At 38.7% G+C, this 72,089-nt stretch overlaps 1 pseudogene; it reads left to right on the top strand.

Moving 5' to 3' along the window:
- The first annotated feature begins 27,174 nt into the window (after positions 1–27,174).
- Positions 27,175–56,117, top strand: LOC129526557 (protein FRG1-like; annotated as a pseudogene).
- Positions 56,118–72,089: the final 15,972 nt, after the last annotated feature.

Raw genomic sequence — 72,089 nt, 5'->3', positions numbered from 1 at the left:
AGAAGACTGAAATAAATATTTAATTCATCAATGTGTAGACAGAGATGTACATCTACAAAAAATAAGAATAGCCTAGGAAAAACTGCCTTACCAAATGGAGAAAACAAAGTGTGAGCAACTGAACCTAAAGACATGGAAATGAATGATGTGGCAGACAAAAAAATTCAAATAGCTGTTTTTTTAAAAAAAATCTGTGCACTTCAACAAAGTACAGAGAAACAATATGGAAATTTATGAGAAATTCAACAAAGAATTTAAAATAATGGGAAAAAATCAAATGGAAATCCTGGAGGTGGAAAGTTCAGCAAACAAACTGAAAAATACACTACAGGGCATCAAGAGCAGAACTGATCAAGTAGAAGAAAAAAAGCAGTGAGCTCAAAGACAGGGTCTTTGAAAACACACTGTCAGAGTATAAAAGAGAAAAAAAAGAGAAGAAACAAAGAAAACTTATGAGATCCATGGGACACCATCAAAAAAACTAATCTACAGTGTTAAAGTGGAACTAAGAATGAAAAAGAGTTAGAAGCTTATTCAGAGAAATAACAGACAACTTTTTAAACTTGGAGAAGGATAAAGATGTTTAGGATGGCCAAAGCTCACTAATCTGATTTAATCTGAATAAGACAACCACAAGACACATTATAATTAAACTTTCAAACGTCAAAAACAAAGAGTAGGTCCTGAAAGCATTAAGAAAAAGGAAGCATATAACACATAAGAGAATTCCAATGTGCCTGGCAGCAGACTTCTCAGCAGAAACAATATGGGCCAGGAGAGAGTAGGATAATAGAATCAAGCGCTGAAGAAAAAAACTGTCAACCATGAATACAGTATCCAGCACAGCTCTCATTTAGAAATGAAGGAGAGGTTAAAACATTCTAAGACAAACAAAAGATGAAGGAATTCATTGTAACCATACCTGCCTTAAAAGAAATGTTAAAGAACAGTCTTCAAACTGAAAGAAAAGGTCACTAATATGTAATACAAAAAATTGGAAGGTATAAATCTGCAGGCAAAAATAAATATTCAGACAAATTCAGGATGCTCTAATATAGTAATAATTGAATGTAAACCACTTACATGTTTTTATAAGAAGGTTAAAATACAAAACAAAAACAATAACAACTACAATAATTTGTTAAGGGATAAGTGATATAAAAGATGTAAATTAAGACATCAAAAATGCAAAATGTGGGGGAGTGATTGAGTTAAAGAGCGGAGTGTTTGCTTTTCCCCATTTCTTATTATCAAAATTAAGTTGTTATCCATTCAAAATTACCTATTGAAACTATAAAATATTCTTCACATGCCTCATAGTAACCAAAAGGCAAACATTTTTATTAGATACACTAAAAATAAAATAACAAGAAACAGAAACACACAGAGAAAATCACTTAACTACAAAGGAAAACAACAAAGGGACAAAAAGGTACAAAAATTCTAAAAGACAACAAGAAAACAGTATATGGCAGTACAAGTCCTTATCTATCAATAATTACCTTGAATGGAAATAGATTAAACTATCCAGTAAGAAGACAGAGAATGGGTAAATTGATTAAAAACAAGACCTAACTATATTCTTTCTACAAGAGACTCCCATCACCTGTAAATACACACATAAATTGAAAGTGATCAGATGAAAAACTATATTTTATGATAATGGAAACCAAAGAATGCAGAAGTAGTTATATTTATATCAAATAAAATAGATTTCAAGTAAAACGACTGTAAACACAGACAAACAAGGCCATTATGTAATAATAAATGGGTCAGTACAACAAGAGAATACAATAATTGTAAATATATAATGCACTCAACATTGGAGAACCTAAATATATAAAGCAAACATTAATAGATCTAAAAAGAGAGACAAAAAACTGTACAATAATAGTAAGAAACCTCGACATCCGGTTTTCTGCAATGAACAGATCATTGAGAGAGAATCTCAACAAAGAAACATTTTAACTGCACTCTAGATCAAAAGAATTTAACAGTTATTTACATAACATTTCATCCAACAATTGCATAATTCACTGTTTTTTCACCTGCACATGGAATATTGTCCATGATAGATATGTTAGACCACAAAACAAGTCTTAGCTAATCAAAAAATCAAATCATATCACGTGTTTTTTTAACCATATGGAATAAAGCTAGAAATAAACAACAGGAGGAACTTCAGAAATTGTGCAAATACATACAAATTAAACAACATATCCTTAAACAACCAATGGGTCAATGAAAAAAATTTAATTTTAAAAATGTCTGAAGACAAATAAAAATGAAATCAGAACATATGAAAACTTATGAAATACACCAAAACAGTCCTTAGAGGGAAGTTTATAGCAATACATTTCTACATCAATAAAGAAGAAAGATAATGAATAAACCATCTGACAATGTATTTCAAGGAACTATAAAATCAAGAACAAACTAAGACCCAAATTAGCAAAAGAATATAAAGATCAGAACACAAATATACAAAATGAAGACAAAAAATACAAACGAGTAATTAAATGAAGGAATCTTTTTTGAAAACGTAAAATTGACAAATGTTTTGTCAGACTAAGAAAAAAGGAGAAAATTCACAGAAAATCAGAGATGAAAAAGGGTATACTATGATAGACTCTAGAGAAATATAAGGAATCATGATTAAGTACTACAAACAATTATATGCCAATAAATTGAAAAACTTAGAAGGAATACGTATGCTCTGGACACATATAACCTATCAAAATTGAAGAAAGAAGAAATAGAAAATGTGAACACACCAATGACAAATAATGAGATTGAAGGAGCAATTTAGGCTCTCAGTCAAGGAAAATCCAAAAGACTTCACACAGTAGCTCACACCTGTTATCTCACAGTGTAGGAGCCCAAGGCAGGAGAATCACTAGAGGCCAGGAGTTCAAGATTAGCCTGGGCAACACAACGAGACTTCATCTCTAAAAACAAAAATAAAAATTATCCAGGTATAGTGGTGTGTATTTGTACTCAGGAGGCTGAGGCAGGAGGATCACTTAAGACCAGGAGTTTGAGGCTGCAGTCAGCTATGACTGCACCACTGTATGCCAGCCTCAGTGATAGAGTGAGACCCTGTCTCTAAAAAAATAGAGGAAGAAAGAAAAGTTCACGACTTGGTGGTTTTCGCTGACAAATTCTACAAAACATTTTAAAAAATTATACAAATTATTTACAAACTATTTCAAAAAATAAAAAGGAGGGAACTCTTCCAAACTCATTCTATGAAGACAGCATTTCCTGATTCCAAAATGAGACAAGAACAGCAAATGAAAGAAAACTCCAGGCCAATATCATTGATAAACATACATGCAAACATTCAAAACCAGCAGTTCTAGCAATGATATTTCAAAAGCACTTTAAAAAGATTATCCACCATAATCAAATGGTATTTACCCGGGGAGGTAAGGATAGTCTAATACATGTAAATCAATAAAATCTGATACATCACATTAAACAATGAAGGATTAAAAACATACAATCGTTTCAATAGATGCAGAAAAAGCATTTGATAAAATTAGATATCCTTTTATGATCAAACCTTTTAACAAATTAGTTATAAAAGAACATAATAAAATAAAGAACATATGTGATAACCCACAGGCAACATTATACTGAATGGTGAAAACTTGAAAGCTTTGCCTCTAGGATCTGGAACAAGACAAGGATGTTCACTTTAATCACTTTTTTCAACATAGTACTGGAAGTCCTAGTCAGAACAATTAGGTAAGAGAAAGAAATAAAAGGCATCCAAATTGGAAAAAAACAAAAGTCAAATTGTCCCTCTTTGCAGATGACATGATCATATATGTAAAAAACCCTAAATACGCCACTGAGAATCAGAAATAGTAAATGAATACAATAAGGTTTCAGGATACAAAAGCAACATAAAAAATCAGTAACATTTCTATACACCAATAGCAGACTATCTGAAAAACGAATCAAGAAAGTAATCCCATTTAAAATAGCTATTAAAAAAACAAAATACCTACAAGTAAATTAAGCCATGAAAGATGAAAATTATTAAACATTGATAAAAACAATTAAAAAATTAAAATAAATAGAAAGATATCCCATGTTCATGGACTAAAGAATTAATATTGTTGAAATGACCATACTATGCAAATCAATCTATAAATCCAATATAATCTCTATCAAATTTCCAATTTCATTCTTCACTGATGTTAAAAAAAGTCTTAAAATTCATGTGAAGCTACAAAACACCCCAAATAGCCAAATAAATCTTAAGCAAAAAGAGCAATGCTAGAAGTATTACACTATCTAATTTCAAAATATATTACAAAGCTATCTTAACTAAAACAGCAGGTATTGGCATAAAAACAGGCACATACACCAGTGGAACAAAAATAGAGAGCCCAGGCATAAAACCAGATATTTACATGCAACTTATTTTTGACAAAGGTGCAAACATTTAATTGGGAAAAGGCAGTCTTTTCAACAAATGGTGCTGGGAAAGTGCATATCCACATACAAAAGAATGAAAGTAGACCCCTATCTCTCATCATATACAAAAATCAACTCAAAATAAATTAAATATTTAAATGTAAGACCCCAAACTATGAAACTAGTAAAAGAAAACTTAGGTGAAATGTTATATGTCATTGGTCTGGGCAAGGACTTTTTAGAAAAGACATCAAAAGACATGCACAACAAAAGCAAAAATAAACAAATGGGATTACACTAAATAAAAACTTCTGCACTGCATAGGAAACAATCACAAGAGTGAAAACACAACCTACAAAGTGGGAGAAAATATCTGCAAACTCTTCACTTCATAAGGGGTTAATATCCCAAATTTATAGAAAACTCAAACAACTCACTAGCAAAAATACAAATAATTGGATTAGAAAATAGTCAAGACAGCTGAATAGACATTTCTCCAAATAAGACAAAAAAACACCAACAGGTATATGAAAAAATGCTCACCATCACTAATAATCAGAGAAATGCAAGTCAAATCCACAGTGAGATATCATCTCACCCTGCTTAGAATGCTTTTTATGAAAAAGTCAAAAAATAACAAATGCTGGCAAGGATGTGAAGAAAGGGGAATTTTCATATTGTTGGTGGAAATGTAAATTAGAGCAATTGTTATGGAAAACAATATAAGTTCCAAAAACGTTAAAAATAGACTCATCACAAAATCCAACAATCCCATTACTGGGTATATATTCAAAGAATATTAAATCAGTATGTCAAAGAGATTTCTGGACTCTCATGTTAATTACAGCACTATTCACAATAGCCTAGAATCAACCTAAGTGCCCATCAATGAATGAATGGAGAAAGAAAATGTGGCATATATGCTGTATTTGGTCATTCTTGCATTGCTATAAAGAAATACCTGAGATTGGATAATTTATAAGAAAAGAGACATAATTGGCTCCTGGTTCCATTGGCTGTACAGGGAGCATAATGCCAACGTCTGCTTGATTAGTCAGGAAACTTGGGAACTCGTTCACTATCATGTGGATATCACCAAGCCATGAGGGATCCACCTCCATGACCCAAACACCCCCTATCAGACCCAATCTCTAACAGTGGGGATTACAATATAACATGAGATATGGGTCAGGACAAATATCCAAACTATATCATATGCACATTTGGCCATAATAAAGGGTAAAATCGTGTCACTTGTGACAATATGAATGAGCATAGACGACATTGTGGTAAGTGAAATAGGCTAACCACGGTGAGACAAATATCACATTATCTCATTCATATGTGAAATCTAAAAACACTGATCTACTAGAGAGCAGAAGAGTGGTTACCAGACTGGGAAAGATAGGGAGGAGAGGTTTTAACAATGTGTCATGTATCAAAATACCACATTGTGCACCATCGACATGTGAAATTATCATGTATCCACTTAATAAAAGAAAAGAAAAAAGAAAATGGAAGAGTCAAGATACTGGGGCACTGGAAGAGATAGAAGAGAAGGTTAGTTGGCAGTAAGGAAGAGAGAGTCTGAAAGAGCATGTCACAGAGTGGAACATTAAAGTTTATAACATCAGAAATCAATTTTTAAGTTATTGAAAAGTTAAGTTTATAGCCATGAAAGTGAGTAGCTCAATTGAAGTGAAAGTAAAAGTCAATGAAAGATTAAATTAGAAAATATATTGCTTGGCATTTAGTAATTACTTCAGAAATATTAATAAATCTTAAGAAAATTAAGAACACCAAAGCATTCATAGTGGGCCATTATCATAATACGAATTTATGTGGTAATATCTTATTCTTTCCAGTGAAGGGAGTAATTCAACAGTCTTGATTACAGGTTAGAAAATGATTTCTCCAGGTGTGACCCACTGACCACATTCATTGTATTTGAATTGCTTGAGCAATTTGTTTCAGGAGAAAACGGAAAGATTTTAAGATGGACCAATGAAATTACCACTGAGTGTCTTTAATGGAAATCTCATCCTTGTCTAGAATAACCTGGGTTATCTGTTTCTACGGGGTCTCTGTGCCTTTTGTTTTCTTTGTTATTTGCAATTCTATTAGTTGTAGATTACTGATAGTAATGCAAATATTCTGGTCTATAGACAGGCAAATGATTGATTTTGGTGGAAGTATAATTAATTTTCCTTTTTCCACCTTCCATCAAGAAGTCAGTTTTGAACCTATCAACCAAATTTATTTCAGTGTTCCTTAGTGCCTAGATGTGTGTGGCTCTTAATTTTCCATAAAACTTAGCATAACATCTTACTGGCTCCCTCATTAAATAAATGAGTTAAAAATCTTAGACAAGTGTTCATTTTATATTTGTAAGTTATAATTTACCCTATTTTAAGCAATTTTCCTTTATCATTCCTAAAAATCCAGATTCCTATGTCCCATGCTAGACATATTGAATCAAAATCTCAGGCCTAAGGCACAAGAATTTACATTGTTAGTAAGCTTTTCAAGTGATTTTTAGGCATACTAAATTGTATTAACCTTTATCATTCTAATTCTTTAAACTGGAATTATTGTATTTATAATTCCATCTTCATCAAATTAAACTTTTGGTTAGCAAAACGGTAGAAACCCCCTTATTCAATCAGATTGGGATCAGTAATAAACAGATTAATCACAAATTTAAGTTAGATGGAGGAATCATAAGAAGTATTAGATGTAAGTCCTTAAAACTTAACTTTAATTTAAAAGACATGTGTAAATAAATTTCCCAGAATTTTGATGACAAGGTCAAAGTCTTGCACGGATTCAGAGTGGAGTTTCTTGTGGAAACTATGCCAATGATATGTTGTCATGGATTTCTTGTTCACTTTCTATGAAGACAACTGGAGTAAAGCAATCTGAAATCCTAGATTATACAATTTTTCCCATTTGTTTCTAGTTGTCTTGCCAACAGTTAAGCTGACAGCAACTGTTTGGGTTTCTCGTTTTTCCAACACATTTAGTTTATTTCTCAAAGAAACAACAATACTACTCTTGTTATACTCATTTTCTCAGTTTAAATAATATTTATTTATTTATTTATTTATTTAGAGACAGAGTCTCACTCTGTCACCCAGGCTGGAGGGCAGTGGTGCGATCTCTGCACACTACAAGCTCTGCCTCCCGGGTTCATGCCATTCTTCCACCTCAGCCTCCCCAGTAGCTGGGTGTACAGGCACCCGCCAACACGCACAGCTAATTTTTTTGTATTTTCAGTAGAGACGGGGTTTCACCGAGTTAGCCAGGATGGTCTCGATCTCCTGACCTAGTGATCCGCCCGTCTCAGCGTCTCAACATAATATTTAATTAAATCGCATAGCTACAAGAACAAGAAAAAATGGTGTAAACACATTTAGGAATCAACACAGCTTCCTCTTAGAAACTATACAATTTCTGTGATGGAAGGAGAAATGTACGGGCATTAAAAGTAGCTCAAAGGCTTTCAGTTTACAGTGGACATCAGTCAATAAGTTGTACAGGGGTACCAGAAAGTGCTGATTGCAAATCAGTTAAGTGGAGGTCAGTTAAGGCAGCATCCACTGTATCTTAATTTGTAAAGTGAATGTTCTAAAACTGGGTTCACTTTTGCTATAAAGGACCAGATGATAAATATTTTAGGCTTTGCGAACAATACGGTCTCTATAGCAACCATTCAACTCTACCATTGTAGCAGGAAAGCACCATAGATCCATAGATGTGCTCCAATAAAACTTTATTAAAACAGGCAGCTGGTCTGAGGGACATGTATATATCTTGCTGTTTTCATACAATTTTCTAAGTTAGTAGTTCCCTGCCTTTTTAACAATCAAGGATTACTTTTAATCCTCTCCTCTGATTTTATGTTTCAAAAGCCTTAAGAAAACCCCACAAAATATATTTATTTTGTAATTTGGGGGGGTTCTTATTTTACTAATAAGTAATCAATGATATATAAAGGCTACCCACTAGGTCAGTATGAAATAATCAACATTATTAACTCTAATGACTTAGTTCTGGATAGAAATAAAAAGTATTCAACTATATATATATAACTTAAAACCTGCATAGCTTTTTCTGGTGTAAATATATAACTTTTCGAGATTTTTCAAGTATTAAATAAAACTTTTGGATATCCTCACACCTGGCTCCCTATGATGACATTCAAGAATTCTTAAGATTCTGGGAATCTTAGAATGAAAGTCACTGCTCTGTAGGAATGAATGAACGAATAAGAAAGGGAAGGAAGAAGAAAGAGCATGTTTACTAAATGTAAATTAATCATCAAGGAACGTTTATTTTATTAATAAATTTGTCAACTTTAGGTTGCCAAATCTAACAAGATACCAACATGGCATTCATGGTGATCACACCTCTAGTCAAATTTTATTTTAGTGCATTGACTATAGTATTAATATCCTGAAATACTCAAAAATTCTGTCCTAATTCTGTGAATAATTCACTTATTAATCACCCTATACACTACTTAATGAATGGAATGGTGCTTGGAATAAAGATAATTACAGGGCTAAAAGGGTTTTCTCTAGAGGCAGGTTATAAGATTTTGTTGTCTGACTGGATTAAAACAAAATTAATCAATATTTTCTGCAACCAGTGGCTTTTGACTTAGTCGTCTATTAATATCTATCAACCACTATAACCTCAGTCCTATTTCCTCCATTCTTCTTTTTGCTATCATAAAAACTTGTCAATTTTTTTTCCTGTTAGATCTATATGTTTCTCCTCTTTTCTTTTCATCCAAACAACTGGACATCAACTTAGTACAGATAATGCAATCGATCCGAACCCTACGGAACTCACTGTTTCCATTTACATAACTTACATAACTGTCAAGCTGAAATCACTCTCAAATTTTTTTAATTCAAAATTTTAATTTCATTTAGTCATATTTATTTATTCATTAATTTATTTATTTTGAAAATAATTTTAACTTGTATTTTACATTCAGTGGTACATGTGCCAGTTTGTTACATGGGTATATCTCATAATGCTGAGTTTTGGGCTATGAATGATCCCATCATCCAGATGCTGATTTGGTATGGTTTGACTCTGTGTCCCCACCCAAATCTCATGTTGAATTATAATTCCCAATGTAGGGGGAATGACCTGGTGGGAGGTGATTAGCTCATGAAAGCAGACTTCCCCCTTGCTGTTCTTAGATGGTAAGTGAGTTCTCATGAGATCTGATGGTTTAAACATATGGCACATCCCCCCTGGCTCACTTGCTCTCCTGCCACCATGGTAGAACGTGCCTTGCTTCCCCCTTCACCTTCTGCCATGATTATAAGTTTCCTGAAGGCTCCCAGCCATGCTTCCTGTACAGCCTGTGGAACTGTGAGTCAGTTAAACCTCTTTTCTTTATAAATTACCCAGTCTCGAGTAGTTCTATATAGCAGTGTGAGAACAGATTAATACATGAGCATAGTACCCAATGGTTAGTTTGTCAAACCTTACCTTCCTCCTTCTACCCTCTAGTAGTCCCAGTGTTTATTCTTTCCATCTTTATGTCCATAAGTACCCAGTGTTTAGCTCTCACTTATAAGTGAGATCATGTGGTATGTCGTTTTGTATTCCTGCATTAATTTACTTAGGATAATGGCCTTCAGCTGCATCCATGTTTCTTCAAAGGACATGATTTTGTTATTTTTATGGCTGCATAGTATTCCATGGTGTGTGAAATGGTTTGGAAGGTGGCCCCTATAAATCTCATGGTGAAATGTAATCCTCAGGGTTGGAGGTGGGGCCTGGTAGGAGGTGTTTGGGTCATGGGGGTGGATCTCTCATGATCTGATACCGTCCTTGTGATAGCGAATTCTTTCAAGATCTGGTTGTGTAAGGGTGTGTGGTACTTACCCCCACTCCCATTCTCTCTTGCTCCTGCTCTGGCCATGTGATGAGCCTACTCCCTCTTCACCTTTCATCTGAGGAAAAGCTCCCTGGAGACTCCACAGGTGCAATCAGATGCCGTCACCATGCTTCCTTTACAGCCTGCATAGCTATGAGCCAATTAAATCTCTTTTCCTTATAAGTTACCTAGTCTCAGGTATTTCTTCATAGCAATGCAAGAATGGCCTAAAAATACTGTGTGGATGTACTACATTTTATTGAACAAATCCACTGTTGGTGGGCACCTAGGCTGACTCCATGTCTTTGCTATTGTGAATAGTGCTGCGATGAACATGCAAGTGCATATGTCTTTTTGGTAGAATAACTGACTTTCTTTGGGTCAAATACCAGTAATGGAATTGTTGGCTTGAAAGGTAATTCTATTTTAAATTCTTTGAGAAATTTCCAAACTGCTTTCAACAGTGGCTGAACTAATTTACATTCGCACCAATTATGTGTAAATGTTCCCTTTTCTCCAGAGCCTCCCAAGATCTGTTGTTTTTCTGTTTTTTAATAGTAGCTATTCTGACTGGTATAGGATAGTATCTCGTTTTGGTTTTGATTTGCACTTCTCTCATGATTAGTGATGTTAAGCCTAATCTCTGCCACCTGAAAACTGGGAAAATACAGTGTCACTTGTCAAAATAAATTGTTTTACTTTGCTTTAAAGACAATCAATTGAGTAGTATATTTCTTCCAGCAAAATTAAGAAGTAAACATTTATAAATGTACAGTACCTTGCTGTTAAGTCTTCGCACAAGTATACCAATCCAACATAAAGGCCATCTTAAACTTTCATTTGAAATGAAAGACAATTTTTAGGAGGTTAAGGGCTAGTAATTTGTTAAAGTCCTGAAGTTAAATCAGCTCAAGTAAATACAAAGACTTTCTTTTAATTAAAGCCTTTTAAATGAACACTTTAAAGCATAGTTGGTTTATCCCTCAAATCTTGTCCAAAGCCACTGTTTACAACTCAGTATATCAAAGAAGATTTCAGACATGATTGTGAAGCTCCCTCAACTTCCAATGTGCTATTTGCAACCTTAGATGGCTATCATTCTGGCTTTTCTACCTTTTAGCAACAATAAGCACACCATTCCCATTTCTCCCCCACCCTGACTTACCCCTCTTTGCATTTAATATATAATTTTTCTCAGAGTGTTCTTATACATCTTTAACTGTAAATATGACAAAAGCACACAGTATAGTACATGTGCCACATGTATAAATGTTGTATCTAGTCATACAATTTTCGTTTTAAAAAAGAAATATTTTAATTTCAAAAAGCAAAGACTCTAGGAATCTTTTCTAGCTGCCAGTCATAAAAACATAAATTCCTGGTTAGATTCCCAAATTTGCCTGACCATAAGAACCACTTGTGATACCTGTCAAACACATGTATTCTGAGTCCCATCCGTGATCTCCTGAATCAGAATCAGCAGATGAGAGGCCTGGGAATACACATTTTAAACAAACGTCCACAGTGGTTACGATTAGTCAAGCTTGAAAAAAATTTCACTAGGATCTTTATGACTGAATAACCTCACAAACATAGGAAAGTTACTGGAGAAAAATATGGGCAGAATTTCAGAATTCTGCCTTTGCTGAAAGTGTTTGTTCCCTCCTCCTCTACTCATCAAGACCTGACTGCTTATGTAACTCCCCCAAACCATCAACACCTGGAAGGAGTTGAAAATGATTTTAATGAAGAAGAAAAGCTGATGTTTAATTTCAAAACTGACGGTGACAATAGAAGGGAGAGGCATGAATTTATCTTGATTCTAACACAAAGCATTGTATTTGAGTCTACAAACGAAATTGGTTTCATTTTTATTTTTTGTAAGTTTTCGCAAAACTCTATGCATATATAGAGGCTGGGCAAGAAAGAAAGAAATACAGAAAGATGGCATATGCCATCCCTTAATTATTTCCCCATGCGACCAGCCAACAGCTTTTTCACCTAGTCCCTGCTTCAAGCTGACTTTGTGTATACTTCTCTATCAGAAATGGAGCTTCCCTAAAGACTGCCTCAATGTCAGTTACCCAGAGGCCTTTTTTCCATCTTGTGCTCCTAAACTTCTATGATATTAAATGATATTACCCTTTCTGGAAATTCTCCTTAGCTTTGATTTTATAATTTTACTCTAACTCTGTTTCATTCCTTCTTTTATAGCCTTTCTTTTCTCTATCCCTTTACTGCAGACATGTTGTATGGCTTTGTTCTTGACCTTCTGATCTCTCCACATTCATTCCCTCAGAGCATGTATCCATTTTTTTGGTGTCGGCATTCCTGACTATCTGATTATTACCATCATATAACGATGTTGGTGATGAGCATAGCTAACATATCCCAGGCATTTTCCATGTAGGTTATAATAAGCACCCTATATAATTCGTACCATTTAATTCTTCAACCCTAAATGGTACTATTACTAACCACATTGTATGAGATGAAGACACTGAGATTTTCATCAAAACCATGAAAAGCCAACGTGAGTAGCCCCTGTGTGTCTCCTTTGTTAATGCCTCTGGGCATCATGGCATGTGGATTGCCGTGGAATGGGGATTAGGAAGGGCAGCACTGTGAAAACACCAGAAAATATGTTATGATAGCGGGTAAGGATGCTCATCTCTGCACATTGAGATGGTTTTGTTTCTGAGTCAGGTTTGAGATGAGCCAATCCTGACTCCGTGGTGCCACCAGGGATCACGAATTTAATAAGATCTTCGTGGATGCTTGGAACCCAACTGGTCTCTGTTTTCTACTTTAAGGAAAGAGCCACAGCTTGAGTGGGGTGGTTTTGGTGTCACATACGCTATCGATAATACCCACCGTTTTGGTGTCACATACGCGATTAATAATATCCACCGCTGCAGAGGAATCACCGTGGACTACTCCTCCTTTCATCCCATACTCTTGCGATGGATCTCTCTCACCTGTTTACTAATTTCATTCAAATTCTTCAGCGACCACAGGACCCCGACTTGCCTTCTCTATCCTGGTTCCCATCACTCTGCTTTACAGGCCTGGCCTGCTCGCGGCTCCTCACACCAGCGCTGCACGGCTCCCTCCACGCCTCTGCCCTGTTTCCTCCATCAGACAGGGCTAGTTTCCTCCATCAGACAGGGCTAGCTTCCTCCATCTCTATCGGGAAAAAGCCTGCCCAGCGTTCAAGACCCTCCTCAGATGCCGCCTCCACGATTAGGCTTCTTCCTGACCCCTGAGCCTGTAACACGCGCCTGTAACTCTCCACCTCAGCCCACATTCCCACAGCACTCGCGACGTCCGTGGCCCTCAACATGGCGCTTCGTTCTATTTTAGGGTATTTCCTGCTTGTTTCCTGCACACACAGTCGCGCGAGGCACAGCCCCGAGTGACCCACGCACGAGTGGCCAGCGCTTCCAGACGCGCCGCCGCAGGCTGGCGAGGGAAGCATGAGCCGCTTCCTGCCCCCACGGGGACCGTCGCCAGCCCGCAGCTCTAGCGGGAGGCGGTTCCACAGCGAGCCAGGTAGTCCCGCCACCATCAGCACCGGCGCCTCGGGCGGGCTGTCCCCACCTCTGGGAGGCACGAATCCTCAGGGGCTCCTCGAGAGGGCGCCAGGGAGCAGCTGCGTACAGACACCTTTCGGCCCTCTGCGGCCGCTGTAGCTCCCCGTCAGAAACCCGGAAGTGGAAATCTCAGGCATTCAGCGTTTGGGTGAAGACGAAGGCGGGTTCTGGACAGACATACGCTGTCAGGGAGTGTTTACTTCGCCTCCACTTCTGTTCCTCCCCACCCTGGTGCTGCTCCGGGTCACATATTCATCCTGAGCCAGCTTCAGTCTCTCCGCGCAGAAGTCTCCCGCAGCCATGGCCGAGTACTCTTAGGTGAAGTCTACCAAGCTTGTGCTTAAGGGAACCAAGGCGAAGAGGTGGGTCCTGCAGCTCCGGCGGGAGCCTCCTCAGTTCTTTTCGGATGCACTCCACCCCCTCGAATCCGGTGGAAGCCGTGGCGCGGAGAACCGGCTTTGTGACCTCCCAGGCTTCGCCCTGGCCCCTGTCCGGGCTGGACGGAGGCCGCACCGCGGTTCCTGGCGCCTGTGCAGAGAGGGGCAGCCTCCCGCGCGGACGACCCTGGAAACAGGATAAAAGGCCGGGTGACCCATGGCCCCATACCCACGAGTTTCGGTCCCCTGAGGCATCTCTCCAGGCCTCTGCCTGGTGGGTCTGCGTTAGTCTGATCTCGTAGTTCATGATAGTAACTTCCTTTATTAGGGATTATTCTTTTCTCCATTGTCTCTTCCTGGAAAAATTATTGATTAATTTTTTCTAAGCTAATACGTAGAGTGAAACCAGGATGAATCACACAGTGGTTGAGGTGTATATGGGCTTTGATAGGGATATGGGCTGGAACCTGCACTCTGTCATTTACTAATTTTGTAATTTGTGGCAAATTGGTTAATATGTCTGAACTTCCATTTACTCATTAAGAGATCAAATATCTTTGAACCTCCGTTTACACATTTATACTTTCAGACCATTTTTTATACCTTTAGAACACTGTGAGGATTAAATGAGAGAACATATATGCAGTAAATAAATTGAGCCAAATGTGAGGAGGGGGTCGTAGTGTTAATTTATTAGCTCTTTAGGAGAAAAATACCTGTGCATTCATATCCCCGCTTCTTTTTTAACTGGCAGATTTGCCTGAGGTTGACTGTACATACAAATATTGAGCATTTCCTCCTGGTCTTCGTGATAAACAAGGGTTTTGATATTGTTAGGCGAGATGGAAAGAAAATATCAAGGAGTGAGCTGAAGCCACTGCCCTTGAGAACCCTCTCGAGGAGTCTGGCCTCATGAAGATGCCAGAATAAACGGCAGGTATATCCTGAATGAATGTGAGATTTTTATCCTGTGAATTTCCTGTGAGGAGTGGTGAGTTATCTTCTGAAAACTTTATGATGAAAATGCAGACAAGAGTGTCTTAAGATTATCGTAATAATCATAATTAATGCTTATATAGCACTTTCAATGCACCAAGAAATTGTTGTAGGCACTTTGCACATTAACTTTTCTCAAATCGCTCTTGGGTTTTTTGTTTTTTTTTGCGATGTAATTCATAATTATAAAATTCACCCTTTTGTACAGTCAATGGTTTTTAGTATATATTCAAGAGGTTCACTACTGTCTAGTTGCTCAGCATTTTCATCATCTCAGAAAAATCTCTTCCTACCCACTAAAGCAGTCACATCCCATCCTCCCCCTCTCCTAGTCCTTGGCAACCACTAGTCTGCTATCTATGTGAAATTGCCTATTCTGAATATTTCCTAAGAAATCATTCAACATGTGGCCTTTTGTATCTGGCTTCTTTCACTTATAACATTCTTGAGGTCCATCATTGTTGTAGCACTTGTTCCTTTTTATGACTGCGTAGTATTCCATTGTTTGGATGTAGCATTTTGTTCATCCATTCATCAGTTGATGAACATTTAGGTTGTTTCCCCTTTTTGACTATTGTGACTAATGCTAGTGTGAATATTCTTATGTAAGTATTTTTGTGGGTGTATGTTTTCATTTCCCTTGGGTATACATACTTAGGAGTAAAATTGCTGGGTCATATGGTAACTCTTTAACTTTTTGAGGAACCCCAAACTGTTTTCTGTAGATGCTGCACCATTTTACATTTCCACCAGCAATGCGTGAAGATACATATTACCTCTTAATCCTCACAATAGCCTTAAGAGTTAAGTTATTATCCTAATTTTTTAAGTGGGGAAACTGACTCACAGAGAGATTCAGTACCTTTTCCAAAAATCACAGAGCTAAGAAATGACAGAACCAGGATTTAATATCTGGCAGTGTGGCTCTACAATCTGCTTTGAACTTTAACATGATATGTACAAAGCCTGAAGCAACTTCTCAGTACTGTATTTAAGACGGCATAGCAATGTAAGTCTTCCTAAATCAATAATTTATAAATGCAACAGCTTAAAAGACTTCCAAGTTTCAATCTTACGATATTTATTTATCACACAAATCGATATACCTAAACTCATCTATATAAATTATGTCCTGTAGTAAGAAGAAAAAGAAGAAAGATAAGAAGAGAAAAAGAGAAGAAGATAAAGAAACCCAGTTTGATATGTTGGTGAGTCAGTTTTCAGTGCTTTATTCTGAAAAAACATTTCTTGAGACCTCATTGAAAATATTTTCCTAGTTAGAAATTTATGATGTATTCATATTTGTCTTAAAGTGCTTAAATATTACCTACAGTTGTAAATTCCATTTATTCTTTAGCACAGTAGATGCTACTGATGCCTTTACTTCATTATCAGAACAGAGCACAGGAGAGAAGAATTACAACTCTCTGACTTAGTAGGCACCATTAGACTGCTTAATAGCCGGAGATTCTGATACATAATTTTAAAGGCTTAATGTAAATGTTATTAAACCAAATATATTTTACAAATTATTTTCTTTGAACATGTATACATTTTAGTTGTAGAAGTCAGTTGTCTCTTAAACGAAGTATCTTCACAGGAAAAATCATTATTTTGTGAACTCTGAAATGAAAGAAAATTTTAAATACAATATCAGGGTAGCCTGTAAATGATACTAGAAATAAACTGACCCAAACACACTTAACCAGCCTGTTTTCCGTTTAGCTGTTTCCATACTTTTTTTTTCTGTTTTAAAACTTGGCAAGTTGCGTTTTGAATCTTGTTAAATTATGGTAGCTTAAAAATATATAAAATATGGAATGGTGTAAAGCTAATGTTCTGGAAGAATCATTGCTTTTGAAATGGCCAATCAACAATTCTAAAATTAGGGTATATATCTAGGGTAGATATGTAGATGTGGAATTGCTGTGTCAAAGGATAGGTGAATGTTTAACTATATAAGAAACTGCCAAAAATTTTCTAAAGTGGTTGTGCCATTTTACCCTCCCACCAAGAATGAATTAGTTCTCCAGTTACATCCTTGCTGAAAGTTGATGGTGTTGTCAGTCTTTTCTCCCAGTCTGAGTTTTTCCTTTTCAGTTTCTTAATGGTAGTTTTTGGATGAACAGCTTTTTTTTTTTTTTTTTTTTTTTTTTTTTTTTGAGATGGAGTCTCACTCTGTCGCCCAGGCTGGAGGGCAGTGGCGCAATCTCAGTTCACTGCAAGCTCCGCCTCCCAGGTTCATGCCATTCTCCTTCCTCAGCCTTCCAAGTAGCTGGGACTACAGGCACCCGCCACCACGCCCAGCTAATTTTTTGTGTTTTTAGTAGTGACAGGATTTCACCATGTTAGCCAGGATGGTCAGAAGCTTTTAATTTTTATAAAGCTTAGTTTATTTTTTTCTTTTATGGTTACTACCTTATCTCTTTGATCTAAGAGATCTTTGCTTACCCCAAAGTCAGGAAAATATTCTACGTTGTCTTTTAGAGGCATCATAGTTTTAGTTTTTACATTACATCTGTCATTAATCTCAAATTAATTTATGGCATGGTGTGAGTTTGGTTTCAAAATATACTTTTTTTTTTTTAACATCTTGATAGTCATTTGTGCCAGCACCACTGGTGTTTCCTTTTTCCATTAATCCAGTTTCGTATCTTCATAAAAAATCAATTATCTTTCTATGTATTGGTCTATTTCTGGACCCTGTTCTATCGATTGTCTGTTTTTCTTTTGGTATATTTCTCTTGATTGCTATAATTTCATGAAGTCTTGAGATCAGGTAGTGTGTGTCCTCCAACTTTGTACTTACTATTAGTTTATTAATTTCTACAGTGAAGCCTGTTGGATTTTCTCGGAGAATTGTATTGAGTCCAGATCATTTGGGGGAGAATCAACATCTTAATATTGGGCCTCAATATTTCATAATTTTCAATGTAGCAGTCTTGCATGCCTGTTTAAAAATTTATTCTTAAGTAGTTTATAATTTTACACTACTGTCAGTAGAACTTTTGAATTTGATTTTCCAGTTGTCTGCTGTCAGTATGTAGATATACAATTGATTTTTGTATAGTGACTTTGTAGTCTCATAAGTCTGTTTCACTTATTACTTCTAGTGGTTTGTTTATATAGAATACTAAGAAATTTGCAATTATGTTTCCTGTTCATTTTACTTCTTTCTTTCTAATCCTTATGTCTTGTCTTGCTTTTTATTGGTTTATTATACTGCCCAGGACTTCCATAGTGTTGAACATAAGTCACGAGAATGGGCATAATTGCATTGTTTCCAAGCTTAGGCAGAAAGCTTTCAGTAGTCCACCATATGGTATGGTGTCTGTAGGATCTACAGAGAAAACCTTTATCAAAATGAGGACATTCCTTTTAAACTTTGTTTCTTGGGAGTTTTTTATCATAACAATGTTTAATGCTGTCAAATGCCTCTTTCTGTGTCTGTTGAGATGATTATACAACTTTCTTCATTCTGCCAATGAATTATATTGGTTTCATTTTCAACTTTTAAACTAACTTTACATCCCTGAGATAAACCCCACTTGGTTGTGGTGCGTTGCCTTTTGGGATATTGCTAGATTTGATTTCTAGGGTTTTTTTGTTTTGTTTTGTTTTGTTTCTTAAGATTTGTATATTGGTTTGATGGGAGATATTGAACTTTTGTATCCTTTTCTTGTAATGGCTTTATTTGATTTTGGTGTCAAGGCGATACTGGGTGTCATAAAATTAGATGGGAAGTGCTGTCTCCTTCCCTGTTTTTGGAAATAGCTGTGTAAGATCGGTATGATTTCTTCTTTACATGTTTGATAGGATTTACCAGTGAAGTCATCTGAACCTAGAGGGTTTTGTTTGGTTTGGTTTTAATTTTCTGTGGGAGAATTAAGATTTTTTAAGAGATATTTTCAGATTTTTCTGTTGTCAGTTTTGGTAACTTGTGTCTTTTAGGAAAATTTCATTTCATCCAAGTTGTTGGATTTATTGGCATAAAATTTTTCAGAATATTCCTTTAATATACTTTTAATGTCTGTAGAATCTAATCTGTATTGCAGTCTCTTCATATTGGTAATTTGTGTTTTTTCTGTTTTTTCCTGGATCAGTCAGTCTAGCTGGAGGTTTATAAATTCTTTATAAGATCATTTATTTTAGATCGTTAATGATCTTTTAGTACAGGGGTATTCAATCTTTTAGCTTCCCTGGACCACAATCGAAGGAGAAGAATTGTCTTGGGCCACACATAGAATACACTAACGATAAGCTGATGAGCCAAAAAAATAAAAATAAAAAAAGCAAAAATCTCATAATGTTTCAAGAAAGTTTATGAATTTGTGTTGGGCTGCATTCAAAGCTGGCCTGGGCCACATGCAGTCCTCAGGATTTGACAAGCCTTTTTCAGTATTACTTATTTTCTCTTTTTTTCATTTTTTATTTCATTTATTTTCAGTCTTTTTTTTTTCCTCCCATTAACTTATTTTCAGTTTACTTTGCTCTTGTTTTATTGCTTCTTAAGAAGAGAGTTAGATCTCTTCATTCCACTTTAGTTTTAGTTATAGTCAACACATTTTGTTTCCATTTTCATTCCATTCAAAATATTATCTAGTTTTCCTTGTGATTTTTCTTTTCATGGACACTTGAGTTATTTAAAAGTGTATCGTTTTTAATTTCTACTACATAGAGATATTATAGGTATGTTATTGTTGCTGATTTCTAATTCATTTTTAGTATAGTTGGAGAACATACTTTCTTAGTGAATTTCCACGTACACTTGAAAAGAATGTGTATTCTGCAGATGTTCGTTCAGGGTTATTTTATTTTATTTTTTTGGAGATGAAGTCTCCCTCTGTTGCCCAGCAGGCTGGAGTGCAGTGACACAATCTCGGCTCACTGCAGCCTCCGCCTCCCAGGTTCAAGTGATTCTCCTGCCTCAGCCTCCGGAGGAGCTGGAATTACAGGCACCTGCCACCACGCCTGGCTAATTTTTTTAATATTTTTAATAGAGGCGGGGTTTCACCACGTTGGCCAAGCTGGTCTCAAACTCCTGACCTCAGGCGACCCACCCACCTCGGCCTTCCAAAGTGCTGGGATTACGGGCGTGAGCCATGGCGCCTGGCAGTTCAGTGTTTTGTAGATGTCAGTTAGATCAACTGGTGGAGCTTGTGACTATGCACATCTGTGTCCTTACTGATTTTTTATTCATCCTACAATGTAATGAGAGTTATGTTAGAATCTCCAGCTGTAATTCTAGATCTGTCTACTTGAGCAGTTTTTGCTTAAAGTATTTTGAAGCTGTCATGTGTACGCATTTAGGATTGTTAAGTCTTCGTTATAAATTCAGTCTTTCATTTTCATAACATTTTAACCTTTATTTCTGTTAAATGTCTTGATGCCTAGTTAAATTATTTGACCACCCTTTTTCTCCTGTCAAGCCTGGGCCTTTGTTAGTTCGTGGTTATTTATTAGGTTTTTGCCTGTAGACTTAGACAGTGACTCTTACTCTAGGAAAGATTCATCCTCATGGGCCTCAGACACATGTTCTAAGTATACTTGGTGAATTCTCTCCACTCTGCTGTGTCCCAAATTTGTGTGATCTCTGGCATCTCCAGTCAGCCCTCAGAAGTGCCAGCCACTCTGCAGAGGCCTTGTGGAGCCTGCCTACTGTATGCACTCCCCCAGCCCTTGGCCCCAGACCTGCAGAGAACTTTTGCATACTCTTCCGAGGCCTCACCTGTATGTAGTTCCCTCTTCTCCAGTACCTTATTCTATAAACTCCAAACATGTTAGCACTGCAAGACTCTCAGCTTAGTGACAGTGACATTGCCTCATTTTTGGAGGTCTCTACCTCTCTCTGCGTGGTCAAGAAACTGCCATTGGGCAGAAAACAGAAGTGTGTGAGAGATTTGCCTCCAGTGTTTTCCTGTTCTCAAATATCACAGTCCTGTTCTGCCTGTGTTCCAATCCCCGAAAACAGTTTTCTCAAATATTCTATCCAGTTTCAGTTTTCTCTTTGGTCATGTTGGGAGGGCAAGTCCATCTTGGCTGGAAGAGGAAGTCCTTCTGCATCTTTTTCTCTTTGTCCTTCCACCTTCTTTTGCATTGTGGATTTTCTAAACTTGTCGTAAAAGTAAGCATGTGCCTATTTGTGAAGGGAAAGAAAAAAACCTTTTAATTTTTTAAAGCTGTTCTGTTGGTTCCTCACAAGGATCTGAAGGGATTGGTAAATAGGATGAAAGAAACTCTGTCTTTCACATGGAGAGTACCATGTGTGACATTAATAAAAATGAGCCTGTCTGTAAGCAAGGATTTTCACTGAGCTCTGCTAGATTCAGAAGCAATTGAACTTACAACATCATAATTTGCAAAACACAGATGTGATTTACCCAGGAACTAAAGCTAAGTCAGCTATGGGTTAATAGAAGGTCTGTGAAGGGTACTTAGACTACATTAAGATTGGGGAAGAAAATTCCATTTCCAAATCTAAGATATATCATTCCTTTGTGCCAAGCACATAATGAAGGCAGAGATTTAAGGGGGTCCTTAGCACAGAAGCACTGGGTTAGTCAGAATGTGAGGTGAGCTGTCACACAGCCTTGATGCTAGAATGAGGGTGCCCTGGCAGTATCTTATCAGCCATGACACTGGTGCATCGGGCCAGTTTTTTTTTTTTTTTTTTTTTTTTTTTTTTTTGAGACAGGCTCTTGCTTTGTTGCTCAGGCTGGAGTGCAGTGACATGATCATGGCTCAGTGCACCCTCGACCTCGTAGGCTCAAGCAGTCCTCTCAACTTGGACTCCCGAGTAGCTGGGACCACAGCCTTGTACCACCATACCCAGCTAATTTCTTAATTTTTTTTGTAGAGATGGGGGTCTCCTTTTGTTGCCTAGGCTGATTTTGAACTCTTGGGCTTAAATGATTCTCCTGCTTCCACCTCTCAAAGTGCTGGATTACAGGCATTCCAGACATATGGAAACATTCTCAACTATGAAAATATGTGAAAAGCTTTGTTATGCATTGTGAGACAACACAGCGGGAATATTTCACCAACTGCCTAGGGTTTAAAAGGAAATAACTTTAAGCATGTGTCTAAATAGCAAGTAATGTTTTTGAGTGGATTCTCTTAAATTCAGCTTGGGCGTCTGCAGCATATACACAGCTTAAGCTGTCACCTGACATAGAGACAGGCAACTTCAGTGCCACCGTTCTTAGGACCCACTGCTTTTTCACAGCTAAAACCCCCGACTGGCACCGTTAAGTATTATGTTATGTTACTTTAGTCGCTAAACATATAAGCATACCTCCAAAGGTTGAATGTAGGCCACTTGCAGAAAGTAGGCAGAATGCTCACATTTAATTCTTGATGATAATGTATTTAGCTTTCTTATTCTTTGAAATCCCATTGAGAAAAAATACTGGCATCTGCTCAAAGTAATTTCTTTTTCAGTTTACAATATTATAAGTAATGTTATTGTATCATTTCCCTACTTTGACAGAGTGTGAAAATTTTGAGGAGCTTGTCTGCCAGAAATTTCTTCTTCATTTGCAAATCATTAATGAGATATTATATTTAAATGATTTTATTTAATATTAAGTGTACTTCTTGAACGTGGCATAGAACATACAAAATAAAACTAATTTAAAATTATTAACTGTTACATTTATAAGAAAGGCTTGCTAATCATAACACTGTTCAAAATGATTCAGAATAAAGCATTATTTCTTTTACTAAAAACAATTGTAGCTATAACTCAATCATCTAAATTGTCATTAGTTTTATTGCTTTCTAATCGTCTTTAGCTGAAATTTTAATTTTGATTAATTTTCCTTTTCTCCATTGTTTTTGTGTGTGTGTGGAGGTAAAATATACAGAATGTAGAATTTGCCAGTTTTTCTTTTTTTTCTTTATTATTATTATACTTTAAGTTTTAGGGTACAAGTGCACAATGTGCAGGTTACTTACATATGTATACATGTGCCATGCTGGTGTGCTGCACCCACTAACTCATCATCTAGCATTAGGTATATCTCCCAATGCTATCCCTCCCCCTTCCCCCCACCCCACAACCGTCCCCAGAGTGTGATGTTCCCCTTCCTGTGTCCATGTGTTCTCATTGTTCAATTCCCACCTATGAGTGAGAATATGCGGTGTTTGGTTTTTTGTTCTTGCGATAGTTTACTAAGAATGATGATTTCCAATTTCATCCATGTCCGTATAAAGGACATGAACTCTTCATTTTTTGTGGCTGCATAGTATTCCATGGTGTATATGTGCCACATTTTCTTAATCCAGTCTATCATTGTCGGACATTTGGGCTGGTTCCAAGTCTTTGCTATTGTGAATAATGCCACAATAAACATACGTGTGCATGTGTCTTTATAGCAGCATGATTTATGGTCCTTTGGGTATATACCCAGTAATGGGATGGCTGGGTCAAATGGTATTTCCAGTTCTAGATCCCTGAGGAATCACCACACCGACTTCCATAATGGTTGAACTAGTTTACAGTCCCATCAACAGTGTAAAAGTTTTCCTATTTCTCCACATCCTCTCCAGCACCTGTTGTTCCCTGACTTTTTAATGATCACCATTCTAACTGGTGTGACATGGTATCTCATTGTTGTTTTGATTTGCATTTATCTGATGGTCAGTGATGGTGAGCATTTTTCCATGTGTTTTTTGGCTGCATAAATGTCTTCTTTTGAGAAGTGTCTGTTCATGTCCTTCGCCCACTTTTTGATGGGGTTGTTTGTTTTTTTCTGGTAAATTTGTTTGAGTTCACTGTAGATTCTGGATATTACCCCTTTGTCAGATGAGTAGGTTGCGAACATTTTCTCCCATGTTGTAGGTTGCCTGTTCACTCTGATGGTAGTTTCTTTTGCTTTGCAGAAGCTCTTTAGTTTCATTAGATCCCATTTGTCAATTTTGGCTTTTTGTTGCCATTGCTTTTGGTGTTTTAGACATGAAGTCCTTGCCCATGCCTATGTCCTGAATGGTAACGCCTAGGTTTTCTTCTAGGGTTTTTATGGTTTTAGGTCTAATGTTTAAGTCTTTAATCCATCTTGAATTGATTTTTGTATAAGGCATAAGGAAGGGATCCATTTTCAGCCTTCTACATATGGCTAGCCAGTTTTCCCAGCACCATTTATTAAATAGGGAATCCTTTCCCTATTGCTTGTTTTTCTCAGGTTTTTCAAAGATCAGATAGTTGTAGATATGCGGCATTATTTCTGAGGGCTCTGTTCTGTTCCGTTGATCTATATCTCTGTTTTGGTACCAGTACCATGCTGTTTTCATTACTGTAGCCTTGTAGTATAGTTTGAAGTCAGGTAGTGTGATGCCTCCAGCTTTGTTCTTTTGGCTCAGGATTGACTTGGCAATGCGGGATCTTTTTTGGTTCCATATGAACTTTAAAGTAGTTTTTTCCAATTCTGTGAAGAAAGTCATTGGCAGCTTGATGGTGATGGCATTGAATCTGTAAATTACCTTGGACAGTATGTCCATTTTCACGATATTGATTCTTCCTACCCATGAGCATGGAATGTTCTTCCATTTGTTTGTATCCTCTTTTATTTCCTTGTGCAGTGGTTTGTAGTTCTCCTTGAAGAAGGACCTCTTCAAGGAGAATTTGCCAGTTTTTCTATTTTTATGTGTACACTTCAGTGGCATTTAAATACATGCACCATTTTACCTTCCCACCAGCATTGCACAGGGTTTCAGTTTCTCCACATCCTGCCCAACATTTGTTTTTCTGGTTTTCTTGGTTTCTGTTTTTTGTTTGTTTTGATAATAGCATTCTAATGGGTGTGAAGTGGTATTGCATTATGGTTTTGATTTATATTTCCCTAGTGACTAGTGATGTTGAGCGTCTTTTCGAGTGCTTATTGGCCATTTGTATATCATCTTTGGAGCAATGTCCATGTATATCCTTTGCCCAGTTTTGAATTGTGGTATTTGTCTTTTTGGAGTTCTCTATATAGCCTGGATATTAATTCCTTATATTGTATGTAGTTTACAAATATTTTCTCCATTCTCTGGGTTGCCTTTTACTCTGTTGACAGTGGTTCTTGATGCACAAAAGTTTTTAATTCTGATGAAGTCCAATTTGTCTGTGTTTTCTTTTGTTGCCTGTGCCTTTGATGTTCTGTATAAGAAATCATTGCCAAATTCATTGGCGTGAAGCTTTTCCCATTTTCTTCTAAAAGTTTTGTAACTTTAGCTCTTACATTTAGGTTTTTGGTCTATTTTAGGTTACTTTTTGTGTTTGGTGTTAGATAAGGGTCCAACTTCATTTTAGCTGAAATTTTATGTATTTTAAAATTGATTATGAAAAGCATGAAATGTTTAGTTGAATAGAAAATTTTGTGCAGTGGAATTAACTGAATCTTTAAAACCTTTTTATTATGGAAATATCCAAACTAATCCATACATAGAAGAATATAATGAGTCCCCCATGTGCCCTGGCCCCAGCATTAATTATCAATATTTTGCCAATCTCGTTTCATTTACATACACACCCCCACACACGTTTTTTCCAAGAAAATTTTAAGTAAAATTCACAGATATTACATCATTTTACCCATAAGTACATAAATGTACATTTCTCAACGTGGTATGTCTTTCTCTCATCACCTGTTTTGTTCTTTACTTTTATATATTATACTATGTCATTATCAGACCCCGTAAAATTAACAAGAATTCCTTAATATGTCATATCCAGTTAATGATTGACTCATTTCTACTCTAGTTAAAGTACAATTTAGGAGAAGGTTTGAGGATTTTTTTAACATTAAGATGTAAACTTTTATAACAACTGCTAAAATAATTGTTGCTAGAGCCTAACATTTCTATTGGCAAATTGGAAATTAGTATACATAGACATAGATTCTGCTCATTTTGCTTTCAATCTAAAATCGTAGTTAAGATTATTGGCCGGGTGCGGTGGCTCACATCTGTAATCCCAGCACTTTGGGAGGCAGAGGCGGGTGGATCACGAGGTCAGGAGTTCAAGACCAGCCTGGCCAATGTGGTGAAACCCCGTCTCTACTAAAAATACAAAAAAAAAATATTCGGTCATGGTGGCAGGCTCTTGTAACTGCAGGTACTCGGGAAGATGAGGCAGAGAATTGTTTGAACCCAGGAGGCGGAGGTCACAGTAAGCCAACACCGCGTCACTGCACTCCAGCCTGGGTGACAGAGCAAGACTCCATCTCAAAAAAAAAAAAAAAAGATGACTATGCTAGAAAGTCTTCCTGTAGAGGCATTTTTAAGAAGCATTATGATAGGCATTGCCTCTGGCAAGCAGGCATGAATAGATGGCTGGGGTCTATCATGAGAGAGACCGTTCTCCATATATCACTTTGTACCCTCACATGTTGCCTTTTGTTTTGTTTTGGTCTTTTTTTGAGACAGGACCTTGTTCTGTCACTCAGGCTAGAGTGCAGTGGCGTGATCATAGTTCACTATAACCTTGAACTCCTGGGCTCAAGTGATCCCCTTTCACAGCTCCCTGAGTAGCTGGGATTACAGGCATGCACCCCCATGCCTGGCTGTATGTTGCTATTGTGTATTTTAAAAACCTAATCCTGACTGCTGGTAGTCGCAGGAATCTGTGCACATACATGCAAACAAGTACATGTAAAACTGGTGAAATCTGAATAAGCTTCATGGATTATATCAATGTCAGTTTCCTGATTCTAACAATGTGTGATACTTATGCAAGATGTCATCATTGAGACAAAGCAAGTGAAGGATATGTGAGATCTTCATAGTATTTCTTACGACTGCAAAATAAAAAGTTTTTAAAACTAAGTTATAATAACAAAGAACTCTGTGTCAAAACTAAAATATAAAGTTGAAATATCAATTTTATTTTTTAGAAATCTGGTGGACAGTAACAAACTTTGGTGGAATTTTAGGAACCATAGCCATTGAAATGGATGAGGGAACCTATATACATGCACTCGACAATGGTCTTTTTACCGTGGGAGCTCCACACAAAGAAGGTTTGTGTCTGGAAGGGAAGATCCTGCCACAAGGGTAGATTTTAGGACATTCATTCACTTAGGCCAAACTCTAACTAGTCTTAAACATTTTCCAAAGAAATGGAACCATTGCATTTGACTCTTCCATTTTTTAATTCCTTAATATTTACCAGCCATTGGGAAGTCCCTCTTTCTAATATAAGAATTTGAAAACATTCCATATAGTTCCATAAGAGTATCTTTGGAAATTGAAACAATATGAATGATTAAAATAGTAAGTGGAAAGAAAAAAGAAAACCTATTTGAGTCAAACGTATTTGAATTTCTTTTTTATTCAGACCTATTACCAAAACTAACCTGGGTGCATTTAACAATTTGAAGTTTCCTCATTTTCTTTAGTCCATTAGAGGAAGCACTAATGAGATATGAAGTAATTAGAAGATAAAAAGCAGTATCATTTGGTCAGCAAGGCCATCCATTGAATAAATGAAAGCATTTAGCTTTTTTAAATAAGTGATTATTTATGACTGTATTTTAAAACATAAAGAGAAGCTATCTCGAAAGTTATTAAATAAGCATTATATCACCCTGACTTACTCAGTGTATAAAATTAGCACTGTAGTTAAAAGAAGGTAAAATAGATCTTGATTCCAAAGATACAGTATTACAGTGACATCAGTATATCTGAATATTCTTACATTTAATTGCAGAAGAAAATAGCCACATTTTTTAAAGCAAAATAATGTCTTTATAGCAAATGTCAAATTTATTTTCAAATGTTTTTTCTCCAATAGTTGATGAGGGCCCTAGTCCTCCAGAGCAGTTTACGGCTGTCAAATTATCTGATTCCAGGTGAGCTTATGTTGTAATATAATTAGTAACCAGTTATTTTAAAAATTGAATTGTATTCATTAAAAATTTTAGTATCTGTCTTAAGCCCACGGTAATTTTGATATAAAAAATGAAATGGCTTTTTTGAAAAGTAGATTTTGTGATCTACTTTTCGTGGATTTCCTATCAATATATAATGCTAGGCTGGAAAAAAAGATATGTAAGTTAAAAATGAAGATTAATAATTTCACACACCAAGTAAGATAGATTAAAAAATAAATCAAATAGTACAAAACCTGGTTCACTGTTGCTATGATATTTAAACTCACTGTTTGGAAGTCTAAAGACAAACAGGAAGACTAAAAAAAGGAATATTGTTGAAACCAGCAGAGAATGTTACAGCGTCATAACGACCAAAAGAATATTTTTACTCACTATTTTTACAGTCATTTTATAAAGTAGCCTTTTTTATTCTCACCTTGTGCAGAAGTATAGAATGATTCTTTGGGTAAAAGATACTGAAAGTGAATTTACATATTTTAGTAATTGGTTACATCGACATGATAATGATTTCTGTTATATAATCATTAACGTATAAAGGAGTAAAAGTCAATTCTGGCATCCAAGGAGATTCTTGGTAAGGTAAAAGAAATCATAATTTTAAAAAATCACATTAAGATGATTATTTCTATACTTTCTTTGGAAGTCTGATAAGTAGGGTGAAAGACAAAGAATAAAAGCAGAGGAAGAAAAAATTCAATAGTTTTAAACTGCTTTACAATTATAAACAAAAAAGGATTATGAAGAAAATTAACTGACAAATGAGGAAAATATTTGCAACAATCTTAATAGGCAGTGAGTTCTTACTCTTCATATGTATCTCGTATAGAATTCATAGCACTGAAGACCCCAGTAGAAAAATTGCGAACAATCAGATCTGAATAGAAAAGTGGACAAGGCACATTACCAGATAATCTAAAAACTAAAAAGGAAAGGAAAAGAAAAACAATTGTTATTCTAGTTAACTACTAAAATGCAAATGAATAGGATACGGTTTTTTTCCATATCAGGTTTTCAAGTATTTTTTTAGAGTCATAATGTTTAAAAAAAAATCCATGATACAAAACATACTCTGTTAATTTGAGGTAAGAATATAAATGGAAGCAGCATTTTCTGGAAAACAGTTTGATGACATAAAGTTTTAGTAATTTATTATTGAAGTTTATAACTAAAGAGGTATAATTGAAGAATGATGAATTTTGAAAATATTTGTTATGTAATATATAAGGTACAATGCTTATATTAAAAAAGCAAAATATAAAACTAAATTTAAAACTCCACTGTCCAATATGGCAACAACTAGTCACGTGTAGATTTTTTTTTTTTTTTTTTTTTGAAGGCACAGAGTCTCACTCTGTCATCCAGGCTGGAGGACAGTGGTGTGAACATAGTTCACTATAACCCCAAATTTCTGGGCTCAAGCACTTCTCCTGCATCAGCCTCCCAAGTAGCTGGTATTACGTGTGCACACCACCATGCCCAGCTAACTTTTTAAACTTTTTGTAGAGATGGGGTCTCACTATGTTGTCCAGGCTGATCTTGAACTTCTTGCCTCAAGCAATTCTCCCATTGCCTTCCCAAAGCACAGAGATTACAGGAGTGAGTCACCACTCAGCCACATGCATCTTTTGAACACTTGGAATATGTCCAGTCTGAAATTTTAGATATGTACACACCCACACACATACACATGTCCTGTTTTGATGTCCTATAATTAATTTTCTCTCAGTTTTTAACTTTTATCTACCTTATTAATGTACAGAATCGCCCTAAAATCTGGCTATGGAAAATATCTTGGTGTAAATTCAGATGAACTTCTTGTTGGGCGTTCAGATGCAGTTGAACCAAGAGAACAATAGGAACCAGTCTTTCAAAATGTAAGTGTTGTTATTGTTTATAAAAACTTCCTGTCAGTTTAACAGAAAGTCTGTAACAGTCAATCATAATATATTTAAAAAGAAAAAGTAGGATGCAATAGTATAATACATTAAATTGGAATAAATCAGTAAGAACATAGAGCCTTAAAGAGATCTCAAAATATAGTGCAACAAAAATAGCTTTAGTACTTTTGCCCACAATTATTTCTGTGTATCATTAGTGCCTAGATATGGATCTCATTTCCACTGAAGAACCAGTCAATTTTAGGTCACAGAGTAGGAAAACAGAATCGTTCCTAAGTATCTTCCTTGTAGCAGAAATCATGGATGCTTTCAGAAACATTACAGACTGTAAGAGAACAGTGGAGCTAGCTAAGAACAAGTTGTGACAATTTGCGTATAAAATATAAATAATAATAGTTCATTGAAGTAAATTATCTCTAAAAGACTTTCAGTTCATAAGCTTAAAATAGTGTATGAAAAGATAGTTTTAATATAAGAAGAAAAAAGAATAAACTAATTCTTAATTTTAGTAAGTAGACAGTTGTATATGAATGTTTTGTTAAATCTTTGTTGATACAGAATACATGATTTCCTTTTTCTGTGTGAGAAGTAAAGATTGAACAAAAAATATGTGAGTGCTAAACTGTCTTTAAAAAGTAGATAACTATATCAAAAACAGTAAGGACCAGTGGGTACCACGCAGAACAAGCAAATAGAAGATAAGCTCAGCCTTTGAGTAGCAGCTTTGGTAGTATACAATAATGAACTGAAAATAGGAACTCAGCAGTGTTTTCTAAGATGACAGATTAAACAAACATCCCACCAGAAAGAGGTAATCACTTAGACTAATTTCCTCATCCCCTAGGATAAAATCTTAAGTCAGTGACTTGAAAACTATTTTCACCCAATCCATTGAGAAATGCATTTTTACATTGCAGCCCAGCACACACATATGCATAACTGAAGCAAGAGTTGTACTTAACAATACTTACTTATCCATGTGTTATGCACCTTGATATTTCTTATTCTCTTTTACCCCTTCCTCTGTGTATCTGTGTGTATTCCTTTTCCCCCCAGCCCACCCAATACCGTTCAGGAAACACTACATTGATTTCATTACCTATTAATATGTTGCAACCCCTTTGAGATGATCCTACTAGTTGTGATGAGATGTTTCTAATATTTCGCCAGTAGAAAATGTCAATATTTCATAAGGCCAGGATGATGACTTAGATAGTACTAATAATACAACACTTTAGGAAAGTTCATTTCATTTTATTTTTAGGAAGGACACTAAGTTTCAAAAATTTAAATTTAAATGAAAGAGGGTCTTAAAACTCTATTTCAAAAAGGACTCAGCTGAATAATCTGTGGCACAGGTTTAAATTGCCTTGGACCACACCGCCATGTTCCAGGGCTCACCAGGAGCCATCCAGATGAGAGACCACCCAGCCCTTGGGACTTGACTAAGAAATTAAATCCATGTTATCAGCACGTTTTTAACTGGATGTGATATAAGGTTAACATATTTTGTAATCATTGTATTTATAAAAATTTTGTCTAAATGTTATGGTATTCCAAGTTTTCCAAAAGAATCAACCAAATACAAGTTAGAAATAAATGTTATATTTGTTACAGGAGTTAAGCTAACCAAATTTGTAACCCAGATTTAGATACACAAGAAAATCAGTTTTTAAAGTTTTGTTTAATAGAAAGCAGTGTAATACATCAAATATTAAACAACTAAAAATGTATATGAATATTTATTTTCACACACAAAAGTCCTTCAGACATTGATTCTTAAATTCAAAACACCAAAGGCATTGTATATACCTTTTCATGTTTTCTAATTGTGAAGAAAATAAATTTTATTTAAAATGTTAATATTTGAATAAAATATGCATTCATAATTATGTTCTTGTGTTTAAAGTTAATTTTCCAAACAGAACTAAATCAGTTTCATCTTCAGTAGATCTTTTAGAAAGGAAGCAATCCTACCTCATCTAATTAGAATTTAGTCCTACTAGGAAGATACATTACAAATGTTTATTTTGGTAATCTTTGAATAGTAAAATGAAAGGTGATCTTGGTTTCCTTTTCTATATGTTCTTGTATTATATTTTTCAGGTTTTTCTCTAAGTTCTTTTCTGTGATTTTTAAATCAGGGAGGAAAAATTAATTCAGTCTAAACACTTAATGTTTCTTCCACAAGAAGTATCCTCATGGCTATTTTGTTATTTTGTTTCACTTGGGGGAAAATGGCTTTGTTGGCCTCAAATAACTGCTTTATTAGATGTAATGAAGCAGGGGACATAGAAGCAAAAAGTAAAACAGCAGCAGAAGAAGAAATGATCAAGGTAATGATGACATTTTATACAGATGACTGCATTCACACATGCGATGTGACTGTATCTCTTTAAAATGTTAAGTCATCATTTACTGTCACCTTAAAGATTTAGTTAATAGCTTTTTATAATGTGGTGTTTCAAATAGACTCATTTTAAATTATAAATCCCATAGTTGATGGCTTGTTTATACAATGTGTTAGAGAAATCAGTGCATCTAGGAGCTACCTTGCCATTATCTCCATGGATTAGTATCTTTTTCTGGTAGTTCCACATGCTCTTTTTAAGCTTTCATTTTCTTGTTTTCTTGCTTGTATTTTAAAATCTGATTTCTTAAATAGATGACATGTACATGTGGTCCAACATTTTAAAATAAAAGCATATAAAGATGAAGATACATGCCTGCCATGCATCTTACTCACCTGTGTCCCAGCTCCTGTTCCTCGTTCCCTTTGTTTTGTTTTTTTTATGGCCTCCTAAAGTTTCTTTATAAACATATGAATATATTTATAATTTTCAACTGTTTTACACTAAAGACAACCTCCTCTATAGTCTTCTCGACTTTGATTTTTTTTCCTTAAAATTATATCTTGGAGAGTTTTCTACTATTAGTTTGAATGTAGAAAGTTTTCTCTTTGTCTTGCTTTTCCTCTCTTTCTCTCTCTCTCTCTTTTAACAGCCACATAAAATTCCATTTTAGGGATGTACCTTAATTTATTTAGTCTTCTGTAGATGGAAATTTAGGCTGTTTCCAGTGTTTTGCTCTTATAGACAGTGCTGCAGTACATAACACTGAATATGCATCAATTTGTAGATGTGCGGGTGGACCTGAAGATAAATTTCCAGAAGCAGAATTACCAGGTCGGGGTATACGCGTTTGTATTTACGTAATGCTTGAGCTTCTATGATGACAATCACTCTATGAAACATAAAAAATCATAGCAGAACTTCTGGGGCCTTAGCCCTTACATTTTAAAAATATTTTTATTAATAGTACCTGTCTTCTTTGCATTAGGAGAAACATGAATCACATAAAACATGGTTTTTATTTTATTTTTAAAATTCGTGTGCATCACTAATCTGGAAATAAAAGTTCCTTATTCCAGGCTAAATTCCCTCATCCATAGTCAGATGTGTTATCCATTGCACCAGTGGCCTGTGCCCTCCCTAATCCTACTCTTTGTTTTACATCATTGTAAAAGTTACACAGACATCTTCATATCAAGGTGAAATTCCAAGTAATATTGTTAATATAACCTAGATAAATCAGGTAGTTAACTGGAACTTGATGAAAACATTTAAGGATTAATTTTTTAGACTCACAAAAGCCACTGATCTTTAACGATATACATATACCAGGATGTGTCTAAAGAATAACTCCCCCCTTCTTGACACATGGCTTTTCTGTGTCTTGGCATTCCATTGCAGTACTGAGCAAAGGCACTGATCTTTAATGATAAACATATACCAGGATGTGTCTAAAGAATAACTCCCGCCTTCTTGACACATGGCTTTTCTGTGTCTTGGCACTCCATCCCAGTATTTAGCATCCAGAACCTTACTTTGTTTGTCTCTGTTGGGAATCACAGGTTGCATCCAGTCTGACCCAGATTTACTCTGTAAGGCATTGTGGGGACCAGAGTGGAAGGCTCTAAGAGAGGGGGCAAATGCCTTTTCTAAAATGCCCTTCATTCTTATAATTAGAGCATAAAAATTTATGTTACATTTTTCTCTACTACCAATGTAATTTAAAAGCATCTATCAATTCTCTGTATGTGCTACATGTTAGATTTCCGGTCATATGTTTGATTTTCTTTTTAGAATAGTCTTGATTTCACATAATTTCAAATCTAAAGCTCAAACAATTTCAATCTAAAATGTAGGTATTTTCTTAGAGTTAGAGAAGTGAAATGTTATATTTTTTCGTTGCATGCATCCGGCACCTGCGTTGTAGTCTTGAATTTCCATAATGCTCCTGTGAGGTGGATGTGAACTCAGCCTTACAGACAGGAAGACAGCCTCTGACCCTCCTTACATCCTCGTGGTTTTTGTTAGTCAGTTCATGGAAATCACAGTGATTTCAAGGTGTGGTAAGACAGGATGTGTACCCAGGCCCAGCTGACTCCAGAGGCCACTCTCAGTATTTCATAGCACATTGCTTCTCAGGAAACAGGTCATTGGGGAAATGCAGATGGGTTTGTGGCTTATATTTAATTTTATTTATTTATATTTTATTGTATCATGTTTAAATTATTTTTCATCTGGATATCATCACAAAAGTGTTACTGAAGGCAACAATTGCAAATATATGTGCAGTGCTTTGCACTTATACAAAGATACAAAGATACTTACACAAAGATTGCGTTTTTCATGATTTAAAGCAATTTTCAGATGAAATACAAAGTTTTCTGGGTCTTTTTGGTTAGTCAAGTACTTGGAAGCTCTGAACAGTGATTATTTAGGACTCTTTTTGTACCATTTAATTGCAGCCTGTCCTAATCTCTGTCAGCCCTTCACCTTTATGACCTTGCCTTGTCTACCAGAACACAGACCCCTGTTACTAAAGGTAGCATTGTGCTACAGGCCCTAGCAGGGAATGTTTTCAGGTCTGGGACCCCTGTAATCAAAACTGTCACAAAGATGTCATTGGCACAAACACGTTATTTGTCATCACTTTCTAAGCAGCCCTGGAACTGGACTCTGGCCACAGAGATCCCTTAGGAGACATGAGTCCTTACCATTGCCAATTGCCTGTTCTGTGGGCGATCCTAATTGTTGAATGCAGATTAATTAACTTATGACTTGTGATAGTAAACATCTATCCAAACTTAGAAGAATATAAGAAGCTAGTAAAAGAGGTGGGTTCCAATTAATTAAAAACAAGTTGTGTAATGTTAAAAGTTTTAATACTTTGGTAATAGTCTGTGCAATGTAAAATAGCTATTAAGCTTTTAATCTGATCAAATGAACACTTGTCTACTAGGGATAATTTGATCCCAGTGTATTCACTTGGAGGACAAAATTAAATTAATGATTTCTTTATTGCCTAGCAGGATCTGATACGTAAAATATTTCTGAAATAATTTTGTCTGTAGTGTTTCTGACACAAGGGCTGTGGAGAAAGCATGTGATAGCACTTACTCATATAGATTATATATGTGAAGTAAAAACACATAGCCAGAACCTGTCTTTTTCTGAATATAGTTGCTCAGTTAATTTTTTCTTCTGCATAAGAAATCATCTTGAATGTTCTTATGTGATGCGTAAAGTGAGGAAGGTGGAAGATAAACATATAACCCATTGGATTACCTTTTCCAATGTCTAGATTAGATCCTGTGCTGAAAGAGAAACCAAGATAAAAGATGACATTCCAGAAGAAGACAAAGGAAATGTAAAACAATGTGAAATCAATTATGTGTATGTATGCTTTTCCTTTTAGACCTACAGATTTGACAGTGAAGTGCTTCTCAAAGTGCTTTCAAAATAAATTACCTAATTAGCTGGGGATGGTGATGCATGCCTGTAGGCCCAGCTACACGGAAGGCTGAGACAGGAGGATTGAGCCCAGGAGTTCAAGGCTGCAGTGAGCTCTGATCACCACTGCATTCCAGCCTGGGTGACAGAGCAAGACCCTGTCTGAAAAAATGAAAACTGATGGACAAGAAGAGGCAACACAATGTAGCCTCTAGGACAGAGCACTGAGCTAAATGCTTTTCTCTTCTTGAGGGTTCAGTTTTCCTAATCATCCTACCAGCTCCCAAAGGTAGTCACTTGGGTTAGTCAATCTCTCTATTCATTCATAGAATGGGCCTGATGCCAGTCAAAGGCTGTGCTATGGCCAGGACACAGGGGACTCCAGCCAGCATGCCTTAATAGAAGTGGGGCCTTCTGCTACCCAGTCAATGAGTGGTCCTCCTCTTGAGAGGTTATGAAGGTCATCTTTGTTGTTCAAAATCTCCAGCTTATTAAAAAAATACAATTAGACTTTTTTTTTTTTCTCCCCCAAGACAGAGTCTCACTCTGTCCCACAGACTGGAGTGCAGTGCCGTGATCTTGGCTCATCGCATCCTCCGCCTCCCAGGTTCATGTGATTCTCCTGCCTCAGCCTCCCGAGTAGCTGGGACTACAGGCGCGCACCACTGCACTCGACTAATTTTTGTATTTTTAGTAGAGATGGGGTTTCACCTTGTTGGCCAGGCTGTTCTTGAACTCCTGACCTCGAGTGATCCGCCTGCCTTGGCCTCCCAAAGTGCTGGGATTGCTGGCATGAGCCACTGTGCCTGGCCTACAATTAAACCTTTTTAATAAGTGAAAAAGAAATTAACAGTATTTACAAATTTAATAGTAAATATGTATACTCAGAGTTTGAGGTATTTTTCAATGAAGACATTTTCTTTGCAGAAAGAAATTTCAGAGCTTCCAAGACCACAAACTTAAAATAAGTAAAGAAGAGAGTAAAATTCTTTAAAAAGGCCCAGAAAGATGGATTTTTGCATGAGATGCTTCTGGACAGGTAGCTATTTATTTACTTATTTTCACTATTTTCAGTAGCCAATAGAAATGGCATGTAGAAAAACTATATTCTCTTAAATTACTGTAGTTTTCACATTTTTGTCTTTATTTCTAATTTATGAGTGTGGCAATATTACCTAGAGAGGACATCATGAGTTTGGGAAAAGACTGTCAAGAAAGAATATCTAAAAATTATAACCGATTCTAAGTATATATTTTAAGAAATTCAGGTTTGACTGTATCTACTTCATAAATTTATCATTATCTTTTTTTAACTATTAGAACCAGAGTTAGAAAGAAGCAGTGTGACTAATATAAAAATTATGTGGATTCTGTTAGAGTAGTTCAAGTTCCTTAAAATAAGCATAGATCAACTAAAAAACTAAGTATAAAATCTAAACAAGTGAAATTGAAGCAGTTTTATTGTAGGATTTGGAAGAGTGCAGGATGTTTATCATAGCACATTATTAATATTTATTACTCTTCCTATGTAGATAAGTGATGTCCTAGATTTACAACATAGAAAAACAGGTAAAGACGTTTAGCTCTGAGTGTACAAGTATAAATCAATTAAGTGCCAGATTTTGATAATCACCAGCCGCTCATTCAAGTCCTATGTTGCAAAGTTACTCTTACACTTTTTTTACATTACTTGATAAAGGCAATGTTTAATTACATATTTTCTATTAACTAGCTGGTAGAGTTCATACCTAAAGTCAGTAAATAATGTTAAGAATTTTTTCCAGCTGAGCAAATGAGTATGTATCTAGTTGTAAGAAATCAAGAAGAGGATATAAAATATAATCAGGATGTGGACTCTAAAACGGAATAACCTCTATGTCCTATAACTTTTATCACTCGTAATAATACAGCATTCTCACCCTATTAAATGGAAATTTAAAGCACCTTTAAATTCCAGAAAAATTAAAATTGCTATTTGGATTGAAATATCCCTTAGGCGACATTTATTGAATATTAGGAAATAACTTTTATAAGATTAGAATCCATTTTTTATAGAAACCAAATTTGAAAGTATACATATTTTAATATAAGTATTGTGGTAATACAGTAACCAAAATTGAACACACAGTTTTAAAGCTTTTTATATTTAGTAGCAGTTGAATATATATGGCATGTTTTACATAGATTAATTTTACTATTTTTCTTTGTTTAAAAAAGAGAACCAAATTGAAAGCCGACAGATACTGCAAATGACTGGGATTTTTGTTTCCGCCTTATCTTTTTGTGTTTTTTTCTGAATAAAATATTCAGAGGAAATGCTTTTACAGAGTTCTTGAGTTTTTGTGAAATTATTATTTAGATAGTACCTAGTTTAACCAGGATTCTTCATGGATGTACTTTTTAGCTAACTACAGTTTTTCACGTGGAAATGAAACTTACAGTACACACTTAACATACCACAGAATATTTTTCTGGATTTCCTGTCCTGAAGCATGAAGTGTAGTAGAAACCAATTCTTCCTGTGCTACTTGTGGAATCTTTCTTACTGGATCATAATCTTACTTACTTTATACAATAGATGCTTAATCAGTGCCTTTAATAGGAAATTAGAAACTCCCAATCCAATCAACAAGGCTTTGATTCTACCTCCTAAGTAGTATCCAGATCGCAGACAATCCAAATATCAGAACTAGGGGGCCAGGCAGAGAGGACAAATCATCTATTAGGGAGTGGGACAGAAAGTAGAAACATTACAAAGGAGCAAGTAGTCTCAGAACAGAGGGGAGAGTAGTACTGGGAAAACTCCCTACTGAGGACAGGTTTGCCACAGTGGATATGTATGTGATGCTTTTGTCCTTGTGGGCTGGAATGGAAGCTGATAAAGAAGTTCAGACGCTACGTGTTGCTTAGGTCTGCTTTGTTGAAGCCTGTGTCTTTCAGAGTTCCTAAACACAATATTCCCTTGGCATCTAATCCCAGTGAGTGCTCCAAATCCAGGCTGTGTATCAGATGCCACGGGAAATTCTGCCTCAGGACTGAGGTTGGTTCAAGCATCTGGATGATGTCAAAAGTCCACGTTGTGTGCTGGCGTAACTTGAAAGACCCTATCTAGTTCTAGCCTTTAAATTCCTTCTGTCACCAAATCTGGAGTTACATGGCATCTGTACAAGCTAAGTAGCCGAGGCATGGGATCAGCCCTATAAAGGAGCTTTTGGAGCTTTTTTTGTAGGTCTAGCTTCAACTTGGCACTCCAGTTGCAATAGCTGGACTTTCTCTCATCGTGTGTGCTGATCCTTGGATTGGGAACAAAGTAACCACTCTGATCCCTCAAAGCAGTGGTTCCAGTTTCCAACTGGTGACTATTTTGCCTCCCAGGGAACATTTTTGGTTTTCCCAACTGGAATACAGTGTTAGAGAGTAGAGGCTAGGGATGCTGCGAAGCACGTTGCAGAATCCTCTTCCGCCCAGAATGCTAACAGTGCCAAGGTTATGGAGCCTTCCTACACAAGGGCTTGGCCTATTTCTTGCTTTTGCCAGCTCCCTAACCCTTAAACACAACAGTTCAAATCTATATGCATAAGCATCTCCTAGGGAACTGCACGTTTCCAATATTGACTACTGAGACCCATCCGTGGAGATGCAGGCTTAGGAGGTCTAGGATTGGGCTCAAAATTTGCATTTTAACAAGTACTCTAGGTCATTCCGAAGCAAATGATACAAACCACAGAATGAGGAACACGCCTTCAGGAGACTGAATCTTGCTTCCCAACACTAGCTTGGTATCTGAGACCATCTGCCTGCTGACTGGCTTTCCTGGCACAAACATTCTGCATGTAGGCACAGTGTGTTCCTGGACTCCATGTCAACCCGTTCACCCTCATGTTCCCTTGGTTCCTCTCCCCAGTCCAGCGAGCAGAACTGATTACAGATCTTGACAACAGAAGATACAGATTTAAAATAACTTGCCTGTTCCCGTGGACTTTATCCACTAGTGGAGGAGGACAAGTGGACAAGGGGAGAGGGTAGGTGGGGGCTCCTTCCCTATTCCTCCCATTCCACTTTATACAAACCCCAGCTAGACCACTGGGAGAGCATCGGAGGTTAAGAATGACTGCATCTAAATATTGTCATCTGGTCCACTCTTCTTCCATCTTGTACACAAGAATATCATGAGTTTTGCTTAAAGCACTACTGAAACCAAGATAAACTCTGGCTTAGCATGCCCCTGACGGATCAGTCTAGTAATCTTATCAAAACCAAGACTACCTAAAAGCACTAACCAAAGGAAAGCTCCCTCACCTCAACCTATGACTGCTCACATTTTTCAGATTGAATCATTTCAATTGTATTTTAAGGTTCATTGACTCTTTACCACCTCCAAGCTGCTCCTGAACACAACTGATTGTTATTTTTTTAATTTTGAAAACTTTCTCACTTCTAGAATTTCCACTTGAGCCTTTGTTATTATTGTAGTTTCTTCTCTGCTGTGATTTCCTATCCATTTATTTTATGGGTTTTTGGGGTTTTGATTTTAGTAAAAATTACAATAACTACTTTAAAAATCCACACTAATTCCAACATCTGGGTCATCTCGAGGTCAGTCTCTATTGATTGCCTTTTTCTTTGAATATGTTTCTTTATATGTTTGATATAATGGGATTGAATTCTGAATATTGTAAAACTAGATTTTGTTTTGTTCCTCTGAAAATGTTGATAATTTTATGTTGTATTTGTTGTATTTTGTTTGATTGTTTTTTTCTATTTTATACTTTACAATATATTTTCCTCCAATGGTTTTAACATTTCTATTCCTCAAAATATTCATGTTTATGTTAAAAATTATACAAAGTAACTTGGTGCAGTGGCTCCCATCTGTAATCCCAGAACTTTTAGAGGCCAAGGCAGGAGGGTCTCTCGAGCCCAGGAGTTGGAAACCAGCCTAGACAATAGGACAAGACCCTGTCTCCACAAAAAATTATTAGGGTGGTGCAAAAAGTAATTGCAGGTTTTGCCATTACTTTCAATGGCAAAACCCACAATTACTCTTGCACCAACCTGATAAAAAAATAAGCTGGGTATGGTGGTGGCGTGTGCCTGTGGTCTCAGCTATTTGGGAAGTGAAGGCAGAGGTGGGAGGATTGCTTGAGCCCAGGAGTTCCAGGCCAGCCTGAGACCCTGTCTCTATGAGGAAAAAAAAAAAAAAACAGCTGGGCCCACGTACCTGTGGTACTAGCAAGTTGGGAGGCAAAGGCAGAGGCGCCAGAATCACTTGAGCCCAGAAGCTCAAGGCTGCAGGGCACTGTGATTGTGCCACTGCACTCCAGCCTGAGTGATGGAGCATGACCCTGACTCCAAATAATAATAATAATTACAAAAAGGAAAGACCTAGAACACCAGGTTAGGGTTAAGTATTCTAAAATTCAGCTGACTTACTCTGTTCGCTATAAAGCAGGTTGCCACAGAAAATATAGCATGTCCAGTTAATTTGAAATTTCAGATAAACAAATGCTTTTTTCAGTGTAAGTATATCCCATGCAGTATTTGGGACCTGCGTATACTAAAATATTATTCCTTGTTTATCTGAAATTGAAATTTAACTGGGTATTACATAATTATAGCAGCCTGACCATAAAAGATATGAGCTGAGCAAAATTCTACTTTAAACTTCAAGGTTTATAATAAATGCATTATTAATCAAGAACTATTATTTACTGAGACCTGTGTAGATCCCCGTATTTATCTTTTTAATGTGGAACTAGGAAAGCTACATAAAGAACATTTATAGAAATAAATGACTGTTCTATAGCTGAAAGGAAAACTCTAGCTTTTATTTTTCTCCCCAAACTTAAGGTTTATTCTACATTTGTATAAACAATAAAATTACAGCTCAAATTTGGAAGCACAGATCATAATATAAAAATAAAGCAAAGATCCCAGAAACATTTAACAGGCAACAAATCTTTCACATCATCTTACTATATCAACTAAACATATAATAACTTAGAATGATCCGTTAATTATAAATAAAGAATAAATTCTTTTACAAAGCATAACTATTAATATTATTGACCGTCATAAGAGCAAATATTTTAAGTAAAACACCATGAATACTTTACAGAAAGGAGCGAGTTGCAGACACAGTCATTCTTGGATTTCTTTCAACACCAGGCTTTCTTCCCTTTTGACCGGAACTGGGAGTTGAATATTTCCTCTCTTTGCCCTCTGACCCTCTAGTCTCTGAAGCATCTTTTGTACTAGAGGTATGTGCAGAGACTTCCTGGAAATTTGGATTTGTAAATTGTGCTGTTGTATCTTCTAGGCACTGCAGTGATCCAGATATAGAGCTGTTGCTCTTGCTTGTATAAGTGTAACATTTTGATTCAAAAAAGGAAGTAAAAGGAAGAGAGTTGATTACATTTGGCTACTGACATTAATAATAATAAATAATAATTGTACTTGTAATATAAACATCTGAAAGTTTTAGTTCTAAGAATGGGTGTCCACATAAGAAAATTATGTAAAAATAATTAATGTCTATTATAATTACTTTTCTTTAACCAAAGAAAAAGTATAATTTAAAGATGGCTGTTTAAGGATCAAATTGCAGCCATTGGTAAAAGTAGATATTAGTCATATTTATTAACTGACACACAGTGATACTGAAGGCACTTATTTCTCAAGAAACATCATTTTTTCCCAACAAGAACATACTACATCCTAGACATGAAATGAAAATAAGCTTTAATTTTCACCACAGGAGGGCGACAATCAGAGAACTGAGGTGGTACAGATCCATTAGAGGACCATCTCCATGAGTCCCTCAGTCTCTACTGTAAGACAGAGCAAGAATTTTTTAAGAATCTCGGTGAAGGCTCGTTTTCAAAAAAATACAAAGATTAAAGCCTTTGAAACGTAAATTATTTTTTCCAGTTATTACATTGAGGACAAAGTTATAGTTGCAAAGTTAAGATTTTTATAACTATCCCTAAAACTGATTCTCAGTGACTCCCTTGATCTACATATGTTAAGGAAAAAGGCAAGATAAAGATGTGTTAAATATTTTCCAGTTTTTAATAATCAGCTTTAATATAAGGTATACCCAAATAATGGTTAATTAAATGACAATGAAAGAATGTTATAGCAGATGCTCACTTATCAACATGCCTTGAAATTAAAGGTTTATAAGGTGCATAAGGGCAAAGTTTTTGATGTTGCCATTACATTCACAAAAGTATCTGAGGCGTGTACAGCATGAAGTTCACTAAGTGCTTGCAACATAACCAGCACTAAATTTTGTTGAATAAATAAATGATTACTTTTGTATAGCATCTGTTCAAAATCTCTGATGTAAAAATGAAAATAATCTGAAAATATGCAAAACTGAAATTTCCCACATACGGCTGCCAATTCGGACAAACAATAAGATGAATTTCAAAATGAGAACATGACAATAAAATCAAGTTTCAAAATGGCTTGCCTTTTTTAGCAATACCCATGTTCAAAAAAAGGAATAAGACATCAATTGTTTTGAGAACCAAAATTTCACTGCTGCTTTTCTCACACCCTGTTGTTAACCTAAGCCCCCATGCTCTTACTGTCAATAACAGATTTTTATCATAAAATACAAGAAACCGGCCGGGTGACTGTCAATAACAGATTTTCATCATCAAATACAAGAAACAGGCTGGGCACGGTGGCTCACACCTGTAATCCCAGCACTTTGGGAGGCTGAGGCGGGTAGATCACTTGAGGCCAGGAGTTTGAGACAAGCCTGGCCAACATGGTGAAACCTCATCTCTACTAAAAATACAAAAATTAGCTGGGTGTGGTGGCAGGCACCTGTAATCCCAGCCAATCAGGAGGCTGAGGCAGGAGAATCGCTTGAACCTGGGAAGTGGAGGTTGCAGTGAGCTGAGATTGAGCCACTGTACTCCAGCCTGGGCAACAGAGCAAGACTCTGCCTTAAACAAATAAATACACAACATAACAGAATCACTGGGACACATTCAAAGCAGTGTGTGAGGGAAATTTATAGCACTGAATGCCCACAAGAGAAAGCAAGAAAGATCCAAAACTGACACCTTAACATCACAATTAAAAGAACTAGAAAAGCAAGAGCAAACACATTCAAAAGCTAGCATAAGGCAAGAAATAACTAAAATCAGGGAAGAACTGAAGGAAATAGAGACATAAAAAACCCTTCAAAAAATTAAGTAATCCAGGAGCTGGTTTTTTGAAAAGATCAACAAAATTGATAGACCACTAGCAAGACTAATAAAGAAGAAAAGAGAGAAGAATCAAATAGGCGCAATAAAAAATGATAAAGGGGATATCATCACCGATCCCACAGAAATACAAACTACCATCAGAGAATACTAAAAACACCTCAATGCAAATAAACTAGAAAATCTAGAAGAAATGGATAAATTCCTTGACACATACATCCTCCCAAGACTAAACCAAAAAGAAGTTGAATCTCTGAACAGGCCAATAACAGGCTCTGAAATTGTGACAATAATCAATAGCTTACCATCCAAAAAAAGTCCAGGACCAGATGGATTCACAGCTGAATTCTACCAGAGGTACAAGGAGGAGCTAGTACCATTCCTTCTGAAACTATTCCAATCAATAGAAAAAGAGGGAATCCTCCCTAACTCATTTTATGAGGCCAGCATCATCCTGATACCAAAGCCTGGCAGAGATACAACCAAAACAGAGAATTTTAGACCAATATCCTTGATGAATATTGATGCAAAAATCCTCAATAAAATACTGGCAAACCGAATCCAGCAGAACATCAAAAAGCTTATCCACCATGATCAAGTGGGCTTCATTCCTGAGACGCAAGGCTGGTTCAACATATGCAAATCAATAAATGTAATCCAGCATATAAACAGAACCAAAGACAAAAACCACATGATTATCTCAATAGATGCAGAAAAGGCCTTTGGCAAAATTCAACAAAACTTCATGCTAAAAACTCTCAATAAATTAGGTATTGATGAGACATATCTCATAATAATAAGAGCTATCTATGACAAACCCACAGCCAATATCATACTGAATGGACAAAAACTGGAAGCATTCCCGTTGAAAACTGACACAAGACTGGGATGCCCTCTCTCACAACTCCTATTCAACATAGTGTTGGAAGTTCTGGCCAGGACAATCAGGCAGGAGAAGGAAATAAATGGTATTCAATTAGGAAAAGAGGAAGTCAAATTGTCCCTGTTTGCTTACGACATGATTGTATATGTAGGAAACCCCACAGTCTCAGCCCAAAATCTCCTTAAGTTGATAAGCAACTTCAGCAAAGTCTCAGGATACAAAATCAATGTACAAAAATCACAAGCATTCTTATACACCAATAACAGACAAACAGAGAGCCAAATCATGAGGGAACTCCCATTCAAAATTGCTTCAAAGAATAAAATACCTAGGAATCCAACTTATAAGGGAAGCGAAGGACCTCTTCAAGGAGAACTACAAACCATTGCTTAATGAAATAAAAGAGGATACAAACAAACGGAAGAACATTCCATGTTCATGGGTAGGCAGAATCAATACCGTGAAAATGGCATACTGCCCAAGGTAATTTATAGATTCAATGCCATCCCCATCAAGATACCAATGACTTTCTTCACAGAAATGGAAAAAACTACTTTAAAGTTCATATGGAACCAAAAAAGAGGCCGCATTGCCAAGTCAATTATAAGCCAAAAGAACAAAGCTGGAGGCATCACGCTACCTGACTTCAAACTATGCTACAAGGCTACAGTAACCGAAGCAGCATGGTACTGGTACCCAAACAGAGATATAGATCAATGGAACAGAACAGAGCCCTCAGAAAAAATGCTACATATCTACAACCATCTGATCTTTGACAAACCTGACAAAAACAGGAAATGGGGAAAGGATTCCCTATTTAATAAATGGTGCTGGGAAAACTGGCTAGCCGTATGTAGAAAGCTGAAACTGGATCCCTTCCTTACACCTTATACAAAAATTAATTCAAGATGGATTAAAGACTTACATGTTAGACCTAAAACCATAAAAACCCTAGAAGAAAACCTAGGCAATACCATTCAGGACATACGCATGGACAAGTACTTCATGTCCAAAACACCAAAAGCAATGGCAACAAGAGACAAAATTGACAAATGGGATCTAATTACACTAAAGAGCTTCTGCACAGCAAAAGAAACTACCATCAGAGTGAACAGGCTACCTGCAGAATGGGAGAAAATTTTCGCAACCTACTCATCTGACAAAGGGCTAATATCCAGAATCTAAAATGAACTCAAACAAATTGACAAGAAAAAAACAACCCCATCAAAAAGTGGGCAAAGGATATGAACAGACACTTCGAAAGAAGACATTTATGCAGCCAAAAAACACATGAAAAAATGCTCACCATCACTGGCCATCAGAGAAATGCAAATCAAAACCACAATGAGATATCGTCTCACACCCGGTTAAAATGGCAATCATTAAAAAGTCAGGAAACAACAGGTGCTGGACAGGATGTGGAGAAATAGGAAAACTTTTACACTGTTGGTGGGACTGTAAACGTGTTCAACCATTGTGGAAGTCAGTGTGGCGATTCGTCAGGGATTTAGAACTAGAAATACCATTTGACCCAGCCATCCCATTACTGGGTATATACCCAAAGGACTATAAATCATGCTGCTATAAAGACACATGCACACGTATGTTTATTGCGGCACTATTCACAGTAGCAAAGACTTGGAAGCAATGCAAATGTCCAACAATGATAGACTGGATTAAGAAAATGTGGCACATATACACCATGGAATTCTATGCAGGAGAAAAAAATGAAGAGTTCATGTCCTTTGTAGGGACGTGGATGAAACTGGAAACCATCATTCTCAGCAAACTATCACAAGGACAAAAAACCAAACACCGCATGTTCTCACTCATAGGTGGGATTTGAACAATGAGAACACATGGACACAGAAAGGGGAACATCACACACTGGGGACTGTTTTATGGTGGGGGGAGTGGGGAGGTATTGCATTAGGCGATATACCTAATGCTAAATGACGAGTTAATGGGTGCAGGACACCAGCATGGCACAAGTATACATATGTAACAAACCTGCACATTGTGCACATGTACCCTAAACCTTAAAGTATAATAATAAAAAAAAAGTCAAGAAACAACAGATGCTGGAAAGGCTGTGGAGAAATAAACACTTTTACACTGTTGGTAGGAATGTTAATTAGTTCAATCATTGTGGAAGACAGTTTGGCAATTCTGCAAGGATCTAGAACCAGAAATACCATTTGACCCAGAAATACCATTACTGGGTACATATCCAAAGGACTATAAATCATTCTATTATAAAGATGCATGCACGCGTATGTTTGTAGCAGCACTATTCCCATTAACAAAAACATGGAATCAATCCAAATGCCCATCAGTGATAGACTGGATAAAGAAAATGTGGTACATACACGCCATGGAGTACTATGCAGCCATAAAAAGAAATGAGATCATGTCTTTTGCAGGGACATGAATGAATCTGGAAACCATCATCTTCAGCAAACTAATACAGGAACAGAAAACCAAACCCCACATGTTCTCACTCATAAGTGGGAGCTGAATAATGAGAACACCTGGACACAGGGAGGGGAACAACACACACTGGGGCCTGTCATTGGGGACGGGGAGGAAGAGCATCAGGAAGAGCTAACACATGTGGGGCTTAATACCTAGGCACCTAGGCTATGGGTTGATAGGTACAGCAAATCATCATAGTGCACGTTTACCTACGTAACAAACCTGCATGTCCTGCACATTTATCCTGGAACTTAAAATAAAATTTTAAAAAATAAAATAAAAAGAAAACAAGAGTACTGAAAATTGGCTCACAGTTCCACAGCCTGTACAGCAAGCATGATGCTGACATCTGCTCAGCTTCTGGGGAGGCCTCAGGACACTTAACAATCATGGTGGAAGGGAAAGCAAGAGCAGGAGGAAGAGAGAGAGGGGGAAGGTCCTACACACTTTAAACAACAAGATCTCATGAGAACTCTATCACAAGAGCAGCGCTAGGGGGATTATGCTTAACCATTAGAAACTGCTCCCATGGACCAGCCACCTCGCAGCAGGCCCCAACTCTGACAGTGGGAACCACTGGAGGCTGCTCCTGTGGACCAGCCACCTTCCAGCAGGCCCCGTCTCCAACACTGGGAACCACTGGAAACTGCTCCCATGGACCAGCAACCTCCCAGCAGGCCCCATCTCTGACACTGGGGATTACATTTCTATAGAAGTTTCCAATAATTTTGGAACACATATTAATAACATTTATAAAAATATAGTCCAAAGTAGCCCAAACATCATTCACTCTTCTATTTGAAAGTTTTCCCTCTATTCTAATGTCACAATCTCCAGCGTTATTAATCAGAATCCTGCATTTAAGGGCATCTGTTAAATTTTATAGCTGATTATAAAACCATCATTTAAAGAGGACCAAAATGAGACAATTGTCTGTGGATGACAAAAACATTAAGGGCAGCCACAGTTAAAGACATGAACAACAGCCTTTAAAGTAGAATTTGCTGTAGAGCCTATTATGAGGGAGATATTTCTAGTTATTACCTCTTTTATTCTAAACCATGGAAAAAGGACCTATCAAATAAAGTCCTTCTAGAAGAGTGAAGGGTTCCTGGCAATATTCTCTTTAATCCATGATGTGGGATAAGGGGAGTTTTTACTGATTATGAGGCAATGTATATACCACTAAAGTTTCAACACCCCAAAAGGAAAAAAAAAGGGGGAGGGAAGTCCTGGAAGAACCAGATGGAGCCGTAGCAGAAGATGATTTCAATCCACTGACCCCTGAATTGTGGGCTGGTTGTGCTGCATCGCTCTGTGACTTATAATTCTGCCACAAAAAAGATCTAATTCCCAGGGTTATAGGAAAAGACACCTGTGGTACCCCTGAGGCAGAGAGAAGGGAGAAATCCAAACCTGACTTAAGTCTAGGGTTCTTAAACCACACAATCTGCTCACAAGGAGGGCCTTAACTCTGAAGATACTGATTTGGGTCTGTTTCAAAGAAAGAAATTATAAATATGAGTGGGGAAGAGAACAACCTTCGCCATATCCAGTGGCAAAAAAATGAGACAGAGGGAAGAAAGGAAGGAGGGAAGGAAGGAGAGAGGGAAGAAAGGAGGGAAGGAAGGAGAGAGGGAAGAAAAGAGGGAAGGAAGGAGAGAGGGAAGGAAGGAAGTAGGGAGGGAGGGAGGGATGGGAGGGATGGAAGGAAGGAAGGAGAGAGGGAAGGAAGGAATGAAGGAAGGAGAGAAGGAGGGCAGGAAGGAAGGAGAGAGGGAAGGAAGGAGGGAGGGAAGGAAGGAAGGAGAGAGGGAAGGAAGGAGGGAAGGAAGAAAAGGAAAGAGGGAAGGAAGGAGGGAAGGAAGGAAGGAAAGAGGGAAGGAAGGAAGGAAAGATGGAAGGAAGAAGGGAAGGAAGGAAGGGAAGGAACTTGGATATGCACAAAAACAAAATTTAAATTAAAACGGAATTCTATCATCTGACCTAATTGGAAATCTACTATTTTCTAAAATAACTTATACAGTCCAAAGGTAAAAGGGTGCTGATTGGTATTTGTAACTCTCCAGCATATATTCGAATCAATTTTAACATCTGCTGAAATCTACCAATTGGCATACCTTCACAAACTTAATCAATACTGGAGCTCAAACTTTGTTATACCTGAGATTTCACTAAATTTAAACATTGCATCCCCTAATCCTAGCAGAGTAACTGCATATAGAATAGAGGACACATAGTTATGCCTCACATTTGTTACCTTGACTAAATTTCCCGTAGTCATAGAAGCCTTTGTCCATAGGGTACCTGGATGCTCTGACCCAATGAGTAACAAATTGATATTAAATCATTTGAACTTACACATTGACTTCACCAAATGTAACCTTACAGAACTCTCTCTCCTGTTTTTTTTTAAATTTGATTTATTTTTAATTTTTCATTTTTTTTAGAGATGGGGTCTTGCTCCATTACCCAGGCTGAATGAAGTGCGGTGGCACAATCATAGCTCACTGCTGCCTTGAACTCCTGGGCTCAAGCAATCCTCCCATTTTAGCCTTCCAAGTAGCTGGGATTACAGGCATGTACCTTCACAGCCAATTAAAAAAATTAAAGAAGTGGAGTCTTGCTATGTTGCCTAGGCTGTTCTCTAACTTCTGGCCTCAAGCAATCCTCCTGCCTCGGCCTCCCAAAGTGCTGGGATTACAGGTGTGAGCCATCGTGCCTAGCCTCCCCATCTTGATAAATTATCAAATATGATCCAACATAAATTACAACATGACTTCAAATAAATAAAACTTATAAGACCTAACTAATTAATGAAGGGGTGATAATCCTCATTGCTTCAACGTTTAGCAGTAGAATTTGGCCTGTTCTTAAACCTGCAAATAATAAATGGTGTTTCACAGTGGATTACTGTAATGTGACTGCAGTGCTCCCATCCATTCAGGCCTTCGTACCCAATGCCTAATATTGTGGTTAATTTTTTTTTATTTCAATAGGTTTTTGGGGAATATGATGGTTTTCTTTTTATTTCAATAGGTTTTGGGGAAACAGGTGGTTTTTGGTTACAGGACTAAGTTGTTTAGTGGCGATTTCTGAGATTTGTGGTGCACCCATCACCCAAGCTGTGTACACTGTACCCATTGTGTAGTGTTTCATCCCTCACTGCACCCACCCCACCACTGCCAGCCTTTCCCTGAGTCCCCGAAGACCATTGTATCATTCTTATGCCTTTGCATCCTCATGGCTTAGCTCTCACTTATGAATGAGAACATACAATGTTTGGTTTTCCATTCCTAAGTTGCTTCACTTAGAATAATGGTGTCCAGTTTCATCCAGGTTGCTGTGAATGCATTATTTCATTCCATCTTACGGCTGAGTAGTATTCCATGTGGTAAATATTTATACCACATTTTCTTTATCCACTTACTGATTGATGGGCATTTAGGCTGGTTTCAAATTATTCTAACTGCATATTGTGCTGCTATAAACATGCGTGTGGAAGTATCTTTTTCATATAATGACTTATTTTCCTCTGAGTAGATACCCAGGAGTGGAATTACTGGATCAAATGATAGATCTGCTTTTACTTCTTTGGAAATCTCCTCACTGTTTTCCATAGCTGTTGTACTAGTTCACATTCCCTCCAAAAAGTGTAAAAGTGTTCCCTTTTTAACACATCCATGCCAACATCTATTAGTTTTTGATTTTTTGATTACGACCATTCTTGCAGGAGTGACGGGGTATCATATTGTATTGTGGTTTTGATTCGCATTTCCCTGATAATTAGTTATGCTGAGCATTTTTTCATGTTTTTTGGCCAGTTGCTTATCTTCTTTTGAGAATTGTCTGTTCATGTCCATAGCCCACTTTTTGATGGGATGTTTTTCTTCCTGGTTTGTTTGAGTTCCTTGCAGATTCTGGGTGTTAGTCCTTTAATCAGAAGTACAGATTGTGAAGATTTTCTCCCACTCTGTAGGTTATCTGTTTACTCTGCTATTTCTCTTACTGTGCAGAAGACTTTTAGTTTAATTAAGTCTCATCTATTTATCTTTGTTTTAGTTGCATTTGCTTTTTGGGTTATTGGTCATGAAGTCTTTGCCTAAGCCAGTGTCTAGAAGGTTTTTTCCAATGTCATCTTCTAGAATTTTTATGGTTTCAGGTATTAGATTTAAGTCCTTGATCCATCTTGAGTTGATTTTCGAATAGGGTGAGAAATGAACATCCACTTTCATTCTTCTATGTGTGGCTTGCCATTTATCTCAGCACCATTTGTTGAATAGGGTATTCTTTCTCTGCTTTATGTTTTTGTTTGTTTTGTTGAAGATTAGATGATTGTTAGTATTTGGCTTTATTTCTGGGTTCTCTATTATGTTCCATTGATCTTTATGGCTATTTTTATACCAGTACCAAGCTGTTTTGGTGACTATGGCTTTCTAGTATAGTTTGAAGTCAGCTTCTAGATTTGTTATTTTTGCTTAGTCTTGCTTTTGCTATACAGACTCTTTTTTGGTTCTAGGCTTTTACTACCTTAAGGTATTTCCCTTCTATGTCTTTTTTAGTTCCGTGTGAATTTTTATAGTTCTGTGAAGACTGATGTTGGTACTTTAATGGGGATTGCAATGAGTTTGTAGATTGCTTTTGGCAGTATGGTATTTTCACAATATTGATTTTACCCATCCGTGAGCATGGGATATGTTTCCATTTCTTTGTATCTATGATTTCTATCAGCAGTGTTTTGTAGTTTTCCTTGTAGAGGTCTTTTGTCTCTTTGGTTAAGTATTCCGGATATAATTAAGATTTTGTCTGCAAAGATTGCATGCAATTGACAATTATAGGAATATACTATTATAATTATAGGAATTATAATATTCCTAAGGTTTTTATTGCAACTATTGTAAAAGGGGGTGAGTTTTTTATTTAATTCTCAGCTTGTTCACTATTACTGTATAGCAGAGCCACTGACTTGTGTACATTAATTTTTTATCCTGAAACTTTGCTGAATTCATTTACCAGTTCTAGTAGCTTTTGGGATGAGTCTTTAGGGTTTTCTAGGTATACGATCATGTCATCAGCAAAGAGTGACAGTTCGACTTCCTCTTTACCGATTTGGATGCCCTTTATTTCTCTTATCTGATTGCTCTGGTGAGGACTTCTAGTACTATGTTGAATAGAAGTGGTGAAAGTTGACATCATTGTCTTGTTCCAGTTCTCAGGGGGAATGCTTTCAACTTTTCCCCATTCCATATAATGTTGGCTGTGTGTTTGTCATATATGGCTTTTATTACCTTAAGGTATGTCCCTTTGATGTTGATTTTGCTAAGGGTTTTAATCATAAAGGGATTCTGGATTTTGTCAAATGCTTTTTCTATGTCAATTTTGCTGAGGGTTTTAGGCATAAAGGGATGATGGATTTTGTCAAATCCTTTTTCTGCATGTATTGAGAGGATCATGTGATTTTTGTTTTTAATTCTGTTTATATGGTGTATCACATTTATTGACTTGCAGATGTTTAACCATCCTGCATCCCTGGTTTCTCTTCAGATCGTATACCTCTTTCACCTTATGATGGTTAATTTTATTTGCCAAGTTGGGTTGCCTAGATATTTGGTTAAACACTCTGGACGTGTCTGTGAGGGTGTTCCTTGATGAGATGAACATTTGAATATGTAGACTTAGTAAAGTAGTTGCCCTCCCCAGTGTGAGTGGGCCTCATCCAATCCATTAAAACCCAAATAAAACACAAGGGTGGAGGAAGAGAGAATTCACTCTCTTTGATGATTTCAGAGCTGAGACGTAGATCTTCTCTCGCCTTTGAAGTCAGACGTGGACTGTAACTTATGCCATCAGCTTTCCTGGTTCTCAGGACTTTAGGCTTGGACTGGAACTCCAACATTGGCAGTCCTGGGTCTCCAGCTTGCTGACTGGAGGTCCTGGGACTTCTTAGCCTCCATAACCACATGAGCCAATTCCTTATAATAAACCTGTATATATTCATGCAACTGATAAATATTTTGTTGTTACAGATTTGGCTACCATGTTCTTCTGGTGCCTATTTTAACAGAGTCTCAGTCATAGCCTGCCTTCATCTCTGAAGGGACCAGGCGACCCACGGAGTGCCTCAGCAGCCTTGTCATTGCATGCAATCTTCACAGACAAGATCTCACTGCAACCACCTTTCTACAGGAGCACAGGTGTGACATTATACTGATGACATTCTCAGAGAAAATTCATTTTACACACTAAGGACACACAGATATAAGGAGGCTTACACAAAGGGAATGGACCTTTCCCAACACAGTAGTGCAAGGCCCTGCCACTTTGCTTCAATTCCTGAAATTTCCTTGGTAAATATGGGGCTGCCCTATTCCTGAGACTTTCAAAAAATAGTTATTCATCCTCTCAGCATCCACAATGTTAATACAATCCTAATATTCTTTAATTTGTGTTTTTTTTTTTGGAGGCACAGTCTTGCTCTGTCACCCAGGCTGGCATGAAGTGGCATGGTTTCAACTCACTGCCGCCTCGACCTCCTGAGCTCAAGCAGTTCTCCCATCTCAGCCTTTCAAGTAGCTAGGACTTCAGGTGTGTGCCATGACACTCAGCGAATTTTGTTTATATTTTTGTAGAGAAAAGGTCTCGCTATGTTACCCAGGCTGGTCTCAAACTCCTGGGGTGAAGTGATCCTCTTGCCTCTGCCTCCCAAAGTTCTGGGATTACAGGTGTGAGCCACTGTGCCCAGCCCTTTAATTCTTTACTTGGGGTTCAGGTGACAATATATTTCTTATTTACAAATGTTACTTAATCTCACTGATGCTGTCATTGGCAAACTGACCCACCTTGAATGAAGCCTCCTCCAAGTCTGGAATCTGTCCGAATTTAAATTAGCAGGTGCTCCTATGAATTCCCTCAGAGAACACACTGTGGATGCTTTAGCAACCTCTTCCTCTGCCTTCTGAAGTATCTGGGTTGCATATGGTGGCCATAAGTAGTCCATGGGCTTCTGATGTAAAAAACAAACCTGCCCCTTTTGACCCTGTTCTGTACAGCATCAGGGCAGTGATTGCTGACCACATGCTGGACCCTCTGGAAACAGAGGGCTCTGCATCCGTGTCCACGAGGCTTCATGCTCATCTGTCCATCAGGCCTTGGGAAGCAGCACCCCACAGCCTTGGCACAGCTGCAGAGACCTCCTTGCGTCAGGATGGAGTCAAACCTGGACCCCCTGCCATTCTCATCTGCAGGAAACACTGGCCTCCTTCATCTTCAGTCTGTGTTGCTGGAAGTCACCGTCTCCAAGGCCCCTTGGGATCGACTGAGTGACCAGCAGTGAAGTTCGTCCACCTTCTGAATTGATGTCATCATCTGACGTGATGGAGCTCAGTGGGATGCTGCTGCCTTCCCTCACTTAGCTAGGATGTCCCTGATAAAGGATGACACCAAAGCCTCAGCACAACTGGCCAAACTTGAGGTGGTCATCTCAGCACTGACGCTGGGCCAACAATTAGCCCCATTTGTACATTTTTACAAATTTTTGGCAATTGCCAAGAATTGTCCACCTTCCCTCCCCATTGAATTAAAGAAACTTCTTGCCTCATGGATACTCAGAATACAGTCAAGGTAACAGATGCCTTTTTTTTTGTAACCAAGGACACAGTACGGATCTCACAGGGACACTCCTTATCCCTTGCAGAGAGTTTCAGACACTACTGATGGTGACCAAGGCAACATTTCATCAGAAAACCCAGTGCTAGGCTTCTGAAAGTGTCCAGTAGGGCTTCCACTGCCCCTATAGGCTGCAGGCAGCTGCTTTAGTTGAGAGATAGACTGAGCTCCTCAAAGAATTCCTATTTAAGTTACAAAGCAGCGAGTGGATGCCCTGCTGGGTTCCACTGTTGCCACAGGCTTTGATTACTCTTAAGTTCATGCTTCTTAAGAAATTGCACTTTTTACACCAATGCTACACAGTTCCCTCAGTTGCCTTTACTGGACATCAAGGAGTTCACATTTTTGACAACCATTCAGTCCTGGACTGTCCAAGGGGTGGAGGTAGCTCCGTACAGGAAGCTGCCTGCTGCGTGTGGATCAGTAATATCAGACTTGCCCAACAACTCACTGGAGACATGAAAACCAATGCATGGGGGATGCATGACGTCACCCAAATATTTATGAACACGCTTGTGCTGCCAGAGACCCCAGATCTCTAAACCAATGCATGGGGAATGCATGACGTCACCCAAATATTTACAAACAGGCTTGTGCTGCCAGAGACCCCAGATCACTTTTCCTGCCTCCTGCTAAATAAATGGGGGCAGTAGATTTGCATCGGTTTCCACATTACATTACTCATAACTGTGGCCTTCCTAATTTCTCATGTCCCTAAGCACTTATTACAATGTCTCAGCAGCTTTCTCTCAGCCTCTCAAAATATTAGTCATCATGAAAATAAATGTCTGATATTAAAGCATCAGGGGTCAATTGTATTGTGACACCTAAAATTTCTTGCAGCACCCCACCATATTCTCAGCCTAATGGCTTTCATGCCCTCACCAGACTGCAAAACTCTGAATTAATCAAGCACATCCATGAAGGGACCAGGGGTTACCCCACCCTCTGATTTCTACCAAGCCTGCCTCCCACACCCTCTGTTCCAGAGTGCAACCCTGGGTAGACCTGCATAAATGCAGTGTCATCCCCCTCGCTGAGCATGTGTGATAAGTAAATTACTGGGAATTTCGTCTGCTCAGTGTTTGTTTTGCCTGCAGCCATTCCCAGAATTCTAGGACAAGACTAGCTTCTTCGCCAGTGGGGTGAACAGGAAGGAACCCAAGTAGGAATTGCCTTTTTAAAAAAATCCCTTCCCACCCTCTTAATTATGTAATGCATGCATTTTTATAGCTTTTTTGCTCATTCCATTACCTGAGGTCAGCCACGGATATTTAACCCATCCTTAGCCTCGGAGGAGGGCAGAGGAGCACTGGTCATATTGATTTCGCTAGCGGTGACATGATTTCCTCCTGTGCCACTCAAACTCTCTCCTTCTTTAACTTGATGCTCAGTAGGTTGTGTTTCTCTCGTCTTTGCAGATTGTTAGGAAGATGAGAATCAGCTTTCATTTTTGATGTTGCCATAGAGAAGACTCCATGGTAATGTTTATTTGCACAATCAACTTTTTCTTTTCCCCCAGAAATTGCAAATTCTTATGTGAGAGACAGCTTTCTGGAGTCTGCAAACATAGAGTATCGTCTCTCTTTTGATGGTAAATTTATTATATCCCCACCATCAATAAAATACTTACATATAATTTTGGCATGTCATATTGATTGCCAACTACACGTAAGAATATTCCTTGATTTTAAATCTAGACTAATTATGAAAATTTGGGTAGTCACAAAAAATTATTGTGCACAAATTTATAGACCTTAGGATTAAATGAGTTACTATTAACTAATATTTATTGTGCAGTCAGTGTATGGCAGAAGCTTACTATGTACTATTTCAGTTTATACTTAAAACAGTATTCTATGCAAAATGCTATAATTTCACCGTGCCTCCAATTTGGACATGATAAAACTGGGTCTCGTAAAGTTTCCTCCCCAGAGTTCTCTGCTTAGTAAGAAATAGAAATAAGTTTAAACCTAAGTTATCTGATTTCAGAGCCCATATAGTTAAATGCTCTAAATGCAGCTTCCCCTGGTGATGGTGACTATGAGAGCCTGTCACATATGATGTAGGACAGTGCTTCCCTGTAACGTGGGCAAGATTCCCGTGATGATGGTGACTATGACAGCCTGTCATATATGATGTATGACAGTGCTTCCCTGTAACATGCACAAGATTCCCGTGATGATGGTGACTATGAGAGCCTGTCATATATGATGTATGACAGTGCTTCCCTGTAACGTGTGCAAGATTCCCGTGATGATGGTGACTATGAGAGCCTGTCAGATACGATGTAGGACAGTGCTTCCCTTTAATATGCACAAGATTCCCGTGATGATGGTGACTATGACAGCCTGTCACATATGATGTAGGACAGTGCTTCCTCTGTAACACACACAAGATTCCCGTGATGATTGTGACTATGAGTGCCTGTCTGATACAATGTAGGACAGTGCTTCCCTGTAACATGCACAAGATTCTCGTGATGATGGTGACTATGAGTGCCTGTCTGATACAATGTAGGACAGTGCTTCCCTGTAACATGCACAAGATTCTCGTGATGATGGTGACTATGAGTGCCTGTCACATATGATGTAGGCCAGTGCTTCCCTGTAACGAGTGGAAGATTCTCACGATGATGGTGACTATGACAGCCTGTCACATATGATGTAGGACAGTGCTTCCCTGTAACATGCACAAGATTCCCGTGATGATGGTGACTATGACAGCCTGTCACATATGATGTAGGACCATGCTTCCTTTTAACATGCACAAGATTCCCATGTTGATGGTGACTATGAGAGCCTGCCACATATGATGTAGGACATAGCTTCCCTGTAATGTGCCCAAGATTCCCGTGATGATGATGACTATGAGAGCCTGTCACATATGATGTAGGACACTGCTTCCTCTGTAACACACACAAGATTCCTGTGAGAATTGTGACTATGAGAGCCTGTCTGATACGATGTAGGACAGTGCTTCCGTGTAACATGCACAAGATTCCCTTGAGGATGGTGACTATGAGAGCCTGTCACATATGATGTAGGACAGTGCTTCCCTGTAACATGCCCAAGATTCCCGTGATGATGGTGACTATGAGAGCCTGTCAGATACTCTGTAGAACAGTGAGTGCTTCCCTGTAACATGCACAAGATTCCCGTGATGATGGTGACTACTTGAGCCTGTCACATATGATGTAGGACAGTGTTTCCCTGTAACATGCACAAGATTCCCGTGATGATGGTGACTATGACAGCCTGTCACATATGATGTAGGACAGTGCTTCCCTGTAACGTGTGCAAGATTCCCGTGATGATGGTGACTATGAGAGCCTGTCAGATACGATGTAGGACAGTGCTTCCCTGTAACATGCACAAGAGTCACCCTGGAATCTTATTAAAATGCAAACTCATAGACCACACTTTGACTAGCTAAGACAAGAGCATTTAAATGGATGTCCAGGTGACAGTGCTAAGATCCTACTCTTCATGTGGGCACTGGCTCACCATATGAACAAAACTTAGGACCTCCAGTTCCTGCTGGAAAAGAAATACAGATACATAGGATGTGACTGTGCATATGGAATGTCTGTTGTGTTCTCGACATTGTACTAGACACTAGAGATAAAAATTCAAATATCCCTTGCCTCTTTCTGAAAGGAGCTTCCTACACAGTGGCTTCTGACTGCAGTGTATATTTTCTCTTCTGTCCTGGGTGGGTGAGCTGTATCTCAATGTTGGTAACTGAACACTGCCCAGTGGGTTTGATGGGGGAGATCACAGCTAGCTGCGCTCCCACATAGCTATGACCACAGCATACCTCGTGATGCCATTTCCCCCTTGTCAGAAGCCTCCCTCCAGTATCATACACGCTCCCCAGGATTATAAATTCTTCCTCCTTCCACTAAATGTTCCTAAATCTTGCAAAGATAAAAACATAAACCACATTCTTGTCATATTAGTTATATATTAATGATGAAAGTTCCTTACTTTTCTTTCTTTTTTTTTGCGACGGAGTCTCGCTCTGTCCCCAGGCTGGAGTGCATTGGTGCGATCTCGGTTCCCTGCAAGCTCTGCCTCCCGGGTTCATGCCATTCTTCCACCTCAGCCTTCCGAGTAGCTGGGACTACAGGCACCCACCACCACCCCTGGATAATTTTTTTGTATTTTTAGTAGAGACGGGGTTTCACCATGTTATCCAGGATGGTCTTGATCTCCTGACCTTGTGATCCGCAAGCCTCGGCCTCCCAAAGTGCTGGGATTACAGGCATGAGCCACCGCACCCAGCCCAAGTTCCTTATTTTTCATGTGTTTAATATTTTCTCCCTATTTATAGAATATATTGATTAAGAATAAATTTTAGCCATGCACATCTTTTACAAACTTCATGATATACTTTGCTATATTTAAATTTCTTATACTCTTATAAAATGTGTGTTCTGATCTCACTTTGGCTTCCATTTCTTCCCTCTGGCTTCTATTAGTTTAGGCTATAAGCAGAGATGGACGAGGTGGCTACTGTAATGGATCAAGGCTATGAGCAGAGATGGATGAGTCATCGGCTGTAATGGATTAAGGCTATGAGCATCTTGTGAAGTAGGATGTTAAATCTGTAAATGTCAGAATGAATCCAAACTTACCAATTCAAAGCTGGATTGTAAAACAGCTCAAAAAAAGACTGAAAACACAGCTCTACACTTTAGGAGGCTGAGGCAGGCAGATTGCTTAAGTTCAAGAGTTGGAGACAAGTCCAAGAAACATGGAAAAACCGCCTCTACAAAAAAAATATTTTTAATTAGGAGGGTATGGTGGTATGAGCCTGTGGTCCCAGCTTTTCAGGAGGCTGAGGTGAGAGGATTGCTTCAGCTCAAAAGGTAGAGGCTGTAGTGAGCTCTGATCACGCCACTGCATTTCAGCCTAGGTGACAGAGTGAGACCTGTCTCAAAAACAAACAAAAATAACAAACAAAAACAGCTCTAAAGAAAAGTGGCTAGAAAAGTAGCTCAAGTTATTCCTGTCTGGTTAAATAAAAACATAAATGAACTACTTATGTGCCCCAGTGGCTTCATAATGCTGAGAGGAAAGTCAATTATTCTAGCAGGTTCTAGAAAACTTTATCATATCATGGGGTTCAATGAAAATATCAAATCATAAATATAATAATCAAATCTGAAAGTGAATCTAGTTTCAAAGGCCTCAGAAGCCAGTGAGTGTGTAGGAAGCTCTTTTCAGACAGAGACAAGGGATTATTTGACTTCTTATCTCTGTTGTCTAGCACAATGTCCAGAACACAACAGATGTTCCATATGCACAGTCACATCCTATGTATGTGTATTTCTTTTCCAGCAAGGACTAGAGGTCCTAAGCTTTGTTTATATGGTGAGCCAGTGCCCAAATGAGCAGCAGAATCTTAGCACAGTCAGCTACACACTCATTTCAATGCTCTGGCCCCTTATCCAAGCTAGTCAAAGTGTGGGCTATGGTTTTGCATTTTAAGGGATCCCCGGGTGAATCTTGTGGCTGTCAAAGAAGGAGAAGCACTGCCCTCAAAATATAGAAAAGGTGAACTAATTTATACAGGCAGGTGGCTGTTTATTTATGCATTTATTTATCTTGTTGATGGGAAGATTCAAATTAACATACACAATCACCCCCATAAGGATTTCAGGTAAAAAACAAAGGTTTAGATATCAGATGTGTTTTACAATTACCACACCAGTCTTTTTACTACAGAATCTAGTAGCATATTTCCAATAGATCTAGGTGAAAATTTCTATCTCACGACCCTTCTGTCAGTATTTTTAAAATTGGATACTCTATTAGTGGCAAAATTGAATCTCTTACAGGCATCTCACTCAAACTGCAGTCATACTTTCCAATAGGCCCCATAAAAATCCTTGTTCTGGAGCAATCTAATATATTTATCCACCTCTTTAGACACTTAGGTAAGTATAATAATACAAGTTTTGTGTGTGTGTGTGTGTGTGTGTGTGTGTGTGTGTGTGTGTGTGTGTATTGTGTACCTTGTGGCCTCTTGTCCAGTTTCTGCAAAACCTGAATCTGAGGCAAGTTTAATGTAAATAACGTCCAGCAATGTTAGAAATGTTGACTTTTATGTGCCCATCAGGAAAAAAGGATGAATGTTATTGTAGAGTAAATTTTCATTCTGGAAAAAATGCATACTGTTTGAATGTTACTTTCATGCTTTCCACAGATATTATACACAGATATTATATTCCAAGGATTATGTTTCACAGTCTTCAAAAATAGAAAATTCATTTTATATTTCTAGCTGAAAATAACAACAGTAATTAGCCTACCTTTGGGGAAATGTGATAAAAATACTAATGACCATCACGTCTCATTAAAAGCATAAAATGTGCAATGATTTAAACTACATGTTGTCTCTATGAATCTGCGTAGAAACATAGACACATTTGATAAATGCTATTTAAAGTCTGAGTGCTTTGGTAAATGATTCATCTATAGGTTGAAGGGATTACTTTTATCTGCCTTCATAGGGAGAATTAGATTTCTATTCTTTATAAAGCAGGGAATACAGATTGTGCATGGAGTAAAAGCCTTCAATCCTTATTAATAATGATGGTAGCTGCGCTGCAGAAAAGAAGGCCTGTCAGAGTAACGTGTTAAGTTTTACATCATAATCAGAGGTATGTCGATCTCTGTTGAAGGCAGAATTAAAAACGCCTTCAATGTTTTTAAAATAATAGATGAAAAACATCTCAACGTCACTTTTAAAATTTGAATTGATGATTCCACATAACAGGAAAAGGACCAAGACCATCTTAAATACTTCATGATGGAAGTGATGTTTTAAGTGCAATTTCGTCAAGGAGAAGTTTTTCCAGAAAGTCTTTTGACTCAGTAAGAAGCTTATTTACTCTGGTAAATAATTTATCGTAAGATGAGAAAGACTCGATTTTTTAAAAACAATAAAAAATTTACATGGTTTAATCTAATGTTGTGATTTCGAAAGTACTACTTTTGCCCTTATAGTTACGCTTGTGTATTTATATGCATTTTCTTGATTCATTCAAATGCCAATAAATACTATCCAGGCCCCTTAAAAGCCAAATTAATTTCTAAAAGTGAGGATTGTATGTATGCTGTGAGGTGTGCGCAGATGTATGTGTGTGATGTGTATGTATGGTGTGTGTATGTGGTCTGTGTATGTAGTAGGTTCATGGGGTATATATATGTGTGTGTAGTGTGTATTGTGGGTGTTATGTGTGTATACTGTGTGTAGTTTGTGGGTTGTGCATGGTGTGTATATATGCTGTGTTTGTGGTGTATGTGTGTGTGGTGGGTGTGTACTACGTGTGGTGTGGTGTGCGTGTGATATATGTGTGTGCAGTGTGTGGTGTATGTGATGTGTGTGTATGGTGCTGGGTGTGTGTGTAGTGTGTAGTGTTTGATGTGTGATGAGTGTAGAATGTGTGGTGTGTGTGTGCACAGTATGTGTGGTGTGTATGTGATGTGTGTGCTCTGTGTGTGTGGTGCTATATATACGTGTGCAGTGTGTGGGGAGTAAGTGGGGCGTGTGTTTGATGTGTGTGGGGAGTATGGGGTGTGTGTGGTGCTGTATGTGTATGTTGTGTGTGTAGTAGATTCGTGTGTGTGGTGTAGTGTGTGCAGTGTGTGGAGGGTATGCGTGTGTGCACATTGTGCAGTGTGTGCTGTGGGGATGTGTGTGCATGTGCACATGGTGTGTGTGCAGTGTGTGTGCAGTGTGTGTGGTGTCTGGGGTGTGTGTGTGCACATGGTGTGTGTGTGGTGTATCAGGGGTGTGCGTGTGTGCACCTGGTCTGTGTGCAGTGTATGTGTGTGTGGTGAGGTGTGTGCGTGTGCACATGGTGTGTGGTGTGTGTGATGTGTGGGGGTGCGTGTGCATGTATACATGGTGTGTGTGCAGTATGTGTGGTGTGTGGGGGTGTGTGTGCGTGTATGCATGGTGTGCTGTGTGCAGTGTGTGTGGTGTCTGTGTGGTGTATGCGTGGGGCATGTGTGCTTGTGTACACGGTGTGTGTGGTGTGTGTGTGGTGTGTGCATGTACACGGTGTGGCATGTGCAGTGTGGTGGGGTGTGTGTGCAGTGTGTGGTGTCTGTGTGTGGCGTGTGTGTGCACATGGTGTGGTGTGTGTGGTGTGTGTTGTCTGTGGGGTGTGTGCTTGTTCACGTGGTGTGTGTGTGCAGTGTGGGGTGTGTATGCATGCACATGTGTGTGCAGTGTGTGTGTGGTGTGTTTGTGCACATGGTGTGTGTGCACATGGTGTGTGTGCAGTGTGGTGTCTGTGAAGTGTGCACATGTGCTCATGAGGTATGTGCAGTGTGTATGGTGTCTGGGTTGTGTGTGTGCATATGGTGTGGTGTGTACAGTGGGTGTGGTGTCTGGGGTGTGTGTGCAGTGTGTGCGGTGTCTGTGTGTGGGGTGTGTATGCGTGTGTGTGGGGAAAAGAAAGAGATCAGACTGTTACTGTGTCTATGTAGAAATAAGTAGACATAAGAGACTCCATTTTGTTCTATACTAAGAAAAATTCTCCTGTCTTGAGAGACTGTTAATCTGTAACCGTACCCCCAACCCTGTGCTCCCTGAGACATGTACTGTGTCCAGTCAAGGTTAAATGGATTAAGGGCTGTGCAAGATGTGCTTTGTTAAACAAATGCTTGAAGGCAGCATGCTTGTTAAGAGTCATCACCTCTCCCTACTCTCAAGTACCCAGGGACACAAAACACTGCGGAAGGCCACAGGGACCTCTGCCTAGGAAAGCCAGGTATTGTCCAAGGTTTTTCCCCATGTGATAGTCTGAAATATGGTCTCATGGGAAGGGAAAGACCTGACCATCCCCCAGCCTGACACCGATAAAGGTTCTGTGCTGGGGAGGATTAGTAAAAAGGAAGGCCTCTTTGCAGTTGAGATAAGACGAAGGCATCTGTCTCCCGCTTGTCCCTGGGCAATGGAATGTCTCAGTGTAAAACCCAGTTGTATATTCCATCTACTGAGAGAGGGGAAAACTGCCTTAGGGCTGGAGATGGGACATGTGGCAACAATACTGCTCTTTAAGGCATTGAGATGTTTATGTATATGAACATCAAAAGCACAGCACTTTTTTCTTTACCTTGTTTATGATGCAGAGACATTTGTTCATATGTTTTCCTGCTGACCTTCTCTCCACTATTACCCTATTGTCCTGCCACATCCCCCTCTCTGAGAAACGCATGATAATGATCAATAAATACTAAGGGAACTGAGAGACTGGTGCCGGCGTGGGTCCTCCATATGCTGAGCGCCATTCCCCTGGGCCCACTTTTCTTTCTCTATACTTTGTCTCTGTGTCTCTTTTCTCAAGTCTCTTGTTCCACCCGATGAGAAACGCCCACAAGTGTGGAGGGGCCGGCCACCCCTTCACGTGTGCACATAGTGTGTGTGCTGTTTGTGTGGGGTGTGTGTCCGTGTGCACATGGTGTGGTGTGTGTAGTGTGTGTTATGAGTGACTGCTTCTCTTAGCATGTGGACATCAGTCTTCCAGACCAGCTTTCTCCAAGTGTCTGGGAACATAAGAAACAAGTTTCTGCAATAATTGTTACACAGCTTTTCCAGAGAGGTACCAAATCTCTGTCGTGAGTGGATATCTGCGTCATTGCAGGAGGGAATGTGATGTCCTGGTTTGGCTCACACCCTCTGAGGGCTTGGGCAGGGTTCCTGCTGGATCCCTCGCTGTGGCCAGAGACGGAGGGCTCTGTTTCACCATAGGGCACCAGAAGAGGACTGGTGCGTGGGACGACCAGGTAATCATAATGGTATTAATAATAGTGGTAATAATACTGTTTTATACATTGTATATGTCATAAGGATTTTAACTTTCATCTAACATAATTGTAAAAATGCCCCCAGTTTGTTTTGTGCTATTTACTTGGTATTGAAATGTGTAAGAATTTACGTTTTAGGTACGTTAGGTTTATTCCTTTTTATATAATTTCTGTTTGCAATTTTGATTTTAGAAGACATTCATTCATTCTCAAGGTCATAAAACACAGGTACATCTAATTTTCTTTTCTCTCTCTCTTTTTTTTTTTTTTTTTTACATTTAATACTGGAATTAACTTTTATGTAAGGTGTGGGACCAGGATTCAATTCTATCATTTTATATTCTCAAATCATTACCCAATATTTTAACATCATAAATGGAAAAATGTCTCTGTTTTGTGGGTTTAAAATATTACCCTGTTACTAGATAAAATTACACTCAATTTCTGTGTTTTTGATTCTCTTTCATTAATGTGTTTATTTTTGTGCCATTTCAAATTTGTTTAATTTTGAATAGTAATGACAATCTTAAATATCTTATAGTAAATTTTATAAAATTGGCTCTCGTGTGTGTTCAATATGTGGATTTAAAATCACATTTTCTTGTTCGAAAATATTTTTCTTGGAATTTTTATTGGAATTTGAGCATATTTTTAAATGATTTACAGCAAACTAAAGAGTTAATATTACTGAGTCCTCTCATCCAGAATGTGACATGCAAATTCCTTAAACCTCCTTTAATGCCATTTAGTCAGAATTAATATGTTAAATCAATATAAATTAGTATAAATGAGTATAATTAATGATTAAAATAAATTAATGTGTTTGGCTCCACGTTTCTGTCTTCTGCCTTCTATCACTGATGTTTTTTATTCCTATCCTTATTGTTTTCTACAGTTTCTTTTATTATGTCTTTTTCTGTCTTGTGATGTGAAAACTATATGACACATTGTAATGTTTTAATTTTTCTAATTTTTTGCTCTTAATTTTAACTAATTTTATTTTTTAGAGAAGTGCGGGTTCACAGCTAAACGGAGCAGAGAGTACAGACTTCTCATATGTCCCTTTCCCCACACACAGCCTCCCCACTACACCTTCCTGCCTCACAGGAGCACACCTGTGACAACCAGGAACCCACCTTGACCCTTCATTATCACTCAAAGCTTACAGTGCACATTCATACTTATTTACTCTTCACATTGTACTTTCTGAGTCATGACAAATGTATAATGGCAATGGGATATTATTCACCGCTAACAGGAGATGATCTATCAAGCCACAAAAAAATACATGGAGGAAACTTAAATGCATATTGCTAAAAGAAGAAGCCAACCCGAAAAGTCTACTTACTGTTCGATTCCAATTATATGACGTTCTGGAAACAGTGAAACTATGGGAACAGTAGAAAGATCAGTGGTTGCCATGGACCAAGGGGAAGGAAGAGGTGGATACACAGAGCACAGAGAATCTTCATGGCAGTAAAACCATTCTGTATGATACTGTAATGGTAGATATATACATTTGTAAAAATCTATCTTAACTTTTAATGTTTTAAATTACGTTTGTTCTTTTTTTTTTTTTTGATGGAATCTTGCCCTGTCGCAAGGCGGGAGTGCAGTGGCATGATCTCGGCTTACTGCAACCTCCGCCTCCCAGGTTCAAGAGATTCTCCTGCCTCAGCCTCCCAAGTAGCAGGGACTACAGGTGCCCGCCACTGCCCCCGGCTAATTTTTGTATTTTTAGTAGAGAATGGGTTCACCATCTTGGCCAGGCTGGTCTCGAACTCCTGACCTTGTGATCCACCTGCCTTGGCCTCCCAAAGTGCTGGGATTACAGGCATCAGACACCACACCTGGCCGTTTTTGTTTTAAGAACTGCAGACAAGCGGGTGCAGTGGCTCAAGCCTGTAATGGCTGCACTTTTGGAGGCTGAAGTGGCTGGATTGCTTCAGCCCTGGAGTTCAAGACCAGCTGGGCAACATAGTGAGATCCCGTCTCTACAAAAAAAGTATTAAAAAAAATAGCCAGGCATAGTGTTGCATGCCTGTAGTCCCAGCCACTCATGAGGCTGTGGTAGAAAAATCACTTGACCCAGCAGTTTGAGGCTGCAGTGAGCTATCATCATGCCACTGCACTCTGGCCTGGGCGACAGAGCGACACCCCATCTCAAAACAAAGAACAACCAAAAACCTACAAGCATACTCAGAGATATTGTGGGTTTGGTTCCAGACAACTGCAATAAGGCAAATGTTACAACCAAAAACCTACAAGCACACCTCAGAGATAGTGTGGGTTTGGTTCCAGACCACTGCAATAAGGCAAATGTTACAACCAAAAACTTACAAACACACCTCAGAGATATTGTGGGTTTGGTTCCAGACCACTGCAATACGGCAAATGTTACAATCAAGTTAGTTGCATAAACATTTTGTTTCCCAGTGCTTATTAAAGTTATGCTTAAACTATATTGTAGTCTAATGAGTATTTAATTATTAATTAGTAATTAATAGCATGTCTGAAAAACTGTGTACATACCTTAAGTTAAAATACATCAGTGCTAAAAAATGCTAATGAATATCTGAGCCTCACAAAGTCATAATCTTTTTGCTGGTGAGGGTCTTGCCACTGACTGCTGGCTAGTCAGTGTGGAGGCTGCTGAAGGTTGGGTGCCTGTGTCAATTTCTTCAAACAATGAAGTTTGTTCCTTTCACAAAAGATTTCCCTGTAGCATGTGATGCTGTTTGACAGCATTTTATCAACAGTAGAACTTTTTTCAAAATTGGAGTAAACCCTCTCAAACCCTGCTGCTGCTTTATCAACTAGGTTTATGGAATATTCTAAATCCTTAGTTGTCATTTCAACAATGTTTGTAGCATCTCCACCTGGATTAGATTCCATCTCAAGAAAATATTTTCTTTGCTCGTCCATAAGAAGCAACTCCCTATTTGTTCAAGTTTCATCATGAGTTTACAGCAATTTCATCTCACCTTAAGGCCCTAATTCTAATTCTCGCTGTCTTGCGATTTCTACCACATCTGCAGGGACTTCCTCCACTGACATCCTGAGCCCTCAAAGTCATCCATGAGGGCTGGAATCAACTTTTCCAAACTCCTGTTAATGTTAATATTTCATCCTCCTCCCATCAATCACAAATGTCCTTAATGGCACTTAAGGATTGCTATTAAGGACATTTGTGATTCACGGGAGGAGGTTCAAATATCATGAAAGGATTAATGGTGAATCCTTTCCAAAAGGTTTTCAATTCAGTTTATCCAGATTCATCAAAGAAATCACTATCTATGACAGCTATACCTTTACAAAATGCATTTATCAATTAATAAAAACACTTGAAAGTCAAAACCACTCCTTGATCCACAGGCTGAAAGTAAATATTGTATTAGCAGCCATGAAAATAACATTAATTTCCAAGTACATCTCCATCTAAGCTTCTGGGTAGCTAGGTGAATTGTCAATAAGCAGCAATCTTTTTTTCTTTTTTCCTTTTCTTTCCTTTTATTTTATTTTATTATTATTATTATTTTTTTTGACGTAGTTTCACTCTTGTTCCCCAGGCTGGAGTGCAGTGGTGTGGTCTCAGCTCACTGCAACCTCCGACTCCAGGGTTCAAGCCATTCTTCTGCCTCAGCCTCCCGAGTAGCTGAAATTACAGGTATTACCACCATGCCCGGCTAATTTTTTTGTATTTTTATTAGAGATGGGGTTTCATCATTTTGGCCAGGCTGGTCTTGAACTCCTGACCTCAGGTGATCCTCGGCCTCCCAAAGTGTAGGGATTACAGGTGTGAGCCACTATGCCTGGCCAAGCAACAATCTTTTTAAAGGAATCACTTTTTTTTCTGAGCAGTAGGTCTCAATATTGGGATTAAAATATTCAGTAAACCATGCCATTAACAGATGTGCTGTCACCCAGACAGTGATGTTCCATTTCTAGAGCACAGAAAGAATAGATTTTGCATGATTCTTAAGGGCCCTGAGATTTTCAGAGTGGTCAATGAGCACTGGCTGTAACTTAAAGTCACCAGCTGCAGTGGTCCTCAAAGAGAGTCAGCCCATCCTTTGAAGTTTTGACCCCAAGCGTTGACTTCTCTCTAGCTATGAAAATTCTACATCTTCACTAAGCTTAATAATTTCTAGCTCTGGACTTCAAGTGAGAGACGTGCAAGTCTTCCTTTCATTTGAGTTCTTTGAGGCCACGGTGGTTATTAATTGGCACCCCCGGTGGGTGTCACCCTCCTCCCTCCTCTATCGAGTTCACCCACAACAGGGCGTGGGGAATGGCGCTTCCAACACCGCACATGCCCTGCGCGCCTGGGGCTCTCCCACAGGGGGCTTTCGTGAGCCAGGCAGCAAGGGCCATCCCCCTGCTCCAGCCCAGCCAGGCTGAGCAGGCACAAGGACTCTCCCAACCTGCCCAGGCATGTGGGGCTTTGTGTTCCCTGCCCTGGCTCCTCCAGAACTGGGGCTCTCCCATCCTCAGACTCCCTGGTGGCCTCCGCACACCAATAAATGACAGGAAGACCAGAAACTGCTGCTCGAAGGCCTGCTGGGCACGTGCTAATTTTGGGCCCCTTCAAGCTGAGTCACAGGGGCAAGGTGTGCTTGTGCCACCCACGTCCCACCGGAATCCGTGGTGGGGCTGGAGCCCCAGGTCGCCAGGGCGGCGTGGGAACCCGAAGACGGGGCACCTCCACCTCCGGAGATCGCGACCCCGGAGGCCTCCGCGTCAAGAACAGATGTCAGCCATCCAGGCGCCTCCCAACCGCTCCAGGAGCCGGGGAGTTCATCTGCACTCACCTCCAGCCTGTTAGATGAGCTCCTGTCAACCCCAGAGTTTCAGCAAAAGGCACAACATTTCCTAGATCCGGCGCCACTGGGGGAGCTGAAGGACGTGGAAGAGCCCGCTTTGCTGGAACCACTCCTCAGCCAGGACGAACACTGGGCTCTGCTGGAGGAGCAGGTTGGGGCGGGTTTGGGGCGGGGTGGGGGCAGAGCGGCGGCCTCTCTTTCGCGGTGAACCTCAGGCTTGGTATGGAGAGGAGTGTCTTCCCTTCCAGCTGACCTGCCTAGGATCCCTGAGTTCCAGGTCCAGCGAGAAACTCCACACAGAGGAGGGCTGTCAAGAATGACAAGAAAGAATTTCTGAGCATCCTGGGGATCCCAGGGCCGGTCCAGGTACCCGGAAGTGGGCTGTCTACTGCGCATGCGCGGGTTTCCAGGCAGCAGCCTAGGTTTTCTAACTAGCCCAGGCGGAGCTCTCATCCCTTTTTCCCCCGCGTTGTTCAGTCGGGTTGGCGGAGACCTCAGTCCGCGAAACACTGGGCCGGGGCAGAAGCCAGGCCAGTTCTTTCTGCGGCTCGACTCCTCTGCCTCTTCGTTCTCCATCACTTGCCAACCGTTGTCCCGCCAGTCTCCTTGCCAGCACCATGGAGCGCCTTGCAACTAAATGTAGACCCGAGACCCCGTGCAAACCGAGGTGCTGCCCTTTCCAGGCAAGAGGGAAGGCAGGCAGAGATGAGGACAGGAATGGAGACAGAGTGAGATGGAAGGATGGAGCTAGGAAAGGATGGGTGGAAGGAGGGACCCCGGAAGGGAGAGAAAGAGGGAGGGAGGGAGAAAGGGAGAAAAAAAACCGGAGGAGGGAAGGAAGAACAGAGGGAAGGATGGACCGAGGGACAAAAGGAGCAAGAAACAGAGAATGGAAGGCAGAGAGAAAAACGGTCTTCTGCCTCCAGAACCAACAGGACCCAGCACTCCGGGAAAATGTTGGGTGCCCAGTGCGGGCTAAGTTGGCCCGTTGGCCGGCGGGGCGCTCAGGGGCCCTCTGGATTGCCAGCCTGGGTTACTTCATCCCGGAGCAATTCAGACCAATTCCGTTTCTGAAGGAATGAGCGACTTCCCCAGAGAGCAATGAGCCGAGACTCAGGTGGTTGTCTGTTTTTCATCCACATGGTTCACAGATGACATATCCCCACGTTGAGCCCTGCAACAGAGCGCGAGGCGGATAGTCCCATCCACACAGGAGTCACACTTAGGCCAACTGAAGCGTGATTCTGGATTCCACGTTTCTTTGCCCTCTGCAAAGGTTCCTGTTGCTCAAGTTTCTGCCCTCTGAAAGCGTGACCATGTTGACTGTTTGTTTCACGTTCTCTGTGGGGTCCCAGAAACTTCCAGGAATGCGTGGAAGACCAGCATTGTGTCAGTGCTCTCCTTTCCAGTTTTCAAACAGGCTATATTGGAGACTCCCCATTTTGAAGGAAACAGGAATCCATCTTCAGTCCGTGATGCACGGGATGTTTCTTTTCTCTGTGGTTTCGCTTTCGTTGTCTACGTGAAAATGAACGAGATCCACACACCTGCGTGTATGAGAATATCACAACAACTGTGACACCCACGGGCTGGTAATAGAGTTGGCAGCCTGATCCCGGGACTAAGGTACTGATGGACATCTAGACTCACCCACCACAATCATTAGCAAACCCACTCCCAAACACACAGACACACATGGGCGCACGCGCGGGAACACAAGCACACACACAGACACAGAAAGATACAGACAGCTTGAAGGAGAGCAAGGGACAGAGGGATGGAGAGATAGAAACGGAAGGAGAGAGAAACAGCGATCGAGAGAGAGACACAGAGGAACCAGGGAGATTGAGAGAGAGAGCAAGGTGGAGAGGGAAGTAGAGAAAGGGAAAGGGTGAGGGAGCTAGAGAGGGAGAGCAACAGAGCCTTGGAGAGGGAGGCTCTATCTGGTAGACAGGGGCCCCTTTGGCCAGGGTAGGGTGGAGGGTGTCTGGGACGGGCTGGAACAGGGGGGCAGGGCCGCCCACGCGGGAAAACCAACAGAGCCCTAAGACGTGTTTTTACTTGGATTGGTTGGTTGCTTTGGGGGTGCGTTTAGTAGCCTCATTCCTTTGTTGGCTCCTCCCTGTCCTCTTGGTGCTGTGGGCCCTGAAAGTTGTAGAGTGTGCCCCTCACTGTGGCAGGAGCAGTGGCGCTAAGCGTGCCCACGGGCCGCGGCTTGGGTCTCTCTCATTTTCCGGGTGGTGTGGCCTTAGACAATGGCAGTGGCGCCTGGCTGGCCCAAGAGTCCAGTCCGGCTATGCCCGCCTGATTCCAGGCGTCACCAGAAA

Source organism: Gorilla gorilla, chromosome 15 (genome assembly GCF_029281585.2).
Source record: "Gorilla gorilla gorilla isolate KB3781 chromosome 15, NHGRI_mGorGor1-v2.1_pri, whole genome shotgun sequence".
NCBI classification, from domain to species: Eukaryota; Metazoa; Chordata; class Mammalia; order Primates; family Hominidae; genus Gorilla; species Gorilla gorilla.
Note: the sequence above shows the minus strand (reverse complement) of the source record. Positions and strands in the feature narration are given on the sequence as shown.